Source organism: Chenopodium album, chromosome 14, assembly GCF_948465745.1.
Source record: "Chenopodium album chromosome 14, dcCheAlbu1.1, whole genome shotgun sequence".
NCBI classification, from domain to species: domain Eukaryota; kingdom Viridiplantae; phylum Streptophyta; class Magnoliopsida; order Caryophyllales; family Amaranthaceae; genus Chenopodium; species Chenopodium album.
In genome coordinates, this window is record NC_137847.1 from 44,474,092 (window position 1) to 44,545,598 (window position 71,507).

General features: G+C 35.2%; 8 protein-coding genes and 1 pseudogene across 9 annotated transcripts in view; 6 read left to right on the forward strand and 3 right to left on the reverse strand.

Moving 5' to 3' along the window:
- The first annotated feature begins 14,906 nt into the window (after window positions 1-14,906).
- On the forward strand, window positions 14,907-28,951 carry LOC145580279 (uncharacterized). 2 transcript variants are annotated; one of them, XM_081637703.1, is made up of 9 exons: window positions 14,907-15,827; window positions 20,436-20,599; window positions 22,118-22,241; window positions 22,317-22,449; window positions 22,776-22,843; window positions 22,968-26,883; window positions 27,013-27,111; window positions 27,825-27,932; window positions 28,601-28,951. In XM_081637703.1, the coding sequence occupies exons 1-9, from the start codon at window positions 15,670-15,672 to the stop codon at window positions 28,646-28,648; spliced, it is 4,818 nt and encodes a 1,605-aa protein (XP_081493829.1). In that variant the 5' UTR covers window positions 14,907-15,669; the 3' UTR covers window positions 28,649-28,951. The 2 variants fall into 2 exon arrangements, with proteins under 2 accessions (XP_081493829.1, XP_081493830.1); XM_081637704.1 differs by lacking the exon at window positions 14,907-15,827 and having other exon boundaries at window positions 20,467-20,599; window positions 22,110-22,241.
- An 8,621-nt stretch (window positions 28,952-37,572) lies between these two features.
- LOC145579302 (dof zinc finger protein DOF1.5-like) lies at window positions 37,573-38,244 on the forward strand. The gene has a single exon (XM_081636556.1). The coding sequence runs from the start codon at window positions 37,645-37,647 to the stop codon at window positions 38,137-38,139; it is 495 nt and encodes a 164-aa protein (XP_081492682.1). The 5' UTR covers window positions 37,573-37,644; the 3' UTR covers window positions 38,140-38,244.
- A 1,529-nt stretch (window positions 38,245-39,773) lies between these two features.
- LOC145578127 (putative mitochondrial protein AtMg00310) lies at window positions 39,774-40,687 on the forward strand. The gene is made up of 2 exons (XM_081635511.1): window positions 39,774-39,777; window positions 39,870-40,687. The coding sequence occupies exons 1-2, from the start codon at window positions 39,774-39,776 to the stop codon at window positions 40,685-40,687; spliced, it is 822 nt and encodes a 273-aa protein (XP_081491637.1).
- Window positions 40,688-40,732: 45 nt separating this feature from the next.
- LOC145578128 (uncharacterized) lies at window positions 40,733-41,746 on the forward strand. Its single transcript, XM_081635513.1, has one exon. The coding sequence runs from the start codon at window positions 40,733-40,735 to the stop codon at window positions 41,744-41,746; it is 1,014 nt and encodes a 337-aa protein (XP_081491639.1).
- Window positions 41,747-46,808: 5,062 nt separating this feature from the next.
- On the reverse strand, window positions 46,809-47,848 carry LOC145579303 (pollen allergen Cro s 1). The gene is made up of 2 exons (XM_081636557.1): window positions 47,550-47,848; window positions 46,809-47,277 (listed from the first exon to the last, which is right to left on the reverse strand). Exons 1-2 carry the CDS (start codon window positions 47,710-47,712, stop codon window positions 46,934-46,936), a joined length of 507 nt encoding a protein of 168 aa, XP_081492683.1. The 5' UTR covers window positions 47,713-47,848; the 3' UTR covers window positions 46,809-46,933.
- A 1,386-nt stretch (window positions 47,849-49,234) lies between these two features.
- LOC145578129 (14-3-3-like protein GF14 omicron) lies at window positions 49,235-50,503 on the reverse strand. Its single transcript, XM_081635514.1, has 4 exons — window positions 50,196-50,503; window positions 50,019-50,103; window positions 49,478-49,548; window positions 49,235-49,391 (listed from the first exon to the last, which is right to left on the reverse strand). Exons 1-4 carry the CDS (start codon window positions 50,501-50,503, stop codon window positions 49,235-49,237), a joined length of 621 nt encoding a protein of 206 aa, XP_081491640.1.
- Window positions 50,504-54,663: 4,160 nt separating this feature from the next.
- On the forward strand, window positions 54,664-55,239 carry LOC145578130 (secreted RxLR effector protein 161 pseudogene; annotated as a pseudogene).
- A 12,287-nt stretch (window positions 55,240-67,526) lies between these two features.
- Window positions 67,527-68,775, reverse strand: LOC145578131 (14-3-3-like protein GF14 omicron). The gene is made up of 4 exons (XM_081635515.1): window positions 68,468-68,775; window positions 68,260-68,347; window positions 67,772-67,881; window positions 67,527-67,683 (listed from the first exon to the last, which is right to left on the reverse strand). The coding sequence occupies exons 1-4, from the start codon at window positions 68,773-68,775 to the stop codon at window positions 67,527-67,529; spliced, it is 663 nt and encodes a 220-aa protein (XP_081491641.1).
- Window positions 68,776-70,884: 2,109 nt separating this feature from the next.
- The window catches only part of LOC145580280 (lipid droplet phospholipase 1-like), an 11,716-nt gene continuing 11,093 nt past the window's right edge, over window positions 70,885-71,507 (forward strand). Inside the window, exon 1 of the mRNA XM_081637705.1 lies at window positions 70,885-70,978. The gene's annotated coding sequence lies outside the window, so the exon portion shown is untranslated. The remainder of the gene's footprint in view (window positions 70,979-71,507) is intronic.

Below are 71,507 nucleotides of genomic sequence, written 5' to 3' on the forward strand. Positions count from 1 at the left end.
GAAAGAGAATTCACGAGCAAGTTTGCTTTGTTTGGTTTCTCAGCAATGAAAGTCAGAAAATAGGAGATGAGAGTGAAAGAGGATAATGAATTAGAGAGAGGAGGAACGTGAGAAGGAAGAGAAGGAAAGAGAGGAGATAAGGAAAATGAAGGAAGAGTAGCGGCTGTGTAAAAAAATTAGGGTTAGTGTGAGTTGGAAGTTGGAATGCCTTTTATACCCCCTTTTAAAAATTAAAAAAAAAACAATTACGACTGTTAAAACGGTCGCAAAATTAGAAATCTGCGACCGTTTTAGAGGCGGTCGCAAATTATGACATTTACGACCGTCTCTTTGACGGTCGCAGATTATGATATTTACGACCGTCTTATAGACGGTCGCAGATTATGACATTTACGACCGTCTTTGACGGTCGCAGATTATGACATTTACGACCGTCTCTTTGACGGTCGCAGATTATGACAATTACGACCGTCTTTGACGGTCGCAAACGATTTAATTTAATTTAGAATTATTTTTAATTGTTCAAACATCCTAGCGACCGTCTAAAAAGCTAAAAACGGTCGCAAATTTGCGACCGTTGTCAAAGCAGTCGTAATATTGCGACCGCATAAAAAACGGTCGCAAATTTCATAATTTGCGACCGTTTTTCAGACGGTCGTAGAAAAACGGTCGCAATTTAGCCGAATTTTAGTAGTGTCCGGTTGACCCCTTGGCAGTTGTCCGGATGGCCCATAGAACATGAATTAACTCTTCAGCCCATAAACCACCGGCTCTTTCAATTTTCTTTTTGATGCCGTCTGAGATGAGTTTGTTGAATGCCTCAACCTGACCGTTTGCTTGAGGATGGCCAACTGAGGCGAAGTAACTTGAGATACCCTGATCTCCTAACCAAGTCTTGAGCTGAGGCGTTTCAAACTGAGGGCCGTTGTCAAATACCATAGACATAGGTACCCCAAACCGGGTGATGATATTCTTCCAGATGAAATAGATGACATCCTTTGTCTTGATATTCTTAACTGCCTCCGCCTCTACCCATTTGGTGAAATAGTCCACAACCACCAAGATATAGCGTTTTCCGCCTGGAGCAGGCGTATAAGGACCCAAAATGTCCATGCCCCATTTAGCAAACGGGACTGGGCTGTGGATTGCCGTCAGATCAGTAGCCGGGCGATGTATTAGCTTGCCAAACCTTTGGCATTTATCACATTTCTTCACAAATTCTTTGGCGTCTGCCTCAAGGGTAGGCCAAAAATAATGCCGCCTGGCTCTGACGGCTAGGGACTTGCCGCCTATATGGGAGGCGCAGAATCCCGCATGCAGCTCTTCGAGAACCTCTTTCCCCTTCTCTGGGGTAACACACTTCAACAAGGGCTTGAGAAATCCAGCCTTGAAGCGTTCTCCGTTTCTCAACTCGAAGTTAGCTGCTCTCTTTTTCATGACGGCTGCCTCCTGAGGTGAATCAGGGAGCGTACCGTCTGCAAGATACGCCCGGATGCCATCCATCCAAGTAGAACTTCGATCTATAATTCCAATGGGCTCTTCATAAATACTTCTTTTTTCAAGAACTTCCCAAAAGACTGACCGAGGCGTATCATGGCAGGCGGATGATGCCAACTTTGACAGCGCATCCGCCGGGTGGTTATCTGACCGGGGCACTTGATTCAATCTGAGTTCCTCGAGTGTCCCAGCCTCATCTTTGACAACCTGAAGATATTTGATCATAGCCGGATGAGTTGCTTCATAAGTGCCCTCATACTGGCTAACAACCAACTGAGAATCAGAATGGGCGTCAATCTTTGTTGCTCCTGCCGCCTTACACATGCGGATTCCGGCTAGCAGGGCTTCATACTCCGCCTCATTATTTGAGGCCTGAAACTTGAACCGTAGTGCATACTCATATTTATCCCCTTCTGGAGATTCACAAACAATGCCTGCACCACAGTCGTTCTTTGTAGAGCTCCCATCTACATACACCTTCCAAACCTGATCAATATTATCCGGAAGAACCGGACGAGTCATTTCAACAATGAAGTCGGCAAACGCTTGACCTTTCACTGCTTTCCTTGGTTCGTAGGTGATTTCAAGACTTTGCATTTCAATAGCCCACTTTAACATTCTTCCGGATGACTCCAGAGTAGACATTGGCCGCTTGAGAGGCTGGTCGGTGTAAATTACAAACGGATGGGCCAGAAAGTATGGCTTCAACTTTTTGAAGGCCATATATAAAGCAAGACCAAATTTTTCCACCATGGGGTACCGGAGTTCAGCATTTTTCAACACATGGCTAATGAAATATACCGGGAGCTGAGTACCGTCTCGTTCAGCAAGGAGAACGGCACTGAGGGCATGGTCTGAGACGGCTAAGTACATGTACAACTTTTCTCTAGGCAAAGGACTGATAAGCCTTGGCAAAGAGTGCAAGTGTTCTTTCAATTTCTGGAAGGCCGCCTCAGCATCATCCCCCCATTCAAATCTAGTCTTCTTCCTGATTGCTTGGAAGAAGTAAAGGCATTTATCACCTGACCGGCTGAGGAATCGTCCCAAGGCGGCCAGGCAACCGATGAGTCTCTGTACTTCCTTAACAGTGCGGGGTGACTTCATGTCAATTACCGCCTGTATCTTCTCAGGGTTAGCCTCTATCCCCCTTTGATCAATCAGGAATCCGAGAAACTTCCCAGACTCAACACCAAAGACGCATTTCTTAGGATTTAACATAACCTTATGCCGCCTGAGTGTGGTGAAGGTTTCTCGGAGATCAGCAAGGTGATCCGCTTGCTGCTTGGATTTGACTATCATGTCATCAATATAAGCCTCTACGTTCCTCCCAATTTGACTAATGAAGACTGTATTAATCATCCGTTGGAACGTAGCCGGCGCATTCTTCAAGCCAAACGGCATCACAGTATAACAGAATAGCCCCTGATCAGTGACGAAGGCCGTCTTTTCTTGATCTTTTTTCCACAGGGGTATCTGATGGAAGCCGGAATAGGCATCCATGAAACTCATCAAGGCATGACCGGCTGTTGAATCAACCAAACTGTCAATTTTTGGAAGTGGATAACTATCCTTTGGGCATGCCTTGTTGAGGTCTGTGTAGTCTACACACATCCGCCAGGTACCATTCGGCTTCTTTACAAGCACAACGTTTGCCACCCAGTCGGGGAAATTACAAGGCCGAATGAACCTGGCATCCAACAGCTTTTTTACTTCGGCAGCTACCGCCTGACTTCTTTCCTCACCGTGGTTTCTCTTCTTTTGCCGGATGGGCTTCATTTTTGGATCCACGGCAAGTTTGTGGACAGCGAGATCCGGGCTGATGCTTGGCATCTCTTCCACTTCAAAGGCAAACACATCTTTGAATTCTTTCAACAAAAGGTGCAAGTCTACACCCAGAACAGCATTAGCAACCGTCCCAACCTTAACAGTTTGCCCTGGACGGCTGTCGTCCAGAACAAGATCAATACTTTCACCAGCCGGTTGGGGACGAAACTCATCTGACCGTTCACCGGTCAGTGATTGCTATTTCTTTTCTTTCTTCACCTCCACCAGCTCTACAGCTTTTCTCTTTTTTCCAGCTGCTGGTGGGGGTGAATTGGCATCCTTTACGTTTTCAAGGTCTATTGGTTCCTTCCCTTGGCCATCTAAGGCCACAGTATCTTTGACGGCTGAGAGATAGCACTCCTGGGCCGTCTTCTGATCCCCATTCAGGGAACCAACAGAACCATCATCCCTCTCATACTTGATGAGCATAAGAGACGGGATGATTACCGCCTTGGCTTCGTTGAGGGTTGGCCTCCCAAAAATAATGTTATAGGCGGTCAACTCCTCAACGACCAAGAATCTGACGACAATATGTCGTCCCTGACCCTTCTCTCCCAGCCGGATGGGTAAGACAATTTTTCCGGCTGGATAGACCATCCCACCCCCAAAACCAACCAAGGGGTGGGTGACCGGATGCATGCTGCTGGAGTTGTATTTCAGCTTCTGCAAGCACCGGAGGCTGATGATGTCTGACGAGCTGCTGGTGTCAATAAGGATGCACCCAACTAACTGGTTGGCGACCTTACATTCAATGACAACCGGGTCGTCATGCGGGCGGCGGACGCTGCCCCTGTCCTTCTCAGTAATGAGGACATCCGGAAAAGTGGAGCTAGCAGACGCCTGCTCATCATCATCCTTATCCATCTTTCGAAGATGGCTTTTGGTGCCCCGGATGGTAGGGCCACCACAAGAGAATCCGCCTGCTATGGTGTAGACCGGATCCTTGTCGGTATCCGAACTACTAGTAGGATGGGGGGTAGCCTTGGAGGGCTGACCCTTGTTTTTCTTTTTTGCCCCGGCTGGGGACTTAGAAATGTAGGACTTTAAAAGCCCTTTGTCAGCCAGACGGTCTAACGTTCGCTGTAGACTGAAGCAGTCGTTGGTGTCATGGCCAACCTCCTCATGGAACTGGCAAAATTTATTTTTGTTCTGTGACTGGACGGAACTCTTCATTGGATTCGGCTTCTCAATGGACAGTCGGTCCTTTACCTCCATGAGGATGGAGTTACAGTCTTTGTTAAACTCGTACCGGGGAACGTACGGTTTAAACTCCTTTTTCTTTTTCTGGGACGGCTGCTCAGAATCACTGACCGCCCAGACTTCTTTTCTTTTCTTGCTCTCTTCTTTTTTCTTTGCCGGCTGAGCAGATCGGCTCTCTTTTTGCTTGTCAGACTTTTTAGAGTCCGACTGGCTACCAGGCGTGCAGAGGTCAGTTGCTTGAATATAGCTTTCCGCCTCCCTTAGGGCCGCCTGTAGCGTAAATGCCCTTTTTCTGACAAGGTCGAACTTAAAGGTCGACCCGTCTCTCAGACCCTTGAAGAAGTCTGTAAATTCTACCTCGTCAGACAGCCCCTGGATCTGAATCCTGACCAGGTTAAACCGCCTGACATATGAGCGTAGCCCTTCTCTCTCTCCCTGCTTAATGGTGCTCAAGTCTAAACTTGTTTTCTTAGCAGGGATGTTCATTGAGAAGTTGGTGGCAAATAAGAAGGCTAGCTTCTTGAAACAATCAATAGACCCGGCTGGCAAGTTGCCAAACCATTGTTAGGCAATGCCCTTCAATGTAGCCGGGAAACAGCGACACCAGGTGGCGTCGTCCCAACCTTGTAAACACATTAGGTTGGTATATGTCATCAGGTGGTCTTCTGGGTTGGTGGTGCCATCATAAGCACCAACCAGAACATTTTTAACCTTGGCCGGCTGGGCCGCCTCGGTTATATTGGCTGCAAAGGCAGATGGCTGTTCGCCTAGCCTCATCAGCCGCAGCTGCCAGTCTAGTGGCTGGACATTGGTATATGCCGCCTGACCTCCAAATGGGGGTGGCTGCATAAACTGGAGGCCATATTGCCCATACTGCGCCTGGGGTGCGTATGGCATATACCCTATCATGAGTTGAGGTTCGGTGTTGACGGATTTACCGCCTGTTCGACTCTCATGCATTCATGCAAGGACATGGAATTCCTTGCAGAAGCTTCCTTGAAGCTGTCTGGAAAGCTTGAGGTAGAAGCTGACTCAGACTGTTGCTGTCTCCTTCGATTAATGACTTCTCTAGCATCGAAGGTAGACGGCTTTTTGGCCTCCGGCTGGGGTTGCCGGGGCTGCCTCTGGGGCATCAGAATCTTCCTCCAGTCAAGTTTTGCGGCTGCCTTCTCCTTTGGATGAGGAGTTGGCTGCCTGTCCTTGACCGACTTCTTCTTCTTCCCATCATTGGGAGTCTTTTTAGCCGGCGAACTCTTACTAGAGCCAGCCTTGTTGTTGATCATCTCCTTAATTTCACCTTGAAGGAGTTCATGAATTTCATGAGCTCATTCCGGGTGACTGGAGCCTCTCCTCTGGTCTTCCGGGTTTCCCCGTCTGACCTCCCAGTGGGCCGCCTGCTTGGACCCGCCTGGTCTAGATTTCGCTCCAGTTGATCTCTGGAACGAATGGATTTAGAGATGAGGGAACCATCTTTGGTTATGTAGGTCTCCACATCATTGTCTTCTTCTTCCTCCTCCTCAGTGAATACCTCTGGCGGAGGTTGAGGGATTTCAAAGCCTTCCGGTGGAATAACCGGTTGTAAGTCCTCTTGGTTACCCGCCTGAGTAACCGGACGCAGAGAAGTAGAGTTAAGAATTGGTACAGAATTTTGAACCATCTTGAGGTACTCTCCCCACAGACGGCGCCAAATGTTTTGGGTGTTTTTGTCCCTTGGGAGACTTACAACTCGAAGACTGGTCCTGCTGGCTCTGTACCTGCAAAATCAACGAAGACACCGGTTGGGTGGTGCTCCGCCTCCAACGCTCAAGTTAGTAACTTGAAGGAGAATAAAAAGTGCGAAAATTTAGGTGGGGATTTGCTTGGATTACAAGCTTAGGAGTTCTCTGATGAGAGAGAAAGTAGGATGTAATAAATGATAGTAAATTTCTGAATGTCCCCCAAATTGGGGGAATATCTCCCTATTTATAGGGTCATTGGGAAAAGTGCCCCTCCCTAGGTCATTCTGACCTAGGACTGATGGGCTGCGCCGCCAAATAGCGGATTTTGGGGAATTGGGCCCTTGAAGGCCGCAATTCTACGAAAGTATCTAGAGAGGCCACGTGTCAGCTGGGGATTGGTCAAGGGTGACCTGCCAGCCTCTGACACGTGGCACCTCCTCATTGGTCCACTTGTCTAGGGTAAAAATACCCTAAACAGTAATAATATCATTAAATAATAGCCTTACGGCATCTACAATAATAAAGATCTGTAACCACATATTCAGAGAAAATATCATAACTTTTACAATCAAAATAATAACTAATTTACATATTTGGCATAGCTCATACTCCACCGCTTCAAGCTTGACGCGAGCAATGCACTACTAGAAAAAGGCTCAATTCCGACGGAAAAATTCCGTCGGAACCACCCCAAAATCCGTCGGAAAACCCGTTTCCGACGGAAATTCGTCGGAAACGGTTGTCGGAAAACCTTTCGTAGGAAAATTGCCTTCTTCCAACGGAAATTCCGTCGGAAACACTTTTCCGACAGAGTTTCCGACGGAATTTTCCGTCGAAAGTGGTTTTTCAGCACCCGGAAAATCCGTCGGAAATTTCCGACGGAAATTCCGTCGGAAAATGTTTTTACGAATTTAAAAAAAAAGGCCGCGCCACCACCGGCACGGCATATCACCCACCTCCAACCACCAAAATAACCCTAACCCCCAGACCACCGCACCTACAGCAACCCCTAACTAACCCCACACCACCCGTATCACCAAGCCCCCTAACCCATTCCTCCACCCACAACCACCAGAACCCCTATCCAACTTACCCTAACCCACACTAACGAGCCCAGATCTACCACCCCACCTAACAATCCACCCCCAACATCCACCTAAAACCACCACTGCCACCGCATAAACAAAATCGCAACCCAAAAATTAAAAAAAAAAAGAAAAAAATTAAAATCCTAACAAGATAATCAACCAGAAACCCGAAAAAAAATGAAAACAGAAGAAAAACAAGATAAAATTCAGAACAAAAAAAATTGAAAACAAATGATAAAAAAAATTGTAGATCTACTACACTTACCACAACAATTCGACCACCACCACCGTCGGCCGAACCCCCCAACCTAAGCAAACCACCACCACCGTGGCCGTCGAATACCAGAATCACCAACAAAAATTAAAAAAAAATAATAGAAAGAAAGTTGAAAAAAAAAATACATACCTTAATTCGACCACACATGACCTCGAAATCGGGTTTAAGAGGCCAAATTCGACCATCTAGAGTTTTCATGGTCGAATTTGACCTGAAAACCTTTGTTTTAGGCATGAATAGAGAGGATAAGGGCGAAAAAGATGAATATTGTTGTTGATGTTGATGCCGGTGATTGTGGTGTTGATGTCGGTGTTGCTAGTGTTGTTCGTTGTTGATGTTGGTGGTTAGTGTTGGCTATGGTGGGAGATTTAAGGGGAAAGTAGAGTAGAGGAGAGATAGAGAAGAAGAACGAGAGAGAAGGAGCAGGAGAACGAGATCGAAAGAAGGAGAACGAGATCGAAAGAAGGAGATTCAGATAGGGGAGTGAGATTCAGAGAGAGGAGTGAGAACCAAAGAGAAGGAGAGGAGAGAGGAGAGAGAAGAGGAAAGATAAGGAGACAAAGGGAGAGAAGAGGCGGAAATAGAACATGGGTTAGGGTTTCTAGGGGTTTATGTTTTCTTTAAAAAAAAAAAATTATTCCGACGGAAAATTCCGTCGGAAATTTTCGACGGACTAAAAATCCGTCGGAAAAAGTAATTTCCTACGGAAATATCCGTCGGAAAGAACATATATTTCGACGGATTTTTATTCCGTCGGAAATTTCCGACGGATTTGTAGATTTCGTCAGAAATATCCGACGGAATTAAAATCCGTCGGAAAATTCAATTTTTCCGACGGAATATTTGGTCCGTCGGAAGTAGTCCGTCGCTATTTCCCTGTTTTCTAGTAGTGAATGATTTTCGATGTCTTTGCATCTTTTCAAGTCGAGACCTCCGCAATCTGCGCTGATATTTTGATCGACCGGTTGATGACAAATCCCAGACTCATAGGAATCCAAATTGCCTTCCCAATTATTACAAGAACCCTAAAAATAAAATTCCCATCCATGGATGAGAATCAAAATCCAAGAAAATTGGAAAAAAAAACCCAGAAAATTGAGATAGACTCTCAAAGATGGAGAGAACAAAACAAAACAAACAAACCAAAACAAAAAACTAAATTGAATTAAAGAAAAAGGGTTGAAAATAATCTAATTTCCAAAGAAATTAGACTATTTCCGGCCTAAACGTCCAAGAAAACTAAAACCCTAGAAGAGAGAGAAGAGAGGAGAGAGAAAAGAGAAAAAAGAAAAAGTCGTTATACTAATATTATTAGTATGGCTTTTCTACCTAATTTTAATACTAATATATATTATGATGCTTCATAGAATAATTCTATTGCTTCAAGTTCAAATAGGTGAACATATATCTAACCCGAGCACCAATGGCGTTAACACCAAGAGTAACAACGCCCGAGCAAATACACTAGTAAGACCCTATTCTTTTGGGCTTTATTTTATGGTACTTAAGTTCAGTTCAACCAACTTCAGCTGATTTCAGCTCAATTCAGTTTATTTCAGCTGACTTCAGTTCAGTTTAGCTTACCTCAGCCTACTTCAGTTCAGTGAGTTGACTTCAGCTCATCTACCTTGAAATTATTACTTCACTTTAGCTCACTTCAATTTATTAAGGTATTATTAGTAATAAATAGTTCTTCCTTTAAAAAAAAAAAACAAAAAACAGTTAGACATTATAACATATGGAACGGAGGTTACATTAAGAGAAATTAATTAAAATTTGATTTAACTTACTAGTACTAGTACTTATGGCTAAGATTGTCGGTCTGGATTGAAACCCGTTGAATTAACTGAATTGCTCGTAATCTGAACTGAAATAAATTGAACTATCATTGACTTGTAAACTAAAATTGATAGTAACCTGAACTATTGTTATTAACCAATAAATCAGTAACCTGAACTGAAATTAACCTGTAAGGCTGGTAAGAAATTGGCAAAATCTATGAACTGAACTAAACCGAATGGTGATAAAATCATTACTTGATTAAATAAAAAGAAAAATAAGGATTGTTGTCATACTAAATTTCATCAAGTAAACTTGACGAAAAAAAAAGATTAAAAAAAAAAGAAAAAAGAAAAGGGGAAAAAAGAGTGAAGGAAGTTGGATTGAGGAGCAACACAGAAAGGGATTTAGCGGGAAAAATAGAATGGGGATTGCTTGAGGAAGGGGAAAGTAGGTGTTGGCTATAAAAAGATGATGAAGATTAATTGATCATTGCCTTAACTCAAAAATCCCAACCAAAAAATCCAAAAATCCCAATGGAACTCAACCCCAATAATCCCCCTTCACCACCCGCTCAACCCAACCCCCCTTCCCCACCCCTCTCACCAACAACCACCTATATTCGGGAGTATCATCAATTGTTTCGTGCGAATCTTAATGGATCTCCAAATTCTGAGGATGAGGGGCGCATGGTGGTTCTTGAGTGGTTGTGGTCATAGTCTGATCATCTCACTATTCGTTCCTATGATGATTTCATGGCAGCAAGCTTTGTGGATATAAGCAAGCTGGTTTGGATACACCCAAACACTCAACCATCGGATCTCGAGAGGATCCTTGCCATAGAGCTGATTTTGACAATTTGGAGGCCAGGGGAAAAATGATTGTTAAATAGTTATTATGTAATTTGTTAATTCGTAAATAATTTTATATGATTTGTTAAATATTTTATCTCTTTATTTAATTGCATCATTTGGACATTTTCACTATTCACACTTCTCTTTTGTCCTTCTTTTGTGATTTATCCGTTAGAAAAAATTATAATTAAATATTATATTTTTATAATTTACTTAATGAATAACTAGTAATCATCGATGAATAATAACTAATCAATAATCCATCAGTATATATTTCAATAAAAATATACTTAATGTCACACTAAAAAAATTCGTTCTTGGTTTGATAACGCTGACAAGATAAAAACGTATCTCCTAATCAAAAGAATTACCTAAGTCCTCTAACTAAGTAGATAGGGAAGTAGGGTCGAACCACAGGAAACAAGTCAATTTATTCCTAATTAATTAAAATAATCTAAATTATTAAGTAACCGATTTATTGTTGTAAAAAGAATTAAACTAAGGAGATTAAAGTAGAAAGTAATCAGATAATAAAAGCCTAGGGTATAGATTCACCAATAAATAATATTCCAGAGTAATACACAATAATCAATCATCAATGCATCAATTAATCAGATCATAAAGGGCTTTCGCTACGTATTACAATCACAGAATTAATCATTTATAAATTGCATCTCTCGAATCTTAACTTAACCATTTATAAATTAACCTGTCTATTGAAACTAAGCCTAAACATCAATTCTCATCTTTCGAATCTCAAATCAATATTGCATAACTCATACGATTAAACCAGGCCTAATCTAATTGCATAGCATTAAATCAATCAATAGGAAATTAATCAAGCATTGATGATCAACAATAATAAATTACCCCTTCATATTATTTATGGATCCCCACAACCCTAGAAAATAATCTACTCACACATAATTAAATTTAAACTAATCAAAGCAATTAAACAAAGCATGATGAACAAAAACAAATAAATTACTGAAATTAAAAGGGAAGAAATCGTTACCAAAATTAACGAAAATAATAAATTGTATAAAAGCCAAAAGTTGTAGAGAGAGAAACAAGGAGTGGAATGTTGTCAAGGTTTATTTCGTCAACAGGGTGCTTTCATCTTTCAATCGTGTCAACTCTCAACTTCTTCTATCAAGAACTTGCATTTGTGGGTTTGCAAGTTTCAATTCCCTTCCCTAATTTCAACTCGCAACCATTGTCCATTTCAAGTTTCTCGGCAAAGGTTGCAACTCTCGGGTCACGGTAAGGATATGGTAAGTTTTTCTTGGTTTTTCAGGCTCTGATGTAACAGGTATCAAGCAAGGCATTGTTTGAGTTCTTAGTCACTTCAGTTGTCCTCTAATGGTGGTCATTGCAAGCCGTGTTTATGGGATGGATTACACGTCTTGTCTCAGCTACAGTTCATAAGTTTTTCCTTTGGTTGTTTATGCATGTGGTTTGATGTAGTTGGTTGTAATGTAGTGTTGTTTAGCTCTTATAGGTTGTAATTTCTACCTTTCGTTATATGTACTCACTGTTAAAAAAAAAAAATCCAAAATTTGACACCACTATGAAAGTTCCCTTACAATATAAGGAACCAAAATATTTGATATTGTACATGTGATGGATTTTCTACTAGCAATAAGACAAAAACTTATCTAGAAGGTCCAAATTGATTTTATCTAAGTATCCTAAGCTTCAATTAAGTCAACAAGATATAGTAGGCCAAGTAGCATTACAAATTAAATCTAAATAAACCTAAACTAAGATTTTTATACAAATCAAGGTTAGATCTAATCGTCAACAATGCATGTGAGTTGGTGAATCTTATAGCATGGTTGCAATTGAATATTCAAGTCTTTTACCTTACAAGCGTTCCGTTGGGACCGTTACACCATATAATAAAAAAGTAAATGCATAAATATGGGCATGGCATCGTTTATAGCAACTCAGTAGTAACAAACTAGTCTTTCAATCTTTCATGTTAAAGTAAATTCAGTCAAATTAAAGCTTCGACGATGTCAAGGTCGCTGCATGGACCACCAAAATATTATTCAGTCATTCCGTTACAATTTTACTTACCTTGTACGTTATATACTTTGGAGATGTTTGGTATAGTAATTTTAGACGTAGAAAACGGATTCAATTAAGTGTTTTTATTTCTAATTGTTTGGTATGGGTTTAAAGTAACAAATACCTTTTTTGGGGGAATAAAATCCCTCAATTTGTTACCTTTGACAAACTAGTAGAAATAAAATACGTTTCCTTATTCAATCACATTCTACTCAATTTGTTTCCATTCCACTAAGATACCAGACGAATAGTAAAGGTAACATTTATCATTACCCTTTCCATACTTATTTGAATCCTTTCTGTTTCATTTACGGTGTTGATACCAAACACCCCCTCGTATGTACGAGTAACAATTTTTAATTTTAACAGGATCGGGTTCGCTATAGTTAGAGGGGTGGGTGGCCAGATTGTATCTCGACTCCCCATTGATTTCTTGTAAATCGATTGACTTTGTAGGTTTTTGTTATTTTTATATAATAATAATAATATCAATATATATATATATATATATATATATATATATATATATATATATATATATATATATATATATATATATATATATATATTATTAAAACTCATGGCAAGACATGCTATTTTGCTACGTGTCATCAATTTTGTCATTTGGCATATGATGTGCCGCCACATTTTATCAGTCCATTAATGATTGAAAAACTTCATGCATTAGCCTTCATGTATTAATGTTTAGTTTAATTGAAAAACTTTTCATATGCGTAACACCCTGTTAAAACTCCCCTTGGAATGTAACTCCTTGGTAATTGCACACTAATAAAATTTGTAAGAAATTAAATTAAACATTAATCCAATTTTTTATCAATTTTTTTTTTTTCACAACAGATTTGATTTATCATTTACCCTATATTTATTAGTGCAAAAAATCATTCTTATAATCAAACCAGCTCATACAAACAATAAACTACTTAAGCTATCATCTTTAATTTTTTTTTTAATAAAAAAAAAAAAATCACTTAAGCTCTCAATGACAAATAAGTTAAAATATATATAGTTTGATTAAAGTAATAAATTTATAATGATACGGGGCATCGTCCGAACTAATAACTAGTTTGACCATCAAAACCTAAAAATATCAAAAGTTAATGTTTTGAATAATATATGCATTGACACTATTCCAAAAACATTTTACATAATAATGTATGTTTCTGTATATTTGTCGGGATTTGAATTCAACGAATATTTGAATAGCTCAAACATTAAACTATTGCAGATAATTAGAAATGAAAGAGTATAAGTTAAGACTATAACAACAAAATTGATTAGTGAATTGTGAAAAATATAATTTGTGACACTACTCCAATTAAATTTTGCATAAACACCTCAATAATTTGTATATTGGAATAAAAAATGTCAAAGTTATTAAATTAATCCATCTATATATCCCAAATTACTTGTAGCATTTACCTTATACAATTGTTCCGGGTTATTAATTACATCACTTAATTATGTATTATTATTAGTTCCTCTGCTTTCCTTTGGTTACTCTATTATGACTTTGTGCATATTTGTCAATGCATGATTTTGACCCCTAATATCTTTAATTGTCAATTAAAAAAATATAAAAAAAGTTAACAGTTCAAAAAATATACTACGTACATTGAAATGAGTTTAACAAAATCCAACATAACTATATTTTTATATATAATTAACGCTGATGAAGTGAATTATGTGAGTAGTAAACAACTTTAAAAGCTGAGAGATGCTTGCATACCATTGCCTTCAAGGTATCTAAAGACTATTACAATTAAATTATGGGTAGAAAGTGTACATCAAAGAAAGATGTTATTATTGGTGAGGGAATTGTGATGCTCCAAATGCATATATATATATATAGAAAATGATGTAGGAGAAGGAAGAAAAATGAGGTTTTGAAGAGATCAAAGAATTGTTTTGCAACAAGCCAACAACCATTATATTTATATCCCCTTGCTTATGTAACATACGTTTTATGAATTTTACGACATAAATCCTTGCTAAATTGTTAAATTTACGACATTAGTGCATCATACAAGCTCAAAATTTAGTACAATGAATAGATAATTGTTATACTGGTGGATAAAAAGTAGCTCTACAGTATGCTTATAAATATGTTTTGCTAAATTGTTAATCATATTAGGGCCTTGTAATTACACAAGTGAAAGATTTGTAAGTGTGTAGAAAGAGCAATAATGACAATCATGTAGTTGGGATTTGAAAATAGATTTTGAATATCGTTTAAAACGCTATCAATCAACTAAACTAGTTGACATCAATATGTAAATCAAGTTATTCCGTGAAAAAAAATCCTAACTTAGTAAAAATCCCAACTCAAGAACAGACTAGACTCATTACCACCCATATGGTCATAGATCCATACTACGACCATAAAATCTTTTCGAAAGATAGAAGAGATTCCCCCGAGGCCCCGACCCATGAAAGAAGGCAAAATGTTCCAAGTCATAATTTCACAAAAAAGATGAGCTCACTTGAGCATTACTTTTCAGCACTGTCTCTACCTTAACCCCACATTTATAGTACCATATACATTATTCAGTTGCTGCAAATAATCAAATATAACGCTCCAAAAAACACAAAGTAAAAACAAAATTAAATCCAAAATCAAAAATTGATTAAGAAGGAATACCTTGTACCTTGTAGAGTTGGCAATAACAACAACAACCACCCCATTAAAATCATCAGCTCAGCAGCTGTTGCTTTAGAGTAGAATTTGTACTACTTTTGCTTCTGCTATTTTGCTCTTTCCATTTCCAAATACTATAAACCAACAAATCCATCTTTCAATTTGCAGTTCAGCTGCTCCTTTCTTGCTACCTACTACTTTCTCTCTCTTCTTCTCATATTTATTGCATTGTTTGTTAAATCTTAATCAATTTCCCCACTTCGTACAGTAATCCATCATTACCATCTTTTTGATTCATTCAATTTCTGTTTATCCCTAACAAATTATTTTCTGGGGTTACTTCAATTTCTGTTTTTCCCATCAATTTCATCTGGGGTTAGTTTTATTTCTGTTTTCCCCTATAATTTCATCTGGGGTTACTTCAAATTCTGTTCTTCCCTATTTAAATCATCTGGGGTTACTTCAATTCCTGTATTTACCCATTAAAATCATCTGGGGTTAGCTTACTTTATATTTTTCCCCATTAAAATCATATGGGGTTTACTGAATTCCTGTATTTTCCCATAAAAATCATCTGGGGTTAGTTTAATTTCTGTTTTTCCCCATTAATTTCATCTGGGGTTTTATCAATTCTTGTTAAAATCATCTGGGGTTATCCCCATTTCGCCGTCGTAGCTGTTATCTTCTGGGGTTGAAGAAGAAGATGCCGTTGGTGAGATTTGCAGTGAAAAATGAATATGGTTTGGGAGTTGAAGAGCTTTACAAAGATGCAGTTGAGTCTGAAGATCCTAAAGCTGTTCTTGATGGTGTTGCTGTTGCTGGCCTTGTTGGTGTTCTTCGCCAATTAGGTGATCTTGCACAGTATGTTTCTTCTGCCTTTTATATGCTTTTGTGTTTCTTCACTAATTTAGTGTTGTGGATTTATTTATTTATTTATTTATTTATTTTTTTGAATAATAGTGTTGTGGATTTTGTAGAGTTTAAGTTTCCATTTTTATATTTAAAAAAATATTATGGTAGATTTTGTTTTGTCTACTATATACACGGAATTAATCATGTTATAATATGAAATAATGGATTTTGCTAGAAATTGTAGCATTTATTTTCATTTGGTTTTTGGCTAAAAGAGAGAATTTTTGGCCGTTGAGACTTAAGACCCGCTTTTGTTGTCAGTGTGCATGTGTAAATCTGGGTTTATTATTGAAATGCAAATGATGATTTACCTTTGAGGAACTTTTACTTTGTACTCGAGTATTGATAAATTTTTAGCTTCATTTTCTGCTCTGGAGGGGATGGGGTGGCTGACTGTCTTGGGTGGTTGCGGCCATATTGAAGTTATGGTTTGTTGAAGCATTGATGGTTGGAGGTTAGGACGTCAATGAGAAATTGATTTGTCCCTTTTGCATGCAATTACTTGAGCTTGGTGGTCCTTTGTAGGATTGTTGTGGTATGGGAAGCTAAAGCTTTGGGGTTGACAGCTCTTTTGGGAGTTACAAGTAACTTTTCTGTCACCCGTTTTAGCAATGACATTTCAGTGTGAATGCAACAGAGCTCATGAAATTTGCTTCGGCGGTGGGTGAGATAATTCCAAACAAAGTAGATGTTAGAGATTGCTGATATGCTTTAATGAAAAGTGAAGAGGTGGAGTGTTTGCTTGATTTCATTTTGGATCATTGTAGTGATTAGTAATAACAGTTCGTTTCAGAAGTGGTAGTCAATAGTCATGCTGTAGTTTGTTTTGATGCAAGGGCTTTGTCTGTTATAGGAGTTCTCTGTTAAATTGACTTATTGGGATGGGAAGTTTTCATGTCCTTTAAGTTTTGAGAGGATGGTGTTTGGTGGGAGAGGTTATGACAAATTTAGAGTTGTGGTTGAATTTGTGAACAATCTGTTGTCCCATCTACAATCACTTGATCTTGGTGGTCCTGTTAATGACTGAATTAATATGGGAAGCTTGATTATCCCAGATTAGCTGTCCTAATGTGGATGTAAAATCTTACAACAGCAAAAAAGAATGTATATGAAGGCGAGAGGATCACAGTGTGATATAATAACTTTCTAGGAAGCTTTGAGCTTTTGGGGGTTTCTTTGAATTTTTTTTTTTCCACCTCAAAAGTTAAAACATTTATAGCATATGGTGCACTGCTCCTCATTCCCTCGAACACCTTTAAGAGGCAAATAAGGCAACTATCATGATTGTGAGATGCAGTGATGTCATCTATAGTTCTCTTTAAATTATTATCTGATTTTGCGTAAAAGTTGCAAAGTGCAGGGGTTCTACTGCCTACCCTCATTTCCTAAATTTAGCCGTGATAAAAATAGTAGCAAATTTCGATTTTTGTAAATGCCAGAACCATTTCCTAAATAGAGCCATGATCAATATTGTAAGCAAAATTCAATTTTTGTAAGTGTTAGGACAATTAAAGATACAAGAATTGCCGAAAGCCCCTTCTCTTTTGTTTTGGCGTTTGATAATGTCAAAGAAAAATCTTCTGACCAAAGAATAAGGTATGGAGACAAGGTGCGCAAAAAGGAAATTTTAGATTTCTTGAGGTTCTGGTAGTCTTAAAAAGACGAAGTTGGATTATTGTATAACCACTATTCCGACCAACTCTATGCTATGGAATTACCACAAAGCACACAAATTCAAAACAAACTGATTTTTATTTTGATGTGAATTAGACTCTTTTGTTGACAGGATATGTTTTGGACACCTTACAAATTTTAACTTAGGTTAGGAATAGCCTATAGGAGTCAATTTCCTAATTAAATAATCAGGGTTATAAGTTTGATTAGTTTTTTCTCGGATTACACTTGAGAGAAGATAAAAGGAAAAAATAATTTAGGGATTAGTCTGAACTATGATTAACAAGAAAATGATATATACTCTTGCTATAACCTAGAGTGATAAAGATAATTATTTTGCTTATTAGTGTAGTTGCGTCTCGGGTTTGGAAAGGTCATGTGAATGAGAAAGGGGACATTTTTGTGGTTTTGAAGCCCAAAGTTTGGTCAAAACCATCTAACATAGATTTCCTTTTGAAAGATTCACTTCATCATCTCGTATAACCATTACGGTGAAAAGGTTTACGATAACTTCATAGGCTAAGTCTATGAAATTGATCTATTATGTGAATATTGAGTAAAAATCTATGCAATTGAGAAGAATGCAAATACACCTCTCACCGAGAGGCCACGATGCAAGTCATACAACAAGATTAAATTGGTTAACCAATATACCACACTGAGAAAGATGTCATAGAAGAATTGAAAGTATAGGTATAGGCAAGAGTCTAAAGTTGACTAATTGGAAGAGTTTACCCCTTCGTCATCTCTTTCCTAGATACACGAAGAATGTTCATTTGTTGCAACAACCCATCTTTTCCTTTTGAATTCATTCAAGAGGGTATGTTGCGTGTAATGGAGTAATATGAATCAGATTAAGTATGTATTTTCTTAAAATAAGAAGGATGAATATGCATATATATATTCTACTGAATGTGCAAATTTGAATTTCGACCTGGTTCTATTTTCTAGATTTTCGGAAAAACGAAATATGTACAAAAAACATGAACATAGAATTTTAGTCATTTTTTGTACATTTAATTTTTTGTGCACATTCAATAGAAAAAATATGCATATAAAATCCTTCTCATTCTTATCAATGTTAGCATTTCATGAATATCTAAATCTTAATATGTTACGAGAGCTTATTCTTTATAGAAGAAGTTGCCTAGGAAAGCAAATAAGTTCTATATTTTAGGGAAGGAAGATAAAGCATCTTATGGACTTATTATTGAGTTTTTTCAGTTGAAGTACAAAAGAACTAGGGTGGGATTCTTCCTTTAGTTGTTGACAGAGTAGGGCTTTGTTGGGCGCTAAAGGACATTGCATCAGCTGATGCTTATTCTCTTAGAGTCATGAGAAGTCTTACTCTGTTATAGTAATTTGTTTAAATGATCAGAGTTACTGAATTCACTCAAACCTCCCTCTCCCTGGTTTTGGGTTTCGGGTTGGTGGCATACACCGTGGAGTAGCCTTGTGATCTATAAAAAATTTACTTATCTATTAGACTTTTTGAGTAATGTAAGCATAGATGGAGAAGGAATAACAATCGTTAACAAGACCAACATAGAGATGGGTGATAAGTTATCGATCCACAGTTTTGAGCATAAACTCTAAATACTAAAGGTCAGAGCCATGTTAGAGAAGACAGCTGAAATATTTTCATGGGGGCCTTGTTGGATGTTAAAGAAAATCACATCTGTGTGATTCAATTGTTATTGGGGTGGAAGTTGTCAAGCTTCAGCTGTCTTCTCTAACATGGATTAAGTACGTTTATACAAGGTACTTGATCCCAGAAGCCTTTGAAGTAATTAGTAGGTTGTAAATTGCAATGATCCTTACAGTAAGCATTTTCAAACTGAATCTAGACATGTGCTCAACCATATAGGTTTTGTGACCAAGAGCAAGGTGAAATATGGGTCTCTAAGATACTAATATACAACTATAAAAAGAATCTCAGCATAATTTTGCTTAGATGGGGTCTTGGGAGGTGAAGACACACCCAAGTGGCAATCTTACCTATAACAAGTTTAAAATGGTAAGGGCGCTGTTTCCCTGAAGTGGTGCTATGATAAATTTGCTATTGGCTGTTTCATATTTGGCTATCGTATTGTTCCTGACTGTTGTCAATGGTAGAAAGACTGTTCTCATGCACAATTTCTGACTAGATGTAAAATTGGCTAAACTCAACCTCTAAAATCCCTTTGTTCCTAACTTCCTATGTTATCCATAATCGGATTTTGGTGTTGTGTTCGAAATTGTGTCGGATCCTCCGCACACTCCAGTTTTTGTAAATTTTCATAAAGAGACTGTATATTTGGGTGGTGTCATGTTGAAGTGTTGGAGTATCTGATACGCGACAGCTGACGTACAGCAGGGTGTCGAAGTAACATAGCTGTGTTCTTATTGTGAGGGAACATGATTTATGTTTTACATCTGCGTATCGTGCTATTCTTTCTCTACAGAGACCACTATCACCCAGCAATCCAGCATGAAATCCTGTGTTCAGCCCATAGTTACCTAATTTGCTAATCCCCTATTAACCGAACATGGCAAAAGGCAAATTAATACATGAAAGTGATACATTTGGGCCTATTTGTGGCGAATTGTGTACCCCTACCCAATTTCTTACTGCCGATCTATCTCACTGGTTCAGCCTATTACCTTACCAATTCAGACTTGATTCCCCTTCTCATCTTTATAATACAAGTCTGGAAGAAAGAAAGTAAAAGGACGAACTCTCTGCTTTCGAAAGTAGTATAGCAGGTTGTACTGAACTGATTCGTGCTGTTTAGCAGGCTCACCCAGAAGAAAGTGGTTTATGTCCTTTTATACTATTAAATGGTCACCGATTTTGCAGCTGAAATTGTGACTTTTTCTCCCTCATCTGTTGTGGATGTGTAGATTTGCAGCTGAAGTTTTTCATGGTTTGCAAGAGCAGGTTGCCTCCACCTCATCTAGAAGCCGTAAATTGGTTAATCGTGTTCAACGGATTGAAGCTTCACTTCCTTCACTTGAGAAGGCTATACTTTCACAAACAGACCACTTACGATTTGCCTATACACCTGGTATGTTTCTCTCTTATATATGTTGTTTATTGTCTGGGAAATAAAAAGTCCCCGTGAATCTGATTTGTCCCCAATCAGCATTTGGGTTCTTTAGCTACGGTGGATGATCTGGTTCGAGTATCAAATCTGTTTGTAATTACATCTATGAACCTATTTACCGTTACTCTGCTGATTTGATATTATGTTTGATGTGGGTGATCATAATTTTACGTCGCATATTTATGTCAAAGCATAAGGGCACATTCTTGGAAGAAGTTCAGTTTTATCATTTTGGGGGGGGGGGGGGGGGGGGAGGGGAAGATTGTTTTAGCAAAGCTGACTACTATGACTATGACTAGATTATTGTATCAATGTATCTATTGAAGTAATAGAAATTTTCTTTAGGCATATATTTAATAGTTGTCTGACAGTGATTTACTAATTTGTGAACTTATGTATACTGATTTTGCGCATATGGTTGGATATGGGAAGGTTAGGAAGCTGACAAAAAAGAAAGTTTAGAAAAGAGGGCAGGCTAGTCAACTAGCTTAAGTTCAACTCTCTCACTAGAAAGTACAATGAAGGTCCTACTTTTTAGGCTTGTCTTTCAGGGTGTTTCCCCACCACAAAAGGGGGCACTTTCAAAAATTAGAGTTATTATTGTGGAATTAGTAGACTTAATAGAGTAATTGCCAGCACTCAGGGAGATAGAGCTGGCTGATCTCTTTAGAATTGTGTGAAGGATAGTATTGGAGAGTTTGCTTCTAGCTGAGAAAGTTCTTGTCTTGTTTAAGGTGTCTATCTCATGATCAAAGTAGATGATAAATTACTTACTCTACTCATTGGGCCTTTTTAATATGAGCCTTAGTATGCTTCAACATGTTCTATGGGTTGCCCAAGATCAAATTGGCAAGAACGAGAACTCTTACGTTAAGTTAGAATACCTATCTATCCCTCATAGAAACATAAATTTTTTTGCATGTTTACAAACTGAATTTATGATTTTAGAATACAGCTGGTTAAGTTAAACAAAAGGGATTTAGAACCCTCTTTCTTAAGCTATTTGTGAGTAGTTTGGCATCTTGGGAACTCATCTCTGACCTATGCAGGATAACATTTTTCCCACCAAATTTTTTTCTTAAAGATAAGTTATTAATTTGAGGACAATCTATTTTGTTCAGCTAGAAGAAAGAGGTGGGGGACAAAATATGGATTGTCTTTTAAGCTTATTTTCCTTTTTATGACGTGGGCTTCCTTGTATCAGCTGCTGTACAATGCTAGTTTTCTTATTATACCTTAATTTTCTGAGGGTGATGTGGTAGCAGAGAGCTCGACTTTCAATCTAGTGCACCAGAATAGAATACAAAATGAATAACATCCCCCAGCTTGAAAATGGTTCCTTATAACCTTTTTAAAGGGTTTATTTCCTCCCCCAAAAATATATATATATATAAAAGAATAAGAAGACACCTTTTCTTGATTGGTTTTCATGTTTAACTTGATCCTTCGGATATTGTCTCAAGGGTTGCAGTTTTGCAGGCTCTGAAAGGCATGCTTATATCAGAACTGAGCGAAATCTATTTGTCTGTGATGACTTGCCACATTTTATCATGGATTCATATGAAGAGAGCAGAGAACCTCCACGGCTGCAGTTACTTGACAGGTGAAATTGGCTTAAGAAACAGCTTGTAACTGATTCTAATCAATGTGCTTCTTATGCATAGTTTGTTGTCCTCAGATTTGACTCTGGTGGCCCTGGATCTTGCTTGAAGAGATACTCAGATCCAGCTTTCTTCAAGAGGGCATCAACTTGTTCTGAAGTATCTATCAGTGAGAAATCTCAACGAGAAAGAAAAGCTCGGAAAATCAAGGTACAATTTTTTTTTAAAATGTAAAGATGAATTCACATAGGACTAGTTGGTATAAAGTACTCGTTTTTATATTTAGTCTTCGATGAAATTTCAGAAAAATGACCATGTTTGAGTGATAGTTACCTCTCTGTGAATATGGTTTTGCTAATTCACGAACTACTTGCATCCAGATTTTCACAATATTTTGCCACTAAATTTCAGAATTTTCATAAATGTTTATGTTAAAACAATTTTAGTCTAGTGTTTAGGAACTTATTGATCCATTTTCAGTACATTTATATTAACTAACATATCAAGAAACCTAGTTTAACATCCATGCTCTACAGAAAAGAAGATCATGGCAACGGAGTGGAAATTTCCCTAAGTCTGCACCAACTCTGAATGGCAGCTGCAGGTAACCATTAATTTCACCTGTTTTTGTTAGCAAAAAATCATTGACTGACTCAGGATGCAACGTGGCCATTTTTTAAAAATTATTCTAATTTTTTGAGCTTAACACTCATACTTCATGGTTTCAGGATGCAATTCTCTTCTACAGGCCATGGGCAATCTTCTCCGTCACATACAGGTTCCACTTTTGACATGACATTCAAATCAGATCTGGGAGATCAATCAGATTCACGTGGCTCAAAGGATGGCATGGATTTTATAGAATGTGATTCTCATCCAACCATATCTACACAGCCTGAGGAAACAAAGAATGAGGGATTCTCTTCTTTAGCAACGCATGCAAAAGTAAATACTAGTCGATCAACATACCCTGATGAGCAGCCTGCCATTGACAGTGATGATAAACCGTGCAGTCATGCTGTCGAGACTGCTGTCCCTCGATTTTCTAGTGCCACCTGGGATGAGCTGCTGGAAACAGTTGAGCCTATGAAAGCTGATTATGAGAATGAGGATATTCAACAAGTGCTTGCGGCTGACACTTCCATTCATGAGCTTGAGTTTGAGCTTGTCAATGGAGAGGGTGCCAATCAAGTATACGAGTTATCTGAACAACGAAGTAATCCAAATTTAGAAGCTGATGTGTGGGACATGAGAAGAACTAGTTCTGGGAACTTCATGGAGCCAACTGGACTGAATGGTAGAGTTGGGGAAGGTGATTTTTCTAAGAAAAACATCGACCTTCCAAAGCATCATTTGGAACCTTATCTAAAATCTTGCACTCCTGTGGCAGACTTGTCTGTCGATGAAAAACTTCCAGAATCGGCTATTGAGAGAAACTCAATAAGTGATCGAATGTACAGGAGGCAGGCAACAGATGAGGCTGAAAATCTTCTTAAGGCTGATTTTGATATTGCTAAGAGGGAATTGGAAATGATTGATTCTGAACATGTTAGTGCAGTGGATGCCTTTACAGAAGGTGATAGTAATGTTAGAGCAATTGACTGGAATTTGCAGGAATCAGAAACAATCAATGCTGAACACGTTAGCCAAGTGGATTCCTTTTGTGAAGGTGGAAACAATGTAAAAGTAATTGAATGGAACGAGCAGGATTTGGAGATCGTCAAACCAGAACACATTGATGAAGGGGATGTTTATTCTGAAGGTGGAAACAATATGAAGGTTGTTGAATGGACCCACCCAGAATTGGATACAATTACTGCAGAACATGGTAGTGTGAGTGCGATGGATAACTTTTCTGAAGATGGAAATAGCACGAAACTAATCAAATGGAACCACTGGGAACTGGAAGAACAAAATGCAGAAAATTTTAGTCAAGTGGATACTTTTACCGAAGGTGGAAACAGTGTGCAAGTGATAGAGTGGAACCAGTTTGATGATATTGACAGCGGAACAGAAAATTTTGTTGATGCACTCAATACAATTGAATCAGAGTCTGAAAGTGATTTTGAGACCGAAGTGAAAAAGGAAGTACTAACAATAGGTTTTAAAGATGAGCTAGGAGAAAATGTGGCAAATGGACAAACATTAAAAATTACAAGTCACTACTATGATCACAAGGGAGGAGGCTTGGAAAATTTAGAGAGGTTAACTAGCTCAGTGTCTTCAGCCAATACATGGTCTCCTGACCGTACTTGGTCAGCCCATGACAAGCCAGAATCAACTTCAGGCATGAAAATGGGAGTTGCAACGTGCTTATCTGAGGAACAGTCTGTGCAAACCAGCCAACCAGATCCCCTCTTCAATATTCCCCTAGGCTTAGTAAATCTAGAGAGGTCAACTATATCTGTGTCTTCAGCCAATACATTGTCTCCTGACCGTTCTTGGTCGGCCCATGACAAGCCAGAATCAACAGCAGACCAGAAGATGGATGTTGCAACGTGCTTATCTGAAGAACAGTCCGTGCAAACAAATGGGTCAGCTACCCTCTCCAACGCTAAAGGTTTAGAAAATTTGGAGAGGTCAACTAGCTCTGTGTCTTCAGCCAATACAATGTCTCCTGACCGTAATTGGTCAGCGCATGACAAGCCAGAATCAACAGCAGACCAGAAAATGGATGTTCCACCGTGCTTATCTGAAGAACATTCCGTGGAAAACCACCAGTCAGCTATCCTCTCCGATCTTCCTCAAGGTTTAGAAAACTTAGAGAGGTCAATTAGTTCTGTGTCTTCAGCCAGTACATTGTCTCCTGACCGCACTAAATCAGCCTGTGACAAGCCAGAATCAACAGCTGGCCAGAAGACAAATGTTCCAACGTGCTTATCTGAAGAACAGGCAGTGCAAATCAACCAGTCAGATACCTTATCCAATGTTCCCCAAGGTTTAGGAAAGTTAGAGAGGTCAACTAGTTCTGTGTCTTCAGCCACTTCTTTGTCTCCAGACCGTGCTTGGGCATCCCTTGACAAGCCAGATTCAGTAGCAGGCCGGAATATGGACGTTGTATCATGCTTGTCTGAAGAACAGTCTGTGAAAATCAGCGAGTCAGATACCCCATGCAATGTTTCCCAGAGTTTTGATATTTGTGCTACTGATCCAGCAATAAATGTGGAACCTGCAGTCTGTGAAATGCTAAAATCTGGTTCTGATGCTGGTGGTCACAGGCGGATTACATGTGGACCACATATGGAAGTATCAGCTGGGTCATCCACCTCCGATCCAATTGCTTTCTGGACAAATGGAACTTTGTTTGGACTAGCGCCTTCAAAACCTGTTGTGTTCATGCCCAATGCTGTGGAATCTACTCCTGCTAGTAATGGCGAGAAAGTTGGTCAAAGTACTCTTGATGCCATGCAGAAGGCTGATCCTGGAGGAAAACTGGCTTCAGCAATAAATAAATCTGAGCATGGTGGTAAATTAGGCAACTACGGTGAAGATGTTAGTTCCTCTAAGCAGTTGTCTCATCTAAGATTGAAGAAGACACATGATACATCTGCAGGCCATGATAAGGGCTTAAGTAATCATCCAGTCATCCATGATCAGAGTAATGGTGATGCCATGCCTCTTGAAAGTAAAGTTCAAATAGGTAGTAATGTGAAAAATGCATCATCTGAAGTTCCTGGTGCAAGCGAAGATAGATCGTCACTGTTATCCGTGCTTAGTCGTGGTTTGCTGAAAAATGGTCTGCGCAAGAGTGGGTCACTTGGTTACTATGAAACACATGAAAGTAGTAGCCCCTCAAAAGTTATTGAGTTTGATAATAGATGCCAAGATGCTGCTTTGCACTCAGTACCTGAGTCTAACTTGAAAGAAAAGTTAAACTCTCCTGTAAATTCTCCGCCACAATCACCACCTCTTGAGCATATGAAGATCTCTTTCCAACCTGTTGATGGCTTTGATACGTCCAGACTAAAGCTCAAATATCCAGAGGGGGTTGATCACTATGAAAACACTTTAGATGCTTTCCCTACATTTCAGTTGGTTCCTGAGTCCACTAAGTTGCAGCATGATATTGGTTCAGATTCTGATGATGATACATTTTGCCGATCATATGCCTACATGTCAGATGAATCCCACAGCCATCTGTCCGACTCAAATTCTGAACAGTGGGAGTCTGGCGATTCCACAGAAAGTAACGACCACACACTTTATAATGGATTGCACAGAATCTCTTCAGCAGATTCAGCCTCGGTCTCACCACAGCTCGAAGAAGCAGATCATGGAAACATGCATTTTGGCTCTGCATCTGTCAGCAATGCACATTTGCTGTCTCACTCTTCATTTGGCTTACCAATTTTGGATGCCAAAAATCCATTTGGTTGTCAAGAAATGAAACTGTGTCTAAATCCTCCAATAGATTCTTCCCATCTACAGGAGCCAACACATGAGCCACCTCTCCCACCTATGCAGTGGCGGGTTTCTAGATTATTGTTTGATGAAGTAGAAGACAACCAAGATCAGGAATCTGTTAGTCTGGGTCAATCTTTTGTTCCTAAGCTTTCAAACTCTGCCATTGCTCACCCAGCTAAGGTTGACGCAGCTAAGCTAATGAGCACAACTCAGGAGTCTGCTACAGTTACAAATAAGAAGGTGATAATGGCATATCTCAGCTCACTTAACACAGTCTAGTTTCTTAATTTATGCTGTAATGCATATTTCTTCAAATTGCTTGGATTTTGTCTTTTTATGTGATGGTGATCTTTCTGGTGCATCCAACAGGTGGAAGATCAGAAGTTTGGACTAGAACAACCATATCATGCCGAAAAAGATAAAGTTTTGGATGACAAAGGGGATTTTCTGCACCAAATCCGAACAAAAGTAAGTCCAATTTTCTGTTATCACTATTTCAAATAAACCTTGTGAGCAGAGCGGATAGTATGTATGAAAACATTCTTGTGCTTGTATCATAAAGAAACAATCATGGGCTTGCTTTTGTGAATTTGGAATTGCTACATATATAATACACAAGACTTGAAAGAAAGTTATGGAGAGAGGTGGTAAAAAATTTGGGTTGGGGTATGGCTTAACATCAAATGTCATGCCCAAACCCGCAAAAAGTGGTGGGCTTGTCGGGCCAAAGCGGGTTTTTTCGCTGGGTTTGGGTTTTTAACAAAAAAAGGTTTTTGGCTTGCCCAAATCCGCCCTTTTCAAAGCCTAATCGGGCCGCCACCTTAGTGAGTTAAACCTGACAATTTGGATTTAAAGACCTTTTTATCATTTGCTTATTGCCAAATACTTGGAAAATATGCTTTATGACTAACAAAACACCACTTAATTATACTTTTTCTTATATATTGGTGTACAAGTATGGTCATTTATGTCTAATTAGGTAATTATATCTGACCATACCAGAGCCATATTAAATTCAGACCCTTGTTCCAGGTGAAAAGTTAGAGAACATAGACTAAGAGTATGTATGTGCGATGGCATCTTATCATAGTCTTGTTATTACTGAATTTGTGCAGCAAATTCCAACTGTGACATTTTCTATTCTTATTAACTGACCATTTCGTAATTCTTGGAATGTTCAGTCCTTCAATCTTAAGCGTGCAGAACCAACACGGTCAATGTATACACCTACTCCTGCCACCAGTAATAAGATTACAGCAATCCTGCAGAAGGCAAATGCAATTCGCCAGGTAATGATATTCTCTTCTATTAAGCACTGGAATGTGATGCTAGCAACCATTTTAAATTCTGATAGCAAAAAAATTTCTGGTAGGTTGTGAATAAAGTGGCCTATATGGCATGAAATGCTAATGAAATGTAGATTTGGATGCATGCATGTTGCAGTGAAATCATTTACATGCATATTCTATGGTGTAGCACATAAGCTGTTAGAGATGGTGGGGAAAAGCAACAGAAGTGCATAATATTTTTCCCCTTCCTGTGCTCCTCATGTAAATCTCCCGTACCCATCCATAATGAGCCATAGAGGCTTGTATCAAACATAGAATTAACATCCTCATCAGCCATGTGCAAAATCAAGAACTTTGATGGTAGGTAGATGACATGATGGAGGTTCCCTTTGAACATGACTTACTGTGGGGATAAGTACATCCTTCAATCAAGCAAGTAGAAGTAGAACCATATATCAACACACTTGGACTATAAATTAGTCTGTCTATGACTCTATTCATTTAATTTATACTCCTAAAAGCTTATAAATGATCTACAATTTGTATGAGCAACTGCAATTTCCATGTCTGATATTGCGATACAAAGGCATGAAATTCATATACTCCTTGGCTTAACTCGCAATGAACATTATGAATCATATTCATTATCTTAACATTGTGTCATGCAGGCTGTTGGGAGCGATGATGGTGAGGATGATAGCTGGAGTGATACCTGATTTGTTGGGTGCAATTTTGCAGTTAGTTCTAGAACAGCCTTGATTTTAACAGGTCCTTTGATAGTGTTAGTCAGATTTCTGCGTCTGTGATCATAACTGTGAATAGTATCTACTCTGTAATTAATTAGTAGGGCTAACGTAGGTTCTTAATGTAGTCACTCCTATTGTATACAGAAGTAAACCTTTTCTTAGTAGGTTCTTGGCTTTTTTTATCTGTAAGCTCCTATGGTAGAAACATCTTCCTCTTCCTTGTATCTATATGATAGTTTTCCTTAAAAAATAAAGCATCAAAGTTCAGTTCTATGTTTGGATCTTCAACTTTACGTGCCAGTTGCCACTGCCCTGTGCTATCTTGCTGCTTTCATACTGTAACAACTTGCACAACCATATCTGTAAGCCATGGCTTGGATGTGTTTTTGCAAAGAAGGCATGGCGCTAGGCATGCACGACTGGTTGCTAGCTTGTGTGCTTGAATGATTAATTTGGTCTCTACGTAAATATCTAAGATAAAACTTAAGGTGGCCAGTGAGCCACATGACTCAGCATGACACGGCAAGTGGGTCTAGCCCTTGGGGTGGCTGGTATGACACGATGTGGCTGGCATGATCGTTGGGGGCCTAGCTGCCTATAGTGGAAACTTGATAACACTACCACTGTCACTGACATCGACTCATCCTTAATTGTATCTCAGTTGGCATGAAATGTAAGGTTAGTGTGGTTAACTGGTTATGTTCTTTTGTGTGTAATCTTGCTTACTCTTTGTCAAAAAAAAAAAGGCTATGTTCTAGCTTCTAATGTAATAGTTGTTTCAAGGACTAGAAATCTAGAATACCTCCTACAAACATATATATATATATATATATATTTTTTTTAGGTAAGATACGGAAGTGCCTCTCCTATCAAGCGAGGGGTGGGGTGAGGATCGAACCTTGGTCACACTGGGGGGAGATGGAGGGACTAACCATCCCTCCACTCCTTGATCCTCCTCCTACAAATTATATTTTCTCCGTTAATTTGTCCTTTTGTATTTAAAGAATTATATAACAAATTGTAGTGCATATATGTAGTTATTTGTTACGGAGTATATGATTAGTTTCTCAATTAGTATTTGTTTTAGAACTTCACCATAAAAGAAATAAACTTCGTCTTAAAGCAACCTCAAAAAATGTAAATTGGTACTCCGTATCTTTCTGTCTTTCCAAGAAAAAAGATAAAGACACGGAAATGCTTGTTTGCATGATTGCATCGTCTGCATGTTGTGACGTAGTGTGAAAAAAAAAAAAAAAAAAAAAAAAAAAAAAAAAAAAAAAAAAAAAAAAAAAACTAGCAAATAATATTATTGGAAAGGAGATTGCTTTTACATAAAATAAGAAGATTTGTTTGTTAAAGAAACTCCCCTAAAGCAAACCATTACTTAACATTATATATACTTCTATTACTTACCATAATATTTAACGTTGAAAGCTACCTTTGATTGACTCAAGGTTCCAAATTCCATGTCATATTACTATTGTTAAATGCTTTTAAAGTGTTAGTTATGACTTTTGAAAAAAGCTAATTACAATAATTAAAGGTAAGTACTATGTAATATTAAGGGCATGTTCACTTCAGCTTAATTTCAATTCACATCAATTCAACTCCTAATTTCCTTCTCTCATAAAATATTCACTTCAGCATTATTCATTTTAGTTCAGTTTAGTTCAGTTCAGCTCCAATAAGTTCAGTACAGCTCATTTCAGTTCCAATCAGTTTAGTTCAATACAATTCAGCTTAGTTCAGTAAATGTGAACAGACCCTAAGTAATGTATAATTCCTCAATTATTTAAAATTATGTACAACACGAGTTTAAATAATAGTATAGTAACAAATTACAAATATGAACAATAATATTCTTGCTTCTCGAGCAATTTGGAAATGGAGCTTAAGTAAATACCATCTTAATTTTGTTAAGCAATTAAATTACAATTAACCTAATAGTTATTCCAAGGCATCTATGTTAGAAATTTGCAAAAATTATGATTCCAAAAAAAAAAAAAAAAAAAAAAAAAAAAAAAAAAAAAAGAAGGATAAATTGATGCTAAAAGGAATAGCATTACTTGGAAAAAGCATATCCAACATAGAGGATGAGTGCATCTTTCATAATGGCCGTTAGAAAATTTGGTTTTGTGGCATACGTTGTTCCTTTCGCACTTTTGATAGTTTATTAAGTACACAAATAAAGATGTTTTTAAAGATAAAGTGAAAAAGGCTAAATCTAATGACTTAATTAAGGTGTTAACTTGCGGTATATGATTGATTAATTTTGATTTAATGTTTAGATTTCATTGGATAATTCTTGATTCATTGCACAGAAAACTTGTCGATGCCTTTTGCTTTTTCTTTTTTTTTTTTTTTTTTTTTTTTTTTGCCCTTTTTTTTCTTTCACCTCATCGAATCTGTTATTGTCAGGATTTTGCATCTTTAATTAGGCATTCCCCCTCAAGAGGATAGCCTAATTTTCCTAGAAAAAAAAAACAAACATTAGTCGTAAAATTTATTTGTCAATTAATCATATTATATAACTAATATATAAAGCTAAATTTTTAGCCCGGCCACGAGACATCGACACTTGGTGTTCTAATTTTTCGCCAAGCGTCGCGCCACATTGGATAGATTTAAATATATTTCATAAAATAGATAAAAAAAAATTAGTTTAGAATTCTACTTGAATAGAATTTTAGGATAAAATTGTAAGTTTAGAGTTTTATTTTCGATAAAAAACCAATATATCAGATGTACAAATTGAATTATAATTTTATTCAAAAAATTATTAAATTATAATTCTAAAAAATTATCATTTAAATTTATTTTTTATATCATAATATTTTTTGAGCGAAGAAGTTCAAAGTGTAAAACATATATTTATAATATATACTAATCAGTTAAAACAATATCTTTCAAAATCTAATAGAATTTTATTACTGCATAGACCTGTCAATTAGGGTCGGATCATGAGTCATCTCGGATTGGGTCACTTCAGGTTACGAGTCAAGAAATGTTCAACTCTTTCCCAAAGTTTTGGGTTCGGGTCAACCCAACGGAATTTGAACATTTATTTTATGCTAACTTTTTTTATTTTTTTAATGTATTAAATCGAACATTTCCAACAACATTATTATTAGTCATTACATGCCTACTAGATAGCAAATCGTCACAAAAGCACATCAATTCCTAACTAATTTTGTATCATATATTTTAAAATTTAATAAACAACTCGAGCATCGCACGGGCACCAATCTAGTACCATATATTGACATAAACATTCTTTCTTTCTTTCCTTTTCTTTTTTTTTTAAATTTGGAAACATATATTGACATAAATTTGTCCTTCCAAAGTACAATAGATTTTTTTATTTTTTAAATTTTTTTTACGGAGGTTGTTTGAGATATGACTAACATATTATTTTGATGATAAAAAATATGATCAGTTCAAATTTTCACATGACAAACTTTTAAATAAATTGGATTTACAATAAAATATTGTACATCCGTTATAAAGTTATCCTAAAATAAGCAAAAGTTACCCTAATATGAATAAAAGTTACTCTGACATAAATAAAAGTTATGAATTAATTATATTTTATTCATAAAAGTTACCCAAAAAATTATAAAAGTGATCCTAAATTTGATAAAAGTGATCCCTGATGTACAATAAAATTACTGTACATCGGATGTATACAAAAGTTACTCTTTTCACATTATAATACGGACACAATTAGTTTTCAAATATCTACAATGCAAATATAATTTTTGAAAATTTTAGTCCAAACATTAAATAAACATTTTTCAAGAAACTATATAATAATAATAATAATAATAATAATAATAATAATAATAATAATAATAATAATAATAATAATAATATTGTTACTTTATTTCTGGGATCGTGGTCACGATGTCTGTGTTGACTTGACAGGGTCATCTCCTTTGACACGGTCTAGATTATCTGACTTTGTTCCTGGACGGGTTGTGACTGATGTGGCTCATCGAAAGCGGGTTAAGTACGAATCCAGTTGTCGGACGATTGGATATGGTTTCCTCCTTTCCTCTTTCTTGCTCTTCACTTGGGGGATAAACAAGGAGGCGGTTACATTGCTGAAGCGGATCCAGATGTTCTCGAAAACTCAAGACATTGGAGCACGTGCTGCTGCTCATATCTTCACTAGGATAGGATTTGCTATAGCTCAAGGAGTGGATGCCTAGATTGTATCTCAGCTTCCCACTAATTTTTTTGTAGGTTGTATGACATAATAATAATTACATAAAGGAAACTAAAAATTTGATTAAAAAAAAAAAACATTGCTATTTTACCAAAAATAAAGTAATATAATTTATTACTTGGAGAAAATATGTCAATTATGAACAACATAATCATTAAAATATCATGGTAGCTATATTTCAAACGACCAATATAAAATTTTCATTCCTAGATACTTTGGTGTAGCCATATAAACACCTAATACTCGTGTGAAGGTAGACATCGACAATTTTTCCCTCCATTTCCCTCACCCCTCAAATAGTCAAATTGTTATCCAAATAATGGATTCAGTCTTCCTCCTTTTCCCTCTATTTTTTTATAGGCCAAAGAGTTCATATCGGTTGGATAACTAATATAATTGAGCATGGTTCAAGGCATGTAGGCTCACGTGTCCAGCCAATGTGTCTCATGAGTCATGATGGAACGAGTTGTGTGCTTGTGGTATACCAATTAAGTTTGTGTTGATCATTCAGAAACAAAGCTAGTGTAATTAGTCCATGCATGTACAACTCCATATGAGTTAGATCTATATGATAACTAATGTAGATCGAGCTTTGAAAATATGAATTTTCATTATATGTTCCAATACTATCTAATTGTAGTATTGTACGGTATCGTTGAAATTTATACATTTAATTTACTTCATATTAAACTAAACTTGTATTAAATTAAATTGATGAATAGCTCATTAGTTGTTACATTTTTTTTTACTAACTCATTTCACACATAACGCGTGCGTAAAGATAGACCTAGTATAGTCATATACAATTATTTATAAAAGGAAGGAAAATCATCCCATTATGCTAAATACAAAACCACACGGTTTATCAATTTTTTTTCCATTTTGTGAGGGAATGGCTTCTTCATAAAGTAAAGAAAGGACTTGAGTTTATAGATTTGTTTATTATTTTGAGTTGATTAATAAAAGAGATTAGGATGCCATAGGTTATAAAATCAATTTGAAGTTGAATCTCGTTAAATTAGGTGTGTGGATTTAAAATTCTTGTAATTATAAATGTTTTACAAAAAAAAAAAAAAAAAAAAAAAAAAAAAAAAAAAAAAAATATTATAATTTGCTACTTAATAGTACCAATTTCAACCGCTGATCTCTCTATGTTACTCAGACTCTTCGTATCAGATCACCTCAAATACTCGTGCCACACCTTTCAACACTCGAACATGAGTAGAGCACTTAGACACTTCATTTTAGTTCAAAATCATAGCAAAATTTTAAAAAATAGTCGAGTTGAACACTTAGACACGTACCTATGACGGACATGACTACCCGAGTCCAAGTACAATAGATTTCATTTATTAAAAGAGTTTACAATTTACAATTGGTCTCATCACGTACTCAATTCATGCACCCCACCCTAATTGAGTACATATCGAGCTTCAAAGACTCATGGGTTATGCTCTTGCTACAATACAAGTGAATGAGTCTTAACAAATTAATAAGTATTGGATTATTCCCTCGTGAATTTGTGGATGATGTTGTTTCTAGACGAGATAATTAATGTCTTGCTCACTCAACTACACATACAGATCAATGTGATTGCTTGCCTTGAAAATCTTAAATGTATTTACTCTATGGATCTTACCTCGATAAATAAAAAGACAAAATCAAGAGATAGAGAGGGTTGAAAGGATATAAAAAGACAAAATCAAGAGATAGAGAGGGTTGAAAGGATTCGTAAGAGATTCGGCCCGATAGGTCCTTCTCCTTACCAATCCAAAAAAAAAAAAAAAAAAAAGAAATAATGTAATTCTCTTTGAGTAAATTACAAAAATGAAGTACTTTTTATGTTTGTATTAACTAATAACTATTTCTATCTGTACGATTTTCTACATTCCAAGAGCTTGTGGAATAAGTAATCTAAGGAATAAACACTAATTGGCACAAAAGGAAAGAAAGTAGAAAAAGAGGAAATTATAAAGCATAAAACAATAAACAAAGTAGCTTGTAAAGATAATTATTAGTACACTAATAAAGAAAGAAGCTTGTGACAATAGCCATAGATTAAGGTCTAACCATGTGCTACCTACTAATCATCGTGTTAATTAAATCCAAAAAAACCTCATTGGGTAAATGAAAAGTGAACGAAAAGAATCAAAATATTAATTAAATATTTGCTTCAAGTATGTCATGAAATATCCTACAATGACTTTTCTCAATCCCTAGTACATACCTTGAAAATAATATGTAATTTATACTTCTTCTGTTTTAAATAGTTGATCCATTTTTTCATCCACGGAGTTTTAGAAGAAATTGGAGAAAGTAATAAAATATGAAGGTAGTGGGATAGGTGAAAAAATAAAAAATTATAAAATGCAAAAATAATGGAGAGAATTGGAGGAGAGAGAATATGAAATTAATAAAATATGATTTATGTTGGGTCCACTAGGTGAGAAAAATGAATTAAATATTGTAAAACTTTTCTAAATAAGGAAATAGAACAAGTATTTAAAAACGGCCGAAAAAAGAAAGTGGAGCAAATATTTAAAAACGGAGTGAGTAATATTTAGTACGCTATATTAATATCTTTTAAGATATTAAAGTCCAACTATGCTGAATTTTTTCCAACAATTCATTACATTGGATGATAATATTAGGAGTATATAACTAGTTTGGTTTGTAATCAATAGATTTTGGTGATTTGGCGGTCTAATCTCTCCATTAAAATATTAGTAGTAAGGTAGACTTATCTCAGATGAAAGACAAATTAGAAAAGTTTTGTTTAGTGATGGTAGAAATAAAATAGATGGCCTATATTAAGCAAGATAATAGGTAAATTGGACAAGTTGATGAGTTAAAACCCAAAACATACGCATATACAATAACTGTTTTCTTTTTTCGCATTTGGTTGTTTAGACGTAAGCTAGTTTTTTTTTTTTTTTTTTTAATCATCTTTTTTGTTGTCTTGATCTCACCTTTTAGCACTTTACCAACAGCTAAACTATTTGATTTTCATATTTATTTTACAATAATTTAGAGACAGTACGCCAATAGATTAAATGACAAAGTTTCCAATGCACGTGAAGTTTAATGTTTATATCATTGCCAAGTAGACAAATACAAAGGTAAAGATAAAACTATTCGAATTGAATTGAACATGAGTTTAGTCGAATTGAATTTGAGCATAAGTAAAGTTAATTTACATAATGGTTCATAAAACGAAGATAGTCTCAAATTGGATAAGATTATGCTAAGTTTATTAATATTAATTTTTTATATTTTTATCATCTTCGACCGAGAGGGTGAAGTAAGATTCAATTTTTTTTTTAATTAATTTTGTAATTTTTTAATATTATAAATTGTACTATTGGCAATTAAGTTTACAACAAAGCAATTTAAAGATCAAGAAGTGATAATTATGTAAATTGAAAAAAAAAAAATCAAGCTTAATCCACATTATTTTTCAAACACAAACATGATCCTTGAAAAAAAATGCAATTTAACCAAAAATCAGCCCATCCAATACTAGGTCATCATTAATTAAATAAGATTGCTAATAATATCCCGCTTGCTTGGTTTCCCAAAAAAAAAAAAAAAAGAAATCTAGTCCAAGGTTTAACTAACTATCCATGAAAACAACACACTCAATATTATCATCTTGAACTAGATCCAATGGACTATAAGGTCTATAACTAAGGGTCTGTTCTCATTTACTGAATTGAGCTGAACTGAATTGATTGGAGCTGATCTGAACTGAGCTGAAATGAATATTTTATGAGAGAAGGAAATTAGGAGCTGAACTGAACTGATTGGATCGGAGCTGAACTGAAATTAAGCTGTAGTGAACATGCCCTAATTCCATCCAAACTAATCTAAATCCTTGCTGTAATCCATATCAACACAAACCATACTCATTAGTTTGTTTTTTTTGTTTTTTTTTTTTTTTTTTTTTTTTTTTTTTTTTTTTTTTGAAAGAAATAGATCATACTCACTAGCTATAATCAATATCTTTCAAATATTTCGTTCGCCCATCCTTCCATCCATTTGCCACCTCTTTTCATTATTAATACAGATTCAATTAGACACACAATCCCCCAAATCGCCAAACCATATTATTTTCAATAAGAAAAACAATCACCAAAATCCCTTAAAACATACATTAGTGAATACCTTATGCCTTCATTCAATAATAGTCCTCCAACAATATAATTTCCTTGTCCCTCAAACTTTAGTTACTTTGTAAGCGATCGACCTACCTAGCTTTAATACCAACCTTTTTTTCCTTAATTTTCAACAGAAAAATCAAATTAATAATACAAATAAATAAAATAATATTAGGAGAGAGAAAATATAGATGCTTCCGTGGAGTAATGATGTGGACAAAAAGCTCAGCATCAACTTTTTCTACGCCAAACTTTTTATGCTTTTTTATTTTTTTTTCTAATTAATTATATAATTTCTGCAAATCACCATTCCTTTCTTTTTATAAAATCTGGCGGTTCTCACTATCACATGCATCCCCCTTTTTTTTTCTTCCTTTTTTGGTGCAATTTTTTCTTTGGGAACTTTTAACAAACACTTTGTGGTCAATCCCTTTTTTTGCACTTTATTGTATAATCTCTTACATATATATACACACCCTAATAACTCATTCTCTTCCCCACGACCCAACAAAAAATACCCACTTCCCCATTTTCACAAATTCCATCTCTTTCTTTTTTATTATTTCTTTCCTCTCTGCAAAATGGCCGAAATCAAATTATTCGGCCAGACAATCGTGTTACAAGTAAAACAAGAAAACAAAAACGAACCCGAACAAAATAACAATAACAACAACGACAACGACAGTAACAATCTTATTCACAAGAGGCCAGATAAGATTATCCCTTGTCCAAGGTGCAAGAGCATGGAAACAAAATTTTGTTATTTTAACAATTACAATGTCAATCAACCTCGTCATTTTTGTAAGGGCTGCCAGCGGTACTGGACCGCTGGCGGAGCCCTTAGGAATGTTCCCATAGGGGCTGGTAGACGAAAAGCCAAGCCACCCGGCCGAGGCGGTGGCATGTTTGGAGAGACTTGCTTACTTGATGGAGTGAATATGGAGCAATTTGATATAGATGGAATGGTTGTGGACGACTGGCAACTGGCTGCGGCTATGGCTACCGGTGGCGCTTTCACACACGATGAGTTTCAGGTTAAGAGGAGGAGGAGTGAGTCTACTGGTCAAACTTGTTGATTATTATTTTTATTTTATTTTTTGGTATTTTCTACTTTTGTTTTTGATTTGTAGATCAATAATTTACAGAAAAGAGAGCATATAAAGAAAATTATTGTTGATGAATGTTTGGTGTATGTATATATAATTAGATTTTTTTTTTTTTTTTTTTTTTTTTAACCTTAACAGAAGGTAAATTTAGCTTTTTGATGATTTAAATCAATCCTCTTGTGTAAAACTTTAATGACAATGATAGAAATGTAATTATTTGAAATCTTGTTATGCTAAAATTTAGGAAAATGATAAATATAGCTCTATTATCTTTAAATTTATCGGTATATATTATTCAAATGATATATGATAAGTGTAAAAGTCAAAATATTGCAACTAAAATTAAATTTTTTTTTAAAAGTTATTACAATAAATTTTAGAATTCGGATCGATCTTAAAATATATTTGGCATGCAAAAACGATCTTGAGTATATAGTACTCCGGACTAGATAATTGGAGAAGATTGTGATGGAGTAGATCTGTTTAGAAGATATGGATTAGTTCACCAGCTGGTTATTATTGGATTACAATTACAAAGAATATATGCCAGATAAGAGCCCTATTACTTATTTGATATAATCTTTGAAGTATATCATTCCAGTATATTTTTTTTGGAACGACTCATTCTTTTTCTACTCTTTTTTGTCCTAGCTAGCAATTACGTGCGGGAAACTTTACATTTTACACCAACTCTATATGTAAAGCAAAATGTCAAACAACATGTGTTATACTTCGTATACAATAAGTGTACTGTATACAGTATATATAGATAATCTATCGTATATATGACAACGTGTTTATGAATAAAATATTACTGTATTTAAAGGCTTTTTTTGAATAATCATATGTACTCCTAATTAGTAAATTGAGATATGTACTTTCTTAATTATGGTACTCTGAATTTTATTTCCACTTGAAATTTCATTAGACCTAAATAAATCTGATACTTATATTATATGAATACGTATACTTGATTGGAATTGATCACCTGGATTTATTTTATTTTATTTTTTATTTTTAAAGATACGAGCACCTTTATTGTTTCTGTAAAATAAAATAATAATAAAAAAAAAGGTAAAATTACAATAATAAGTGGTTTTAAAAAAAATACAGTAATAGTCTCATTAATAGACAAACAAATAAAAAATTCACTATTAGTTGCATCAAGAAGTCAATGCAATCAACGTGTCAACAAATTTATAAGTGGACAAGCTAGCTAAGATTGCATTAATTTCAACATGTTGCATTGAGCATATTTTATTTTAATCCTGCTCAGATATATCCAAATGGTTCAAGAAACAAGATAGGTAGTTATTGAAACTCTGTATTAACCAATTCACCATATTTTCATTTATATATGGCAAAAGCTAATAAACGCCCCCGGGACGTTAGATAAGAGAATTAAGGTGTAAATATTAAAGTAAAATTAACATTAATTACACCGAACGACGCGTGATTTTGTCATGCATTCCTAACTTAATACCATTTCAACCAATATAATTACTCCTTATCTAACGCCACGGGGCGCTCGTTAGCAAGATCCTTTATATATTCATTCACATTTGCTTATTTCTGATTTGATTTTCAACTTATTCGAATCAAAGATGTGTCACTTTATTCGAATCAACTGATTATCTCATTATTTTCAATTTCCTAAATAAGTAGATAGTAATCATGACACATTCCTAACACTCCGACAGACTATCGTGATTTCCTTGCTCAAAGTTTGAAGCTTCAGCATAAGCCTACCTTGGGTTCATATTTAGGCTTACCGGTGGAGTTGGGTTGTAGTAAAGTTTCTGATTTTGGTTTTCTTATTGACAAGGTGGTTAAGCGTCTGACAAGTTTTGCCTCCTTGGGCCTTTCCTCTGCTGCGAAGTTGGTTATTATAAACTCGGTATTGGTTGCCTCGTTCAATCATGTTCTCTCGGTGTTTAAGATTCCTTCTTCGATATGTTCCAAAGTGGATAATCTTTTGGCCCGCTTCTTGTGGAAGTCGGATTCTCAGTCTCGAGGGCTTGCTTTACGATCTAAAACTCTTCTGCATCTTCCTAAAGGGTTGGGAGGTCTTGGCATCCGTCGTCTTGGCACTTTCAACTCTGTTCTTCTGGCTCGTCAATGTTGGCGTATTCATCATCACCCTCAGCTTCTTGTTTCCAGGCTCCTTTCAGCAAAGTATCCTTCTCTTCGCTCTTTTCAGACGAGGGCAATTCCCGGGTCTTCTTGGGGTTGTCGGGGGTTGTTGCAAGGACTGTCTGTGTTGTCTGATGGTATAGCTTGGAAGGTTGGTTCTGGCTCTCAAGTTCGCATTCTTGAGGACACTTGGGTTCCTGGGGAACCTCTCTCTTTCCGTGACAATAGTGAGACGTCTTTACCGTCTCATGTTTCTTCTATCATTAATCCGCGTTCTTACGCGTGGGATTCGACTTTAGTTCATCAGCTTTTTTATCCTTCCACGACTAGCCGTATTTTGGCTATGGAACGTCCTAGTAGGCTGATGGATGATTTTGTTTACTGAAAATTCTCTAGGGATGGCAATTTCACTACCAAGTCTGCCTATGCTATGTTGCTTCGCAGGCTTGATCACTCGGGTGGTGTAACTTCCTTCCCCTCTTCATGGTGGAACTTGTTTTGGAGTTTACCTCTTTTACCGAAGTTGCAGTGTTTTTGTTGGAAATTTCTCCAAAATGCCTTGCCTCTCAATGGGATTTTACAAGCTAGAGGGATTCCAGTGAATCCAACTTGTGTTTTATGTCATGGTAATCAGGAGACGATTGATCATCTCTCTCGTGACTGCCCTTTTGTTTCCACTCTTTGGACGACTGCTCCACATGTTCAGTCGCTTGTTGTTCGTCGAGATCAGCCATTCACTAAATGGTTTGTAAACCAAGTGTTATCTTTGCGACAAACTAAGTCTTGGGAACTGTTAATGAGTTTGGTTTCTTTTTTATGGGCTATTTGGATCGCTCGTAATCATAAGGTTTTCCGACAAGCTGTGCTTTCTCCTGCTATTGTTCTTCACATTATGCAGGACTGGGTCTCACGAAGCCTCGCAGTTCAGGATTTTAAAGTTTCAGCTCTCTTGACCAGTGCAGGTGGTTGTCCTAGATCTGGATCATCCTTTTCGTCCTCCTGTCTCCACGGTCCTTCCGGGTCTACATATGATATTTGCCTGGTGTTTGATGGAGCGTTTACAGCTCATGATAGCTCTGCAGGTGCTGGTTGGATTTTTCGTGACCCAGGTTCGGATATGGTATTTGGTGGTGGTTCCAGAGCTTTCCTTTCTTCCTCTGCTCTACACTCAGAATTACAGGCTTGTCTCTGGGCTCTCAAGGCCGCTGATCGTTATGGTTTCAGGCGCTTGTTGATCTACACTGACTGCTCGACTTTATTTTCTTTTCTTCAAGATAAAAGAGGTCGAGATATTTCTTGCATCTGGTTGATTCAGGACATTAGGGATATCCTCCTTAGGTTCTCAGCTTGGGAACTTCGGAAGGTTCCTCGTCAGTGGGTGGCTCCGGCTCATTGGTTAGCTATTCAGGCTCGCCATCGTCATTTTTTGTTCTGGTCCTTTTAGTTGTTTTAGTTCTTTTCTATTGTTCTTTTTTAGTTCGTCCTGTCAAAAAAAAAAAAAAAAAAAAAAATCATGACACATTCAAATTATTGAAATATAAAGAGTATTTCGTATGTATTCACTAGAGGTGTCAATTCAAAAACTAATTTGACCGGAAACAAATCAGTGGAAGTGATTGAAACTAGAATTTCATTAATTGTATGCATATTTGCAAGGATACAATAATTAAACAAGAGTTAAATTTAAAATAATCCGAACTAAACTTGACCTATGTTTTCAACAAAAAAAAAAAAAAAAAACCGACCTAAACTCGATCAATGATCCGAATTGCCACATCTATATGTATATGTATGAATATTTGAAGGTTTGTAAAGTCAAAGTCATAAGTCATAACTTAACATAAACAGTGCTATATATAGTTTCCAAGATAATTAGATAAAGGCTACTTAAGCTTCCAAAGTTCAACATGTGGTTCTAATTTATTCATGACTTGAAGCTAAAAGTGACTTGTATACATTATATTCATTTTTTTTAAAAGTTAGCTGAATATTGGATATATTAGTTTAAGATAAGTTAGGTATGATTTACTATCAACATCTTAATGACTCGTTAATAAACTTAGTTTGATGGTACATTAGAACTACTTTTTAATGTTCATGGCCATAAATTCATGATATCAAAATTTGAAAAAGCAGTAGGTGCTACCTATAAATTATTACTCATATACAAAGTCGTATATGTATGACATGTATCACAGATTCACAATAATGAAATATTTACTCTATGGAATTTATTACTTACTTCATACAGTACAATAAACAAAATAACATTTATACCGTACTTATATGTCATATTATCTTTTTAACAAATTATACGTATATACAACAAAATGACATATATATACAGTACTTATGTGCCATTTTATCTTTTTAATAGATTATACGTATATGACTACATTTTGTTCATGCCGCAGTTATTTTGTTCATGCCACGGTTTTTATTTAATCACTAAAAGATTAGATAATGTACATATCCATCCCAATTTAATTATTTTAATTTAATTTATTACTCCATTATTTAATTACACACTAATCTTAACCATAAGTTTTTACTAGATACGAAGGTAAGTTTTAAGATGATGTTAGATTTGTCTTTCATAATACGAGTATTAATGCTTATAATTTATACTAATTGGCAACAAATATAATTATGGTCAAGATTAAGTGTTAGCAAGCTAGCATTAAATTCAAGCTGTAATAACTTGTTAATGATGGAAAATGGAATAATAAAACTTTTTTCATCTCTAAATAAAAGACCTTATGTCTTAGGCGCATAATTTTAGAAGATGAACAATAAAGAAGTACAAGCAGAGAAAGTATGGATTCTATGATAGGTTTATAGATAGACTTATAGGGTTACATTTAATAATAATAAAAAAAAAGTAAATGAATAATACCTGTCAAAAAAAAAAAAATGAATAATAAACATATTCCAACAAAATGAGTAAAAAAAAAACTTTTACTTTAAAAATAAAATATAATGGAAAAATTAAAGATTTATTTAGAGATTGCAAAAGTATTTCATTATTTTCATACAAGGAGAAAAAATAAAGTATAGAAAGAAACCTTTTATAAAGGGAGAAAAAAATTAAAAAAAGCAATCGGAAAAACTACAATATTTTTTGTGATTTGATTGGTCTTTATATTTTCTTTGTTGCTTTGGTAGTCATAAAGTAAAAGTTCTGAGTCATTAGTGATTAGTACTTGATGAAAAACGACAATCCCTTTTTTACTGCATTGGGATTGACAAGCATGGGTATGACTCAAAATGGCATTATTTTGTTAAGAGTTGGAAATTTGTCCCCCCATCTCTTTAAGTTTCCGATGTTTAGGGTCTTTGATTTGGAGATAGATGGTACTGAGAATTCTTATCTATATCGACCGGAAATAATATGACCTAACTCAAACTCAAAGTCATTCAAATCAAAACTTAGCTCGTATGAGAATAATAAATTTACGTGCTTTTAATGGAATATTTTTATATATATATCGAGTGCAAAGAACATGAGTTAATTTTAAGTCATTCAATTTATAACTTAATTTATATGAGAATAATAATTTAACATGATTTAATTTTGCAAAGATCTAAATCAACTAAATCTAACCCGAATCCAACTGATAACTCGAATTGATCGATATGATAAGTTGATAACCCAATAAATCGACTAGGCTACAAGTATTGCAGATATATTACGTATTAAATAGATTTAGAGCTAGTTGTTAACTTTCATATTTATTATTCGGAATGTATATTAAATTAGCTTTCGGTCTGAGGGTATCATAAAAGTAGAACCTGAACAACTCTAGCATATATTCATTTAGAAGAGGAATCTCAAGATCCCCCATTTCAAAGTTTATTATACTCTATATATTCTTCACTTTAGTCTTATAGTAACACATAGTTCCTTTTATGGGTAAATTTCCACATACAAAAAAATAAAAATAAAGCAACTTGATCTTTTCTTTTATGCTTTCTTTGAAGCTAAGAACCTGGATGTCTGTTGAACATACAAAAGCCAACATTTAAGAACTTTTTCTTTCTTGTAACTTATTCCAAAGACACTTGTCTTCCACAATACTATCACTTTGTGACCTCAAATTTGGTATCAATTAAATTAACCACTTCTAAGGAATATATATAACCAAAAAAGAATATAAGGATTAAATTTATATTGGAATCTAGAAGGGAATAATAGATTAGAAAAAATTTAGACTATGTTGTTAAAAAGAATAAGAATCATGTCATTTTTTGATGGATATGGATAGAAATTAGAAGCACATTTAAACTAGTTTAAAGCACTGTAAAAGTAGTTTGCAGAAGAATCTGATCATCAATGTACTATAGTAAAGGATGCTTTTAACTGACAAAGAAACTTCAAAAAAAGAATATATATATATATATATATATATATATATATATATATATATATATATATATATATATATATATATATATATATATATATATATATATATATATATTGTAGTATGAGATTTTGTGATTTTTTATGGCCATGCGCGGTGGAAATTAAAGCTGCAAGCTCAAGCTGATTGAATTAGCTGGTTTTGACTAACTGATTTTATTCACTAATTTGACTAAATTATTGTATTAGCTTATTGTATAAAAGTGTTTGGTAAATAGCTGATTTATGAAAACTGATTGAGTATGCAAAATGACCAATAAGAATATTGACATATTTAACTAAAAAATCAGATAATTTAATTAAAAAAAAAGAGCATGAAAATAGTGTTTTTAAAAATCAAGTTTATTTGGTTTAGGTAACAAGGATTTCGAAAATTTTGGTTAAGATAGAAAGAATTTGGAGAAGATAAGTTGGATTTAAACAAATATTAAAAAAGAAAACGCATGACCAATCTATCTATTAATTATTACTAAAACAGAAGTTGCTGACGTCACTATTGTCCACGTGTCGCTTTCTCAATAAAAAATTTCCCGCCTAAATGCAATGATGATGCCATCGTTTTTTCTTTTTTTTAATTTTTATATTTAACATTTTTGAAATTTAAATATTGGAAACTTCTACATTACAACTAAAATCTATCAATTTACCGTAGAAAATTGAAATAATTTTAAATAGCATACTAATAAATGACCTCTTACATTGAACTATGAATTAGACAACGTTGAACAGATACAATATCATAATTTTGATTAAAATAAAAAAACTTTAAAATTACAAAATATACGTAATTCTTATTTATATTCAGGTATAATACCGATTTATTTTTAAAATGTACAAATTAAAAATAGGCTTTTATATAAACCGTGTATCACACAGGTTCTAACCTAGTAATTATATAAACTAAAAAAAAAAGCTAACCTTCAGAATTTAGATCTACAATGGAGTATGTGGAGTGGCGGTGAGAAACTGATAGCTTGGTTGTATGTGGTAGGGTTTGGTGATGAATTAGAGGGCAAACTCGTCATTTAAATTCACTCAATTAAATAAGCTCTTTGCAAACGCTGTTTATACTAGCGTTTTGTAAAAGAGATTATTAAGGCAAATAAGCTCTTTTAATAAGCTTATTACCAAACACTAATATTAACTTATTTGACTAGTCAATCAGTTAAAGTTGGTCAAATAAACTAATTTACCCCCAATAAGTTGTTTACTAAATATGGCCTATGCCATTAAATCTCAAAGAAGTATCCCCATTTTTTAAGTATTTTTTTTCTCTTTATTTTGCGTACAATCATAGTTACTACTTGTAGAAGATATTCCCATTTTTTAAGTGTTGCACCCCGGCCCCTTGAAATGAGTGCATTCACGTACATCACACTCTCTATAGTCATTGTCAAAGCTTTGAGTGAGCCCAAAATATATAGGCCATAGACTTGGATCTACCAATTGAAAATAATGTGTTTGAGATTCAATCATAAAACACTTTGCCTCAGTTGTATGTAAACCCCCTTCAATTCACCCACACCCCCTAAATTGGTAAAGAGGAGCTCTTTGGGGTCTTATTTTCTTTTTAAATAACAAGACAAAGAAATAAGAAGAAATGATTCTTTCATTACATTAATATATAGAAGTCTAACTAGAAAAAGATCTCTCTATTACTTTGAGAATAAAATTGTTGGTTTGACCAACGAAATATGTGGGAAAAGAAAATGAACTTTCTTTGGTTTTCAACAAGCAAGTATATAAATACTAGTACATAACAATGCGGAGTAAATAATAAATTTAAGCACATTAAAACTGAGCATTTATATGTAGTAATATTTTTTATAAAGGTATATATAATATTTGCATGACACAATATTTGTGTAAAATTTCTTTAAATGTGTAAAACAAATTTTTTTAAAAAGGAATTGAAGAAAAAATATAGAGAAAAAGTACAAAGCTTACATCCACATCAATCCAAAATGAGCAAAATGACATTACATGTTAAAACCTCAACACCAAACTCACAAAGGGTGCAAGAAAAATCAATAAACTCCCAATACAAGGCTACATTTAAATTTTTAAAGATTGATGAATAAATTACACCTCTATATAACTAAATTTTTTTGTTCTTGCACCCCTCTTTTTTGGAAAAAAAAATGTCATTTGCTTATTCTGGTAATACATTTAAACTGGTAAAAAAAATTGAACATTTTGTATAATTACTTAATTAGCTTTAACATCATAAAGATCCAACTCCTTGAGAACCTCAGGGCACTCTTTAAGGGGCTCCTTCCTCATGAAGCCGAGAGCATTGGCGCTGCGAATGTCTGAAGCTTCACCATTGTTGGATGTTAGGCTAACCTTAGCAGATTGCTTGGCATAAACATCATGTGAAACCTCAGAGCATTCGCTGTTCGGGCTCTTAACCAACTCGATTTCACAGATATCGTCTTGAAAATCACCATGAACAGGGATACTGTACTGTCCTACCTTATCAGTTACAGCTTCAGCTTTGAAGGTCTGAGTTCCTGCAGTAATGTTCCTGCATTCCAACTTCACAGTTGCCCCTGTTTTTACCAAGTTTTCAAAATTTAGGCATCATATATTCATATTATTAGCATATAATTATATACTATAGTCGAGATATACACTTTCATAATTAAAATCCTTGTTAAAAGTTGACATAACAGAATTTTAAACAATGCATGTGTACGTTTGTTTCCATTGGATCACGTAACATACAGTAATTGTTACATGACATTTATTTTGTTGTGACATTACACTGTCTCATACTAAAATTTGCGATCATATATTGATTGATCAAAGTTTATGTACGTACCTTCCATTATTGTACTAACGCGGGTCATAAATTGGATACGGCAAGTGTCACAGTACACCATGCCCTGGACTTTGAAATGGTTCTCAGCGGCATTGCCGACACCGGCCAAGGACAGGACGCAGAGAGCGCCAACCAAAAGAAAAACAGCTTGACACTTCGCCATTTCGTGTACACTTATTATGGACAAAATTGATCTTCCTTGTATGATGAATTGTAAAATTCAAGGACGAAGCTTAAGGAAATAGGTGAGGATGATTTTTTGTTTATAAAGAAAGGAATTAGATGGCTTTTTTTAGATGATAAAGCTGGCTTATTGTGAAGAATGTCGTTTCTAGTCATTTTTACTATTTTTGGAAATTTTATGCATCGTTAATTTGAGTGGTTATTTTGCTCGATCTCTTAGTTATCTTAAAACAAGGAGGTTCACAAAGAATTTTAATTTTATGTTTTTTGTCAAATCCAAATTTAGAAAATTGATGGTTGCAAATTAACAGACTTTTATTTCAAGACTCCAGCCAATCAACACAAATTATAAAAGTGTCTGAATTATTGTCTACCATATTGACCCTCTTTCATAAAATGCGTAAAACTCTATTGTTACAATATGTTAAACCCAAATCATATGACATTGAACCAAAACCACACTTGTCAAACAATTAAGTTGTTTTATTGATTAATTAACAAATGTCTTTAATTAAAAACTAGATAGAGTTTCCTCAAAAAAAAAAAAAAAAAACTAGATGGAGTATTTCTAAATTACATAGAGACAAATTAACAGAACTCAGCTCACATTAACGTTTTTCCTCATATAGGAAATATTCAAGTCATAAAGTACTAACGTATTACAGAGTATGGTTCTAAGACTAATGTATTCCATATAGGAAATATTCAGATCATAAACTACTACCGTACAATAGACTATGGTTCTAGGACTAATGTATTTCAAGACTACAAAAGCTACTTTTATAAGAAAATATTTGATAGAGTATATAATATATTTTTCCGGGTCTCAACCATCAGCTTAACCTTTTGGTTGAGATGATAGAGTATATAACATATTTCTGGATCTCAACCAAAAGCTTAAGTGGATGGTTGAGGCCTAGAAATAAGTTATATACTCTATCCATATTGTTACATAATAGCCTTAGCGCAATGAGCGCATGGATATTGTCCTTAGCCCCCTATTGTATGTGATGAGCCATTCGATTATATAAAGAATGTTGTGAAACGAATTTTTAACTTGTTGTTAAGCAAAATGGATACATGATATGTCTCTAACTTGTGATGCAATTAATTGATTTCATTAAAACAATCAATCCATTCATCCATTCTTAACTTTTGATCAATTGATGATGACAATAATCTTTAAATAAATACATATAATAAAATCAGAGATGTTTCAGATATTATTCTTAATTTTCTTTCTCAATCTAAGCTACAAATGGAATGTTTCACATGGTTTCTTTCATTATTATCAAGCTATTATTGATAGAGAATATCGCTAGAATATTCTCATCCTAGGTTTAGGATATATTTTGTATAAGATTATCTTTGATATCTGTACATATCTTATAGTTACCTAATATGATTAGGTTTCTGATTGTAACCTATAAATATTGATCAATGAAAATCACTCTAATTAAGGAGTTTATATTATCTAACAATTATAATACGAAGTGAATGCTTCAAATGCTCCTTTCTTCATTCTCGCTCTTCCATAGTGTAAGGTTATCCCTCAAAAGATTCAGGATAATCTTGATATCTTTCGAAGAAGCCCTGCTGCCTAAATCATCCAACTCTAACATAGCCTCATCAAAAGCTTCCTTTGCCAAGCGATATGCCCTAAAGATATAAAAATTTACATACAAGTAACAGTGCAATTATAACATACATGATCATAGAGAAATTGTAAGCTTATATATAAGTACCTTTGATAAGAATTTGAAACCTCGTAGTAGAAAACGGCAAAATTTAATGCCATTGCTAAGGCCATTGCTTCCTACAACAACATTTAATTGCAATTAATCACTTGTAAAATGAAAAGAAATCGAATGATATACAAAATAGTTTTAACCACAAAGTTAATGATAAACACTACTAACTTCGGCTAATCTTTTTTCAAAAAAAACTTCGTGTAATCACATGATTTGAAAACCACACATATAAGTAGTCAAGTCATATTTCTAACAAAAATGTTACAATAGCAATACTATAATATATTCATATTTTATAAAAATTCAACATTGGTATTATCATTTTCTATACTCGTATATATATAGACAAATAAGATAATTCTAAAACATAGGCAAGAATTTATATGAATGAAGAGTATAAATTTAAAAGGGCACTTAAAAATATAGCAAAATTCTTGAATTTATACACCAAAAAAATGCAAGAACCAAAAATGGAGTAATATTTACCTCATATATGTTTTCAACGATTCTTCAGCGACTAATGTTTTTTCATCACCGGTTTTGATTTCGGCCATATATCGGTAATGATCCGCTTTCCTGCATCATATCGCTCATCGTTAATTAAACCAGCCAACTCTTCACTTAAAGAATAATAATTCACAATAAATTAATTGCTAAAATAAAGATTTAATTAAATTCAATAACATGCAAAATACTTTAATTTTTTATTCACATTTTCAAGTAAAAGACGGAGGATTCATTGCTAGACGCAAAAGGAAGCAGATGATCGTCAATTAGAGCGATAACATCGTAGCAAATGTTAGCAAGGTCCAACTCGACTATATTACGATAATCTTGAATACACTTCATGTACGTCTCGTTTTTGTATATTACATCCTCCTCCGGCTCAGTTATTGAGAGAAGTTTCCATGATTCTCTCTTTGGCTCGATAACTTTCTTGTATGCCGTTGAAAGGAGATTACGCTCTTCGGCTGTTAAATCGATGTTAAATTTCACCAATTTCTTCATTGCATCGATCATATCTGCAAAATTTAAGATATGAAATCATTAGTTATATTTTAACATATAGTTTCATGCTTGAAAACGTACAACTTAAGTGGTATATCATAAATTTCCTACAACAGTAATAAATTTTTAGTACGTAAATGGTATAAAATTTTAATTGAGATGTATAGTATTAACAAGATTCCATGCCATAATATTATTTTTCTTAATTTACACTTTTCAAAACACAAAAATTAGTCAATGATTATGTAAGTAGTGTAATATTGGCATAACGTTGTCTTTTTGAAAAGAACCAAACTAAAATTGAAGCATTAGTATGTTGAAACATGTTTGATAATGCTGCAAATATTTTTATTTGTTCCTATTTTCTAGTAGAGTGGTGTGTATTAGTGGCTAGTAGTGGGTTAGTTTGTTTTCTTAGTCAAAAGTCATGTTTATCTAGTTGAGTATAATTAGGAGTAGTGGGGTCATTACTCACCACATTCCTAGTTCATAGGTAGTAGTGGTTTGCTATTTGGAGTCTATTTAAGGAGTTTGTATGTTGATTTCATTTAATGCAATTTTCTTCGGATTATTTACTTTCTCCTAATTTACTTTTACATTGCAAAAGTATATTTTCTAACATAATTTTGGTATCAGAGCCAGGTTGAACGAAGTACACGTATATCCTTTGTTTTTCTTTTTTTTTTTCCACCAAATGAGTAAAGTAGGAGAGAGAATCACTTTGAGAATAGTCCAACACAATTGAAATTGCAACCACCCAGAGAGTAAACACAGTGAGGCAAACACATTGAGAGCAAAATCAAATGGCCAACAATGGAGTCAACACTTCAGCCCAATCTTTGATTCCTCCATTCAAAGGGGATAGATACCATCTTTGGAGTCTCAAAATGAAGACCATGTTTAAGTCCCAAGAGTTGTGGGATTTAGTGGAGAACGGTTATGTTGAGCCGAACCCGGCACCGGCTATTCCCGATCAGCAATTGCGGGAGAACCGTAAGAAAGATGCAAATGCGTTGTTCCTCATTCAATCGACGTTAGATGATGGAATATTTCCCCGAATTTCATCAGAAAGTACTGCACATGAAGCATGGGAGATACTCAAGCAGGAGTATTTGGGAGATCAAAGGGTAATTAAGGTACGATTGCAAAGCCTTAGAGTTGAATTTGCTGAATTAAATATGGGTGAGAAAGAGTCTGTTCAGAATTATTTGGCTAGAGTAACTGATATTGTAAGCCAAATGAAGACCTATGGAGAGCAAATTAGTAATGAAATTATTGTGAGCAAAGTTTTGAGAACTTTGAATGACTCTTTTAAGCATGTTGTCCCTGCTATTGAAGAATCAAAGGACCTTTCCACTTATACCTTTGATGAATTAATGAGTTCCTTGTTGGCTCATGAAGCATGATTTAAAAAATCCACTACTAAGGTGGAAGAGAGGGATTTTCAAGCAAAGGGGTAGTCCTCAATCAAAGGAAAATCTGAAAATTTTGGAGGCCGTGGACAGAGCAGAGACGGTTTCTGGGGTCGAGGTCGTGGTGGTGGCAGAGGATGTGGTCATTTTAATGATCGTCAACAAAAGAGCTCCATTCAATGCAGATATTGAAAGAGGTTTGGACACAAGGAGTTTGAGTGTTGGACTAAGCAAAAAGATGAGAAACAACAAGTCGATGTTGCAGAAAATGTTGATGAAGAAAGCAAGTTGTTTGTAGTCGAGGCTCCAATGCAAGACACTAAAGATGGGCTGTGGTTTGTGGATAGCGGTGCTCGGATCACATGTCTGACACAAAGACGATGTTCAAGGATCTTGATGAATCTAAGAAAGGAGAGGTTCGTATTGGAGACAACAAGCTCATACGAGTAGATGGTAAAGGAACTATTAGCATTGGTAATGTGAAACTTCTCAATGATGTTCAATATGTTCCAAATTTAGCCCATAATTTATTGAGTGTTGGACAACTCTTGAATAGTGGGTATTCTGTTTTGTTTGATAATGGTGGTTGCTCAATTTATGAAAAGAAGTCTGGTAGACTAGTAATTAGCATACCTATGACACAAAATAAAATGTTTCCTTTGAATGTCAATGATGATAAAAATTGTGTATTGGTTGCTAAAAATGATGAAACAAAACTTTGGCACTTACGATATGGCCATTTAAATGAGAATGGTCTTAAATTGTTGTCCAGGAAGAAAATGGTTGTGGGCTTACCTAGTTTGGGTGATCTTAATTTTTGTGAAGGGTGTGTTTATGGGAAACATAGTCGAAACTCATTTCCTGTAAACAATTCGTATAGAGCTTCTGGTTGTCTTGAAATCGTGCATGCAGATTTGTGTGGTTCTATGAGTATGGAGTCTATTGGAGGTAGTAAGTATTTCTTGTTGTTTACGGATGATTACAGCCGATTGAGTTGGGTATATTTCCTAAAGTCTAAATCTGAGAGCTTTGAATGCTTTAAAAAATTCAAGGCATTGGTGGAAAATGAGTCGGGATTATATATCAAGGTGCTTCGTACTGATAGAGGCGGTGAATTTACTTCTAATGACTTCAATAGCTACTGTGAGAACCATGGTATTCGCAAGGAGCTCACTGCACCTTATACTCCACAACAAAATGGAGTAGCGGAGCGCAAGAACAGAACCGTGCAGTGGTTGAGATGGCAAGGAGCATGATGACAGTAGATGGACTCTCTAAGAAGTTCTGGGCAGAAGGAGTAGCAACATCAGTGTATTTATTGAACATTTCTCCAACAAAAGCCGTGTACAACAAGGCTCCATACGAAGCTTGGAAGGGAAGAAAGCCACAGGTCAGTCACTTAAGAGTATTTGGTTGTATAGCTTATGCCTTAGATACATCTAATTCATGCCAAAAGCTTGATAAAAAATCAGAAAAATGTATTTTTATTGGCTATAGCACTCAATCTAAGGCATATAAGCTATATAACCCTGCAAGTGGCAAAGTGATCATTAGTAGAGATGTGAAGTTCAATGAAGCAGAGACTTGGACATGGGAAAATAGTAGCAGCCCGACCCCATCAGTAGTTCATGTGGCTCCAGTCATCACAACACCTAACATTGAGCAGCCAGAATCATTAGAGTCATCGCCACCAACAACTCCAAATGCAAGCAATAACTCTTCTTCTTCGAGCAACAACAACAATTCAACTTCTTCCAACTCCTCTCCAGAGACACCTCCCCTACGATATCGTTCAGTAAGGGATATTTATGCTTCTTGTAATTTTGCCTTACTTGCTTCAGACCCTATGTATTATGAGGATGTTTCAGGTAGTCAAATTTGGCAGACTGCATTAGCTGAGGAAATAGCAGCTATTGAACGCAATCAGACATGGGAATTGGTGAACTTACCAGAAGGAAAGAATGCTATTGGCTTGAAGTGGGTTTATCGTACCAAGTATAATGCTGATGGAGAGGTACATAAGCATAAAGCTCGATTGGTTGCCAAGGGGTATGCATAACAACAAGGTGTTGATTTTGATGAGACGTTCTCTCCCGTTGCTCGTTTTGAGACCGTGAGAACTTTACTTGCTATTGCTGCTCAACTTCAATGGCCAGTGTACCAATTCGATGTCAAGTATGTCTTTCTCAATGGTAGGCTATCTGAAGAAGTGTATGTTGCTCAACCCGAAGGATTCACTGTGACAGGTGAAGAGGACAAAGTTTACAGGCTACACAAAGCATTATATGGCCTAAAATAATCCCCAAGAGCATGGTACAGCAAAGTGGACTCATATTTTTTTGCAGAATGGGTTTGAAAGAAGTCCAAGTGAGCCAACCCTCTATGTAAAGAAGCAAGGTGATTCTAAATTTCTTGTGGTCTGTTTATATGTTGATGACATGATTTATATGGGTTCAAATGAAGCTATTGTTGAAGAATTTAAGTCTTGCATGATGAGTGAATTTGAAATGACAGATTTGGGTTTGTTACATTATTTTCTTGGACTTGAGGTTATGCAAAGTTTAGATGGCATTTTTATTTCACAACGAAAATATGCCACTGATCTACTTAATAAATTTAATATGTTGAATTGTAAGTCTGCTCCAACACCCATGAATGTAAATGAAAAGTTGGTAGCTAATGATGGTACTGGAATGGCTGATGCAAGTCGATACCACTAGGTCAGATATTGCATTTTCAGTTAGTGTAATATCTAGGTTCATGCATAATCCTACTCAACATCACTATGGGGCAGTAAAGAGGATTTTACGTTATGTCAGTGGAACTGTAAACCTTGGAATTTGGTATACAAAATTGTCGAATTTCAGGTTGGTCGGATTTTTTGACAGTGATTGGGCTGGTTGTTTGGAAGACCGAAAGAGTACCTCTGGGCATGTATTTTTTCTTGGTTCTGGTGCTATCTCATGGAGTTCTAAAAAGCAAGAAATAGTTGCATTGTCCTCTTCAGAAGCAGAATATGTTGCTGTCACAGGGGCAGCGTGTCAGGCCATATGGTTACGAAGGTTGCTGGCAGATTTCGTTCAAGAACAGGAAGGTGGTACTGAGATTTGTTGTGACAACAAGGAAACCATCTCAATGATAAAAAATCCAGCATTTCATAGCAGGACTAAACACATAGATATTCGATATCATTTCATTCGTAACTTAGTTGCAAATGGAGATATAGTCCTGAAGCACTGCAACACAAATCAACAAGTTGCTGATGTTCTTACAAAGTCTCTGTCACAAGCTAAACATTGTTTCTTCATGCAGCAGTTGGGTGTCAAAAATATTTGAAGCAGGGGGAGTATTTAATAATGCTGCAAATATTTTTATTTGTTCCTATTTTCTAGTAAAGTCGTGTGTATTAGTGGCTAGTAGTGGGTTAGTTTGTTTTCTTAGTCAAGAGTCATGTTTATCTAGTTGAGTATAATTAGTAGTAGTGGGGTTATTACTCACCACATTCCTAGTTCATAGGTAGTAGTGGTTTGCTATTTGGAGTCTATTTAAGGAGTTTGTATGCTGATTTCATTTAATGCAATTTTCTTCAGTTTATTTACTTTCTCCTAATTTACTTTTACATTGCAAAAGTATATTTTCCAACAAAACATGCTCCTACATGAAAGAAAGTGATGAGGATCGAAAGAACATACCATCATAGCGTTCGCTTGGGCGGCAAGCTTAGCGAGGTAGATGATGTCGTAACGTTCGCTCGAAGAAGATGAGAGGAGAGGTCGAGAGAATTAGAGTACTCGTGAAGGTTTTGAGAGGGGTTTGAATATTTTGAGGTAAAGTGTATGAGAAAGAATTGAAAAGTGAAAAAGAAGGCACGGTAACTTTGATATATATAGCTTTTTTTCATAAAAAATAATCTTGATTATTTACTTATCTTAGGAAAGTATAGTCTATGGCCTTGTTTGGCAATTGGCTGCTAGCTGTTGGCTGTCGGCTGGTTTGATTGGCTAGTTTGACCAGCTGTTTGTATTGGCTTTTTTGTTGGATGTTTGACTTTTCATTGGTCTAAAAACATATTTGATAAAATTGGTTGTTGGATGTTATTAGTAAGTTAGGTAGCTAAAAGCTAAAAGCCAAAAGCCAAAAGCCAAAAGCTACTCCAAGTAGCTTTTTCATTTTGGCTTAAAAGCCTGCTTTTCAGCTAGCTGAAAAAGCCATTTACCAAACACAAATTTTGGATGTTTGACCAAATGAAAAAGCCAAAAACCAATCAAAAACCCAATGAAAATCCATTTACAAAACAAGCCCTATGTCTTGATAAATTAGAAATTGTGTTACTTGTAGGATACGTAGTCTTGTGTGACTAGGTTTTGTAGTAGTTTTTAAAAAATCCAAATAATTATCTACAAGTTTTTTTTTTTTTTTTTTTTTTGGTACTTTAATAGTTCAATGTAGTACATAATATGCAATTTTTCCATTTGAAATTAGTTGACGTATACTCATAGTACTTTTGGAAATTTCCATTTAGTTCATATGTGTTTATTTTAGGTAAATATTAAAGGATGTTTGGTGTAAAGCTTTTTTTTTAAAAAAAATAAAAAATACTCCGTAAAAAATACGAGTAAAAAACAAACAAACAAACCTGTATAGAGCTTTTAAGAGGTGTAAATAGAACTATAATAATCCTTTTTCATTACTCAATTGTTACTTCTTTTAACAAACCAACACTATGGTAAGACAGATTCAAAAAATAAATATAGATTATGCCATATTTTGATCTTTAAAGCTTATTCATAAATTAATAACCTAATTTTGATTTCTACAACAAACACTAAAAAGAAAAGATTACAAGTAGATAATTTTAGCTCCTTAAGCTGCAATTAAAAAAAAAAAAAAAGGACACAAGAAAATGGTTGGCATTGAGAAAAAAGAGGAAAGACTTGTGTGGCCTATTGGTTTTGATATAAAGCGGAGATAAAATCAGCTTATTAGCCAAAGTACTTCAAAGTATTTTGCATTTAGGGGTGTTTGGTATGAGTATTTTAAAGAGGTGGAAATGGAATTAGCTTTCTATTACCCTTACAATGCGTTTGGTTCACGAGTAAAGAAACAAAACCCGTTACCATGTGGTAACCGTTTCCACCCTTTTATTTTCAGGGTAAATCTTGGGGAAACAATTAACGTTACTTGGCTCTATCACAAAAAACCAAACTGTTCTCTCCTTCGACACTTTTCATCAGAGAATTCCCAAATTTCGCAACAATTCTCCAAATTTCACAACAATTTTCCAAATTTCGCTCACTTTTTTTTCAATTATCTACTTCAAATCACCAAGAATCTACAATCTCAGGTTTGTTATCTCTCAATTTTTTGTCGAAAAAAACCCTAGATTTTGATTATGTGTTGAATTTGTATATTTTCATTATGATTGTTTGTATTATGATTTTATATCTCGCAAGGATGATATTCCTCTCAAGGTCTCTATTTCATTTGATTTCGTGTTTTTTGATTGATTATTGTTTCAGAAATTAGGCTTTTGTTTGATCGTTTGTTCATTTTGATCGTTCGTTTGTCTGAAATTAGGTTTCAAATTTTGTTCATTTTTGATCTGTTTCATGTATATTGCTCTAATTTTTGCTCCAGATTATTAATTTTTGTTCAATTTCATGTGATTATTAGTTATAGTAAGATGAACAGGTATAAATTGCTGGAAAAGCTGCAGTTGTTTGAAATTGATTACTGAAATGGCTTTGGTTTTTGATTTTGGTTGGTTTGGTTTTCAAAGGCAGTGTTCTTTTCGATATCGAACTGTTATATGTGCTTATGTGTATGTGATGTAGGTTGTTGTTCATGTTTGTCATTTCATGGGGTGTGATGCATAGTGATATAGTGATTGATATTTGTTACTTGATTGCTATTGTGTTTTGCTGGTTTTTGATGGGTAATTTATGGTTTGTGATATCTAGTGGAAAAATTGCTATCCGTAACGAGCAGCTGCCGTTACGTTTGCGGCCGTTATGGATAGGTAATGTTATTTGTAACGGGCAGTGTTCGGTATAAATAAGTAGTTATTTGTAACGGGCAAAATAAGTGCCCGTTACAAATAACCTCGTTATTCATAACGGGCACATCTTTTTCCCGTTACGAATAACGGGATTATTTGTAACGGGCATTACATTTGCCCGTTACAAATAGGGTGTGATCCAATTAAAAAAAAAATGTCCAGCACATGCTGGACAGCTATCTTTCACATGCTTGTATCAAATAATATGATAAATGTATATTTACACAAAATATATATTGGTTTTCATTCGAAAAACATAAATTCAAATATAACACATACTCTAAATACAATATTATATCTCCAAAACTGCTCATAAACCCATCACATTGTATGATTAAAAATGTTAATAATTATATATATATATATATATATATATATATATATATATATATATATATATATATATATATATATATATATATATATATATATATATATATATATATATATGTATGTATAAAAGGAAACAAGGAACACCACCTAGCAGCACTGCAGCAACACCCAAAAGCATCAGTAGAAAACAAGAGTCCAGCAGCCAAGAGTCCAACAGCTAAGAGTCCAGCAACTAAAGAGCAGCAACAATAACGACAGCTAAGAAAAGCTAAGCGCAGCAGCAACTAATTAAGAGCAGCGCCAACCAAATCACTTTAACATCGATCAATGCAACTGTAAGTAATTCAAGCCAATCGACTTTAAGAACCAAAACACATCCAATGTTCTTCCTTCTTTTGCAGCAACGAGAGATGCATTCTCGTTTTCACTCTTCTCAATGTTCTCGTCAAGGTCATCTCTCGGTGTCTTCTTCTATCCCAAGTTTTGTAAAATCTCTCATTCCTGGGAGAATGAACAATCAATGTTAATAAGTAGAATTCGATAAACACACTTTGAAAAATATATGCTGCTTGGGCATGGGAGAAGAACAGGGAAACATTGATCAAGAGGCTCAAATTATTGTGACGATTCAGCCAAACAGAACTTGGTTTTGCACCACCAAAAGGACAGGCAACAGTAGCATAGATTAAGGTTAGCATGTTAATTTGTTAATATTGGTGGTACAGTACACTATGCCAAAAGTAGGCCTCGCATAGTTTGATTGTGCAATTTCAAGTAATAACATTGTAATCAATCTCACAACTTGACAAGAAAGAATATACCAGCTTTAAGAATACAATATGTAAGGTGCAGCAAATGATCAAATTCAAAGAATTGGAATTAGTAATATAGAAATTCAAATTAGGATGTAGCAAGAATAAGTAAGACAGACATACTAGTGTATATTGATGGGTAACTTGTGGGAACTGAACTATAAGATACATATGTTTCATGTTTTAGACTTGGATTAGATACAAAAATACATATGTTTCATGTTCTTATATTCTGTTCTGATGCATTTTTCTGTCATATATGAACTATTATTCTATTCTGATGCAATTTTTTTTTTTCTGATCTGTATCAATCAGAGAACTAACCAGTTCTAATCTCTTTATTTCTTCCACATGTAGATGGTAGAGGAGTAATCGGTCGTTGGACAATCACCCTAAAATCAAACAATATTTCTACCTAAACCAACCTAAGATAAGTCTAGGGTAAGTAAAGGATCGTATCCACAGGGAATGGGTCAAGAACACCAAGAGTATGAAACGGTTGTAAGCTAGCTCTGTCACAAATTGGGGGTTTTGATTAAATAACTACTATGGAGACAAACACTAGGGGGAAATGGGAACCGACACCAACCAAACCAACGGAACAAAACAATAGGCAAGCATGAACACAAATTGGGTGATATAAAGGGCACTCAACATTGCCTTCTTTCGAAGCCACTACACTAAGCATTCCTAAACCAAACTCAACAAACAAGATAAGCCAACCAAATCTTAACGATGATAAGTAGACTACTAACTCGGATTTGTCTTTCGGTCGGTCCAAGAAAGCATAAAGGCACAAGTGATCGGGATTTCTCACCTAATTATTGCAACTAAAACTACTACTTCATCCAAACAAGGAACCGTAATCAAGAGGAATTTAGCATAATCATATAAGAAAAGACTCACAACTAGACTCCATCTCTCAATGCAAGCATAGAAGTGAATACATGAGCAATAAGTGGCCATCCAATTACACATGCAATTAACCAATCCTTTAACAATCAATCATCAACCCAAAATGAATATGCAAGCACAAACATCAATCAATCCATGGCTTGGTTGGGTCTTCACCTAACCCCTAGCTAATTAACTACTCACTAAACATGGTGAAGAACATCATAACAATAACTTCAAAGTAAATAAAAACAAAAAAGTTGAGAAAAGTAGTGAGAGCAAGGTAGATTGAACATGCAACAACAATTAAGCAAGATTAAAGAAGAAATTAGCAATTCAAAGTAAATAAAAACAGAAAATAAAGAATAAGAGATAGAGGAAAGAGATTACTAATGAAGCTTCAAAGTTGAGAAAGTGTTGAATTCAAGAGAATAATCTTCAATTAACAATTACAATGATTGAGTTTGAGAAGATCTAAGCTAATTAATGAGAGTTTAGAGAAACTAAGGGCCTAAGAAAACTAAAGGGAAGAATATCCGTCCAGATGAGCACCCAAAAACTATTTATAACCCCCAATTACATAGTACACTCCGCAATAGAAAGCTCGCAGGACCTATCGGACGCGGCCTCTCCAAGGCCTGGAGAGACCGCTCCTAAGGACTGGAGAGGCCGCTCCAAACTGGGAGAAATTGGGGCAGAATGTTCCATAGAAGGGTGGAGAGGGCTCTCCAAAAAAGGTGGAGAGGCTGCTCCTCAAGTGGAGAAGCCGCGCACCTATGTTGGAGAGGCCTCTCCACATTTCTTCTTTCAAATCTGCAAAGGGAGGCAGGAAGTTCAGCATTGAGGTGGAGAGGGCGCTCCAGTTGGAGAGGCCGCAACCTATGTTGGAGAGGCCTCTCCTCACAAAATTCCTACATTGTGCCAAGGAGGCAGGAACTTCAGTGGCGAGGCCTCTCCATCCACTGACCTGGAGAGGCCGCTCCACTGCAGTTCTCTTCTTTTTCTTGACTTGGCTCCCTTGCCTTGGTTTCTTTCCATCATCTTTTTACTTTCAATCTTGGTTCATTATCCATAGGCTTCACTTGGTCGTCTTTAGGCCTAAAAACTCAACAAAAACACTAACAACCCGTGAAGCATAGGATACACAAAAATTGCATAATAATAGAGTGAAAGTGAACCAAAACACCGATTTTATCAAGTAAACAAGGTTCAAAGACACCCTAAAATCATACCAAATTACAAGTTATCAGTAGAGCATAAAAAATCAGAATGTTTCTATCTTTTTCTGTGACAATTAATAAGAGTGTTTCCAAATAATATAGAATTATGCTAAGTTAATCCAAGGTTTTGTACTTCGCTGTATCATGCTGTAGCATTGTCATGTATAAGTATCGCTGTATCAGAGCAGTCTGTCTACCTGTTTCATACTGATAAAATGTATAATTTCTTGTCCAAAAACATGTTATATATATATATATGTGTGTGTGTGTGTGTGTGTGTGTGTGTATAAGTTTTAGCAAACAATCAGAAGATCCCCCATACCCCTAAGTTATGTCAATTTGAGGAGCCTTCTCTTTGTTAAGGTTTCATGACTGCTGATCGGACTGACATAATGGACCTTACAGTCCATGCTCCCTCACTATTCCAGGGACCATGACTAAAGCACTAGGAATAGGACTATATGGTTCTAGAACTGTATGTGTGTATTCTCTTATATGGCAGACTCATAAGAAAGCTAAGGGGTTGTTTGGAGTTCCATTCATTCACTATGAAACTCTTGCGGAGGTATACGCAAAAGACAAGGCTACCAGAGATGTAAGTGAGTCGTTTGTTGATGCTATAGAAGATATGGATCAAGAGATTGATAAGCAACCATTGAATGTCGAGAGTGATGAAGAAGATGATGTGAATTCTACTCATTCGGACACTTGTTATTCTACAAGTCAATCCGGAAAACGTCCCATGAAGATAGAGGATGATCATTCAACTCCTTCAAAAATGGAAAAAGTGAAGGCTTCTACGATTCATTCTTCCGCAAGTGATTCCACTACTCAATCCGGAAAACATTCTACAAAGGCGAAGGAGGCCAAGGTAAAGGGAAAGAACAAGGTAGATTTGAAGAGTAGAAGTAGAAAGTTTTGTCCTAAGTTGTTATTGGAGTTAATGTTTCAATGGTTTTTGAATGCTTTTTTTTTTTTGGAAAATTTGTTCAAAAGGACCAAGAAATGATTTGACACCGGATCGTGCAGCGCGCTCTTGTCTATTGATGACAAGGACGCAAGCCTAGAGCGAGAAAGGTTCGTGAGCACATAGCAACACGAACCAAGGGTATCTCAAGGAAGCACTCGTCAACCACGGGTGCGGAGTCGGGGCTTGTGACGGCCGATACTTCAAAGCGGGCACAAGAGGAACCGACGAAATGAAGGCGTCTTTTGGAGGTTTCTTGGTTTGGAGGGGGATGCTTTAAAACAAGGTAAGCACAATATCTATAAAGGCTTAAACAACATACAAGTCTTAAAACAATGACAATGGGGTAAGGAGCTAGAGGTCTCTTTTGTTCAAAAGGACCAATTAAGCCAAAAGTTGTTCAAAAGGACCACAAAACACACTTTGGGTTATTAAGTGGGACCATTTCATATTTTCAAGCAAGTCAACGCCAGAGTCCGGCGTTGACCATCACGTGCTAGTCACGTGACTTAATAAGTTGGGTCAAAATTTATTTATTTTTCCTTTTTTTCCCATTTCTCTTCACGAATTCCCCCCAAAAATCATCTTTTCCCCCAAGTTTTCTAATTCTTCTTCTTTCTCTCTCCTCGAATCACTGTTCATGGCTTTTAGTTTGCTATGCCATTGTTGGTGAGATCAGAGCAGCATTTTAATAGGCTATTAAAGGTAAAGTACTAGTCTTTTTGTTCTTCTCTCTCCTGTCACTTTCTTAGCCTTATTTGGGTTGTTTTCTCACCATTTCCTTGTTTTTTTTTCGTTCTTCAACCTTAACAATGGCGAAAGGAAATGGAAAGCGCAAGGGAAAGGGAAAAAGGCGCACAATTTTGCGCCAACGGAAACCCACAAATGCACTTATTTCTCTTCATTTTGCCCAGATTCATTTTGCTGCAAAAATAGATTTTTGAACAAAACAAAAAAATGAAAAACATCAACCAAATTTGACCCAACTTATTAAGTCACGTGACTAGCACGTGATGGTCGACGCTGGACTCCGGCGTTGACTTACCTGAAAATGTGACATGGTCTCACTCAACAACCCAAAGTGTATTTTGTGGTCATTTTGAACAACTTTTGGCTTAATTGGTCCTTTTAAACAAAAGAGACCATTTTTTTTGGTCCTTTTGAACAAATTTTCCTTTTTTTTTTTATTATTTGAGAATACTAGAATTTCAATACTTTTGTAATCAATAATTTATGTGACTTTGCCTATATCTAGCATATGATATATTATGGTAATCGGTTCAAATAAATATATATATGTATATTATGGTAATTAGTGTTGCTCTACATTGTATAATGTATAGCAAAAGTTAGCCAACACAACAAAAAATAAAAGAAAAGCTATTTGTTTCCAAGTGATCTATGACAAACAAAAGGAAAGGGATTAGTTATAATTGTTTACGTTTCCTTAGTAATACCAAACAACTAGTAAGGGTAACACTATATATTACCATTTCTCCTCCTAATTTGTTTCCATTCCCTTACATTTACTAATTTGCTACCAAACGGCCCCTATATATTACCCTTTCCCCTCCTAATTTGTTTCCATTCCCTTACATTTACTAATTTGCTACCAAACGCCCCCTTAGTTTATTGCAGTTTAAATACTACCTCTAGTTCATATTAGTTGCAATAAAAATAAAAAATAAAAAAAATTTAAATTTTACAAATTATATCACTTTGTGGCAATCACAAATTTTTATATGTGGCTGGCCACACGGTGTGACCATCCATTATAAGGGTTACTTCATTAGTGTTATAGGGGTTACTTATTCAGTTTTTCAGGGGTTACTTCGTCAGTGTTATAGGGGTTACCTAGGGGTTACTTGGTTAATATTACAAGGGTTACTGGGTCAGTGTTTTTTTAATAAGTGGCCACATGGTGTGGCTAGCCACACACAAGACGCACTGTGTTGCAATTTATGTAAAATAGATGTTATACTTGTTTTTCTTTAGCCTGAGGTGGCCATTACAGTACTACACCCATTTATGGATCCGTGCCTCTAAACCTCAATTTGATAAATGCGATCTCTTTTCTTAGAAAGCCAAACAACTAATAATTAACATTAGCCATTACATAATAATCTGACAAGGCAATAAAATTTAGACAAAAAATTTAAACACCCCTCATCGCCATTGTACTCGAGACATATGTAATATGACCAGCTGACCAAATTGGTAAATAAAAAAGACCCCTAACGACAAATTGGTGAAAGAACTTACTCCGGCTACAATTTGGAAAAAAACCTAACCATATGCGACAATTTGGCAAAAACAGTAAACTCCAGAGACTTTTAGACCAAAAAATCTATTTTTTTTGCAACAAACTCTTTAAAAATCAGAATTTAATTTGTTTTTGTGTTTTAAAATTTTTTTCCCTTTTAAAAATTTTGAATAACTATGTCATCTCCTTTTTTATTTTTGCCAAATCCTGATACCAAATTTATTTCCTACCCCTTTATAAAAACATTTCGTTAATAGGGGGTATGAAACTTAAGTGAAAATTGATACTTAACCATTTTTTTCTTGAAATTGTTATTTCCATAAAAAAGGATTGGTAAAAAATCACGAAAAACGAACTAAATTAAGCATTCGCGAGTAATTTATTAGAAATTTTTGTATATTTTGGGTTAAATGTCGCTTGAGATAATTTTATTTACCAAAATGTCGCTTAGGGTTAACTTTTTTTAGCAAATTGTCGCCGAAATTATTTTTTTTTACCAAATTGTCGCTAAGGGTTTTTTTTTTTTTTTTATTTACCAATTTGGTCAATTGGCTTATTAACATGTTTTTCGCTTAATATAGAACTACCCCCTCTGCTACTTAAATACGGAGTAGTTTAATGTACTCCCTCTGTCTCATAATATTTACACAGTTCTCATTTTTAACCGTCCCATAATAGTTAACACGTTACTAAATATAAAATGGGACCACTAATAAAAAAAAAATATATATATATATTTTTTCATATTCTCTCACCCCGGCAACTTGTTGTTTACTTGTAATATAATACAAAAGAGGATTTTTTATACATAAACAAATGTTTTAAATAGAACTACTTGTAGTTTTCATAAATTACGTGTCTACCGTAATGTCCCAAATATTATGGGACGGAGGGGGTAGCATGCAATTTCAGGTTTTTCATTTGAAATTAGTTGACATTGGTACTTTTTGGAAAATTTTTATTTAGTTGACATGTGTTTATTTTAGGTAAATTTTAATTAGAGCATGATTAGTACATTGTTTTTAAGAGGTGTAAGTGAAATTAATTAACCGTTTTTATTATCAAACTATTATCATTATTTAAAGGCCAGGATTCATTATCACCAATTTAATTTGTTACCTCTGGATCTTTTCAACACTATATATGGTAAGACGGATTCAGGAATTAAAATATAGACTAGATCATATCTTGATCTCTAAAGCTTATTCATAATTAATTAATTACTACAACAATGAATAAAATGAAAAGATTATAAGTATGGTTTTGATCTCGAAACCAATCAATGAATGGGCTTTATAGTAGGAATGGAACCAACTTAGCCAAAGTATTATATATATATATACACAACACACACACTCTGTATATAGTTTTTCTACATCATAGGGTGGACCATAGCCTGGACTTGCCACCCTTAGCTTGGTTATCCCCTTAATTCTGTCATTTTTAACACCTTGATTAATGGTTATGTCCACTCTGATAAGCTGCCCCAAGCTGCTCATTTGTTGAATAAAGTTGTCAATCTTGAATTCGAACCTTCCGTTGTTACCTATAGTACTATTGTCAAAGGGCTTTGTAGGATAGGCGACAATGTGTCTGCTCTCGCTTTTCTTAAGAAAATGCAATTGGAATGTCGTTTTAAGCCTAACATTGTTGTATACAGCACTATTATCGATAGTCTTTGTAAGGACAGGTTGTTACGAGAGGCCCTAGACCTGTTCTCCTCTATGAAAACTGAGGGCATTAAACCTAATGTTGTCACTTACACTTCCTTGGTTCGAGGCCTCTACAATTCCGGTTGTGGGGATGAGGCTCAGCGTGTGTTGACTGAGATGTTAGAGAGCAACATAGCACCGAATGTTCAGACCTACAGCATGCTGGAGGAAGATGGTTGCCCCCCTAATGATCAAACCTATAATATGATAATCAGAGGTTATATAATCAATAATGACTTATCAAATGCATTATACTATTGTGATCTTATGGTTGGAAAAGGATTTGAAGCTGATGCAGACACTTTCTCATTGTTTGTTGGCCTCTTGTCTTCTGATAACTTAAGTGACTCGAACAAGGACCTGCTACAGAAGTTTATCAGCTGATTTTTTCAGTTAAAGAGTGTTTTTCTAAGTGTTGTATCTATTAATATATCTGATTTGTATTTTTGACAAACAAATTATGGTAGTACCCCTCATCAATTTCGCTATGTCGTCCATAAGGCCCTGATGGTGATCAGTCAAAAACTGTTGTGCTGTGCATTGTCCTAACTCCTAAGGTTTGATGCTTCTTATCCTGTCTAAAATCATGTGCATAATGACTATATATATAGAGGAAATTCATATAATGGTAAATAGTCATTTTTAAGTTGCACATGTAGTTCTTTCTAGCTCTGTTGTTATGAGACTTAATTATGACTAAGATGAGAACTACAATATAAAATTGAAACTTTAAAAAACTTTGGCTTTGGTTTGTTTTTTAGAAAGTAGAATTTTTTGAACTACTTGTTTCTATATTTGTGAGCCTTGAGTTAATGATAGAATAAACAAGTTACTTGGTTTACTTTGATAGTTTGATGGAAAGGAGGTGACTCGGTGAGTGAAGAAATAGGCAGGATTTGAATCGGATGCTGCAAAACTCGTCTTGTGCTTAATTTGTAATTAGACTTGTGATCCAACTTCGATCATGATTTTCCTAAATTCGACTCAAATTCCAACTCAATAAGCCCCAGTTTCTCACCGTGAGAAACAAATTCGTTTCTCATGGGGGCATTTTTGTGAATAAATCAACAACTTTTTCAACTTTATTCAACTGTGGAGCCCACAATATTGAAAAAGTTGTTGATTTATTCACAAAAATGCCCCCATGAGAAACAAATTTCGTTTTTCACCATGAGAAACAGGGAATTTCCCAATTTTATTTTATTTTCTAAACAAAGCACTTACATGTGATCAACAAGTAAATACATACTTCGTATTATAAAATCAGAGATGTTTAACATATTATTCTGAACAAGCTTAGCTATTTGTTTCACATGTTTCTTTCATGCATTATTCTCAAGCTACTGTAATATGAAGTGAATGTTTCAAAGGTTGCTTTCATCATTCTCGGCCTTCCATAGTGTAAGGTTATCCCTCAAAAGATTCAGGATAACCTTGCTGTCTTTCGAGTAAGCCCTGCTGCCTAAATCATCCAACTCTAACATAGCCTCTTCAAAAGCTTCCTTCGCCAACTGATATGCCCTAAAATATAAAAAATAAGTACAAGTAAGTAACAATGCAGTTATAATAATCATAGAGAAATTGTAAGATTAATTTATTATGTAAGTACCTTTGATAAGAATTTGAAACCTCGTAGTAAAAAACGGCAATATTTAATGCCAAGCCTAAGCGTATTGGATGAATAGGTGAAAATTGAACCACTGCTACGTCCATTGCTTTCTACAACAAAATTTAATTGCAATTATTTACTTGTAAAACGTAAAAGAAAATCGAATGATATACAAAATAATAATAACCACAAACACTTTTAACTTCAATTCAGCTAATCACATAATTAGAAAACCACTCATATAAGTAGTCTAGTCATATTTCTGACAAAAATGCAACATTAGTAATATTCATATTCTATATACTCTGTAAATAGATAAGAAAGATGATTCTAAATCTATAGGCGAGAATTTATATGAAAGGAAGATAAATAAAACGACACTTAGAAATATAGCAAATTAAAATTCATGAATTTAACTAAGTATACACAAAAAAAACTGCAAGAACAAAAAAATGGAGTAATAAAAATAAAATCGAGCATTTATTTACCTTATATGTTTTTAAGGACTCTTCCGCGATTAATGATTTTTCATCACCAGTTTTGATTTCGGCCATATATCGGTAATGATCCGCTTTCCTGCATCATATTGCTCTTCGTTAGTTAAACCAATCAACTCTTTACTTAAAAATTAATAATACACAATAAATTAATTTCTAAAATAATAAGAATATGCAAAATACTTTAAATTATACTCACATCTTTAAGTAAAAGATGGAGGATTCAGTGCTAGACGCAAAAGGAAGGAGATGATCTTCAATTAGGGCTATAACGTCATAGCAAATGTTAGCAAGGTCCGACTCGACTATATTACGATAATCTTGAATGCACTTCATGTACGTCTCGTTTTTGTATATTGTGTCCTCCTCCTGCTCAGTTATTGAGAGAAGTTTCCATGATTCTCTCTTTGGCTCGGTCACTTTCTTGTAAGCTGTTGAAAGGAGATTACGCTCTTCGGCTGTTAAATCGATGTTAAATTTCACCAATTTCTTCATTACATCGATCATATCTGTAAAATTCAAGATATGAAATCTACGTGGTAGAATATATAATAAATATTCTAAACCAAAAATAAGTATTGTTTAGTACGTAAAGTGGTATAAAGTTTTAATTGATATATACTGTATTAACAAGATTACCCATAATAAATTAATAATATTATTTTTCTTAACATAGACTTTGAAATCACAAAAAATAGTAAAAGATTATGCAAGTAGTGTAATGTTGCTGAAACTCCTACGTGAAAGAATCGAAAGTGACGAGTTAGAGCATACCATCATAGCGTTCGGCTTGGGCGGCTAGTTTAGCGAGGAAGATGATGTTGTAACGTTCGCTTGAAGAAGCCATGAGATCAAGAGAATCGGGAGTACTCGTAGGGGAAGGTTTTGAATATATTTAGGCAGTGTATGAGGAAGAATTGCAAAGTGAAAGAAAAGGCAAGGTAATTCTGATATATATAGCTATTTTTTCATGAAAAAATAATCTTGATTATTTTGCTTATCTTAGGAAAGTATAGTCTATGTCTAGATAAGGTTGAAATTGTGTTACTTGTAGGATACGTAGTCTTGTTGACTAGGTCTTGTAATTTTTAAGATAAAAATCATAAATATCTACAAGTAAACTAATTTTAGGAAACATGCTACTTCAATAGATCAATGTAATGTATTTGGAAATTTTCCGTTTAGTTGACGTGTTTATTTTAGGTAAAATATATTTGGAAATTTTCCGTTTAGTTGACATGTGTTTATATTAGGTAAATTTTAGAGTATATTTGTTACAATGCTTTTAAGAGGTGTAAGTGGAATAATTAACCGTTTTAATCATCAAACTATTCCATTTCCTAAAGTTAGGTATCCATTACCACCAATTTGTTACCTCTCTTTCAGCACTATATGTGGTAGGATGGACTCAGGAATTAAAATATACACTAGACCTAATTAAAATAATTAGTTAATTACCATTACCAATTTGTTATCTCTTGATCTCTAAGGCTTATTATACCTAAATTAACCTAATTCTAAATTGCTACAACAAAGAGTAAAAAAAACAGATTATAAGTATGGTTTCGATCTCGGAACTAATCAATGAATGGGCTCTAGAGCATGAATTGAACCAATTTAGCCAAAGTATTTTACATTTAGTTTATTGCAGCTTAAATACACCTTTATCCTAGCAATCCATTGACCAAGTATAGGCCTAGATGAGTCCTCTTAATCCAAAGAAACATGTTCTTCTAAATACTTCCATTTATTTTCTTAACCATACCGTTCCAAAGAAACATGTTCTTCTAAATACTTCCATTTATTTTCTTAACCATACCGTTCATACATATTACTTCGTAGACCACAAAACAAAGACATAGATTTGATCTAGTGAAAAAGTATACACCTTATAATTAAAGGTAGTAGGATCAAACTCTTTAGAATTACTTTAAACATTTTTAGTGAGAATTCACTCATCTTTCCCTCATTCCCAAAGAACCTAACTCGCTAATTTGAACCAAGTTAACCTGTGTAAGATTCCGATTTAATAGAATCTTTCTCCTTACCTACCCACAAATAATCGCAATGTTGGACACAGTCAACCAGTGAATGAAAAGCCATGAACGACCCAACGAGCCACAAATTATCCTGCTAAAAAATCCAACTACAACACCCCAAATCTATCCACTATCCACTATCCACTACTATCTCTCCACTAACACCAAAAAAACTCAACTTCTCTTCCTCTGCACTTTCCCCACCAAATCCGCTTCTTTGAAGAGAGAGAAAAACCCAGAATTATCCGCATTATGACTGCTAAATTAAACCCACCCATTTTTTAATCTTTCCATTTCATACCCATTTCCAAAAAGTATGGACATTTCGTATTTTCAAAGAAATCCCATTTTTTTATGATTAAAAATGAATTAATTTCTATTATAATATTCGATTATTATCTATTCTGGGATACCCAACAAAAATTAGAATTAAAGATTGATTTTTTGAAGATAGATTATATACATGGCAGCATCACCTTCAGCATCAGCTGCTGCTGCGTCGGTGAGTTTATTATACGCGCGCAACAATTGTGTTAGTTCTCCTGTTTTCTCTCTTAAACTTGGTGGTGGTGGTGGTTCTCTTCCTTCTTCGTCATCTTCATCGTTGTCGTCTTCGTCATCGTCTTCTTCTTCGCATTTTTGTTCGTCGAATAGTTCATGTCATTTCTCCGGTAATTGTTTTTTCTAATTTATTGTTACTTTTATTGAATTTTTTATTTGGGTTTTGTTTATTGTTGATCATATTATTGAATTTCAATTTGAATTTGCAATTGGGTGATTATTCTATGTGTTTATCGTATTGGAATTGTAAAATGTAGGTAGAAAAATGAAGGGGGAGTTTTTGATTGAACGAATTTGAGGGAATTGAGGTGGGAAATTGAACTTTGGGTTTTGGTTGGTTTCGAGAAATAGGAATTACAATTGCTTGAATTGTAAATTGTAGAAACTTATGAATTATGATTGCCATTGTTGGAGTTTATAGTGGGAAACTTTTGGTTCTTATCTTAAGGTCAACTAGTTGTTGGAGCTAAGAAGTTTGGGTATACAGATGCTGGGAATTATTGATCGTATTTCAAAGCTGATTGATCTTTATTTATCTCTTATTCTGTAAGGGCAGCTGGTAGTGGTCCTGTTTTTCGAAACTTTTGCAGGTGATTGAGGAAAACCATGAGGGTATTGCGATGCCAAACGATGCAATTT

Bases quoted from the DNA above. Each gene is read 5' to 3' on its own strand.
- LOC145580279 (XM_081637703.1), top strand. From the start codon at position 15,670: ATGCCGTTGGTGAGATTTGCAGTGAAAAATGAATATGGTTTGGGAGTT. The intron at 26,884-27,012 runs GTGATAATGGCA...TGCATCCAACAG, and splicing joins CTACAGTTACAAATAAGAAG to GTGGAAGATCAGAAGTTTGG. The intron at 27,933-28,600 runs GTAATGATATTC...TGTGTCATGCAG, and splicing joins AGGCAAATGCAATTCGCCAG to GCTGTTGGGAGCGATGATGG.
- LOC145579302 (XM_081636556.1), top strand. From the start codon at position 37,645: ATGGCCGAAATCAAATTATTCGGCCAGACAATCGTGTTACAAGTAAAA.
- LOC145578128 (XM_081635513.1), top strand. From the start codon at position 40,733: ATGTTGCTTCGCAGGCTTGATCACTCGGGTGGTGTAACTTCCTTCCCC.
- LOC145579303 (XM_081636557.1), bottom strand. From the start codon at position 47,712: ATGGCGAAGTGTCAAGCTGTTTTTCTTTTGGTTGGCGCTCTCTGCGTC. The intron at 47,278-47,549 runs GTACGTACATAA...TGGTAAAAACAG, and splicing joins CGTTAGTACAATAATGGAAG to GGGCAACTGTGAAGTTGGAA.
- LOC145578129 (XM_081635514.1), bottom strand. From the start codon at position 50,503: ATGATCGATGCAATGAAGAAATTGGTGAAATTTAACATCGATTTAACA. The intron at 50,104-50,195 runs GTGAATAAAAAA...TTATTCTTTAAG, and splicing joins TCCGTCTTTTACTTGAAAAT to TGAAGAGTTGGCTGGTTTAA. The intron at 49,392-49,477 runs GTACTTATATAT...TTATATCTTTAG, and splicing joins GTTTCAAATTCTTATCAAAG to GGCATATCGCTTGGCAAAGG.
- LOC145578131 (XM_081635515.1), bottom strand. From the start codon at position 68,775: ATGATCGATGTAATGAAGAAATTGGTGAAATTTAACATCGATTTAACA. The intron at 67,882-68,259 runs GTAAATAAATGC...ATTTTGTTGTAG, and splicing joins AGTCCTTAAAAACATATAAG to AAAGCAATGGACGTAGCAGT. The intron at 67,684-67,771 runs GTACTTACATAA...TTTATATTTTAG, and splicing joins GTTTCAAATTCTTATCAAAG to GGCATATCAGTTGGCGAAGG.